The 68,639-nt window shown below is 45.0% G+C and overlaps 1 protein-coding gene and 2 pseudogenes across 2 annotated transcripts; all 3 read right to left on the bottom strand.

Annotated features, from left to right (window-relative positions):
- Nucleotides 1-11,911: 11,911 nt before the first annotated feature.
- On the bottom strand, nt 11,912-32,969 carry LOC144118903 (uncharacterized). The gene is made up of 4 exons (XM_077651682.1): nt 32,829-32,969; nt 30,092-30,150; nt 17,926-18,027; nt 11,912-13,419 (listed from the first exon to the last, which is right to left on the bottom strand). Exons 1-4 carry the CDS (start codon nt 32,863-32,865, stop codon nt 11,974-11,976), a joined length of 1,644 nt encoding a protein of 547 aa, XP_077507808.1. The 5' UTR covers nt 32,866-32,969; the 3' UTR covers nt 11,912-11,973.
- A 1,824-nt stretch (nt 32,970-34,793) lies between these two features.
- Nucleotides 34,794-35,722, bottom strand: LOC144118902 (uncharacterized; annotated as a pseudogene).
- A 14,669-nt stretch (nt 35,723-50,391) lies between these two features.
- Nucleotides 50,392-61,625, bottom strand: LOC144121703 (uncharacterized; annotated as a pseudogene). The gene is made up of 3 exons (XR_013312675.1): nt 61,470-61,625; nt 58,290-58,340; nt 50,392-52,268 (listed from the first exon to the last, which is right to left on the bottom strand). The product of XR_013312675.1 is annotated as an uncharacterized LOC144121703 (transcript).
- Nucleotides 61,626-68,639: the final 7,014 nt, after the last annotated feature.

The following is a 68,639-nucleotide window of genomic DNA, read 5'->3' as shown; positions in this document are numbered from 1 at the left end:
GAGAATCATCTATCAATAACACCTCCTCCACGTCTTGATGACTTGTTCAAATAAAACGTTTTTGTTTGGCAATTTGAATATCTCAGAGTTTTCACTGTACAATACTCACTGAACATAACGATGGCACAATACCTGTGTATATCGGCGAAATATTCCTCTAGATCTGGAAACTTCCTTTTTAGCTACTGCACATTCATATGGACACAGCTAACTCGTGTTTGATCAAAGCCAGGAGAAGTAAACCATTCTTTTTTTATTATATGCATCAAACTGTTCATAAAGAAAATAAAGTTCAGTGATGCCCTTAAAGAGAATGCGTGTTTAAAAAAGTAGAGCATCTAAATCACTTTCACACTTAATGAGTGTCGCAGTTGCACTTGGAGCTTTACGCACAAGAACCTTACCGCTTGAATGCCAAGCTGATAGCCAGATCTCTTTGCCCAATCTTTAGCGAAAGTAAGACGTCATATGGAGACGTCAGAATTTTCACAGATGTATCGCTTGCCATTGGAATCATTTAGTTTCTTTCTTTTTGATATAAAAGCACTCTTAATTTCTTGATAAGAACATCTCATGATTATCCCCGGAATCTTTCCAGGCGTGGATGGCAATCTGTGAAGTGCCAGCCCGTCCTCTCTAGTTACTTCTTTCAATCCAAGTCCTTTCGATCGGTCATTCACCTTTTCTAAAAGATCTTCCCCGTCGGTCTCAGGGACACCAAGGATCATGATATTAAGGTTGCTGCTACGCCACTCAAGTGCATCCATCTCCATCTGTAACGGTGCCATCTGCTTGCTAACTCTAGATTTTTCAATGTTCCTGACCTTGCGCCTGATATCTTTTGAGTTCGCTTTCTTGGGCCTCTTGGCACTGCTGTATGGTATCAAAGCGGTCCGGGAGCAGCTGTATAAAATATTCTATGCCATTCACCTTGGTCGGCAGGTCGAGCAGTATGTTGAGCTTTCGGTCCATATCTGCTAGCTTAGTGATCACTTCACTATCAGATTTCTTTGCAGCTGTGCTCTTGCTGTTTCCTGGTCCACACAATTCACATTTTCATTTTTAAAAAAATTTTTTTGCTTAAACTGTTGCTCAGTGACGCCGGATAATGTTCCAATGCGAAATGAAAATTCACACTCTGATCAGGTTAACACGAGACTTTCATCGCTCACCACACATCGAAAAATGCTACACCGATCCATAATGGAACAAAAAATTTACGTAGAAAAGATTGTCGCTTTAATTTCAGCCTGAAACTTTTTGAAAAGTGCATGTCGCTTCTTGCATAGTCAACAGCCCATCACACTGGCAGCAAATGGCAGAGCCCGCGTGAAACAGCCAGAAGGCCACTTAACAGCAGATTACTAATCTGTGACAGTGGAAAAGCAAAGATTCAGCATTTTGAGTGCGATGTGCTCCGCCGCCGCTGCCAAAGCGAAGGGAACCACCCCAGCCGTGGTGCAGCTCCCAGGCGATAACAGCAGCGCTTGCGCAGAATGGGCGGTAGCGATATGGATGGCACCGATGAGGCTAGCAGCGATATGGCGCGAATTTAGAATGACTCGTTGGCACTGCCCACTATTCTTCCCGTTACTATCTGCATTCGTTCGGATCCCGGACGCGGTCATTCATCTCCCCCGTCTGTAAACTGTTTGGCGCTGCAACTGATACTTTTAACGTCTTTCTTTTTATTCCGGCATTGTCCCCTTCCTATAAATAAGCTACCTTTAGCCGTGCCATTTTACCGGCAATTGTTCCTGATGCCTAGACAAGTTGTTTGCAAGTTGATTTCTTTGCGACTTTGTTCCGTGATGTAATGGGATATCAAATTTCCCCTCCCTTTCTGCGTTGTTCCCCCTCCCCCAAAGACATAGCCATCAATAAACGGTGGGTCTTCTAGATTCCTGAGATACAGGGAGTATGTATACCTAGTACTTTTTCTTTAATTGCTGTTCTGTTTGTGAGCATTTTACCCTCTTTCTTCCCTCTTGAATTTTTACGCTACAGACTCGGTTGTTAACTTTACTTTTTATATTTTTCTTCCTGCTACTGCTGGTACCATTTTATAGGCCTCAGGCTCCATTACTATTTTCCTCGCTGCCGCATATTTCTACATCCACAGTTCCCGAGGACCTCCTAAAAAAGCTACTGCAGGCCCGTTAGATGCCAGCCTTTGTGCGCTCTCCTAGAATGGATGCCATCTTGTCAAAAAATTCTGCCAACGCCTGCTTCTCGTGCTTTCATGTTTATTTCTGCAGTTTCGAAGCCCTTTAATCGGTCGAACTTCCTGGCCTCCTGATTCACTGTTAGCACTGCTCTTTCGACCTCTTTGGTACGCCCACGCACCTCCGGTACTGTTCACACAAAGGTCTGCGCCTGCAGTGATGATGATGATGACGTCCTCAGGCTTAATGGCACATAACCCATGGCGGGCGATTGGCCAGGGTGCATTGCTGATACAAACACATTCATGGGCAAGGAGTGGAGTAATTGAATTATGTGACCAAGACTGGAATTTGATTAATAATGGAGATAAAAAAGGAAATGAAACCGCAGTGAATTCACATTCTAGCAGACGAATCTACCCTATGCAATTCTATATTCGTGAATAAAATCGCACACTGGTTTCAAGGCATATATTTTGGCGCTTGCCCCGAAGCAGAGGAGAATCGGAATAGACAGAGGTAGCCCCAGTCGAGCGAGGGAGATCTCCAAGTGTGTTCTACAGAGAGAAGCGAACCACCGGCAAAAGAGGAAAAAGTGATCTCTTGACTCAATTTTGCCACATGACTCACAGATGTTGGTCATAGATAACCCTGATCGACATAAATGGAGATTTAGTCGTGGTATTTTGCAGTGCAGGAATGTCATACACACCTCACATTGCCTTGAACTACACATTCGTACACTTCAAGGAAATACCAGGTGTTGAAAATCTGCTGCAGCAAGGAGAGGCTCATGGCTCAAGTAGTGGAGACGCTGGAACCGTTGGAAGTGTGCTACAGTCAAGTAGACAGTATTTCGGGACGAACGGAACAATAGGTTCACCATTGCTAAAAAAATCAGCCCTCCCATTAGAAGCAATGCCGCAGTGCCCAGGGACACAGTGAAAGTGTACAGTCGAAGGGAACGGCTCATAGGAGTACCCCTCGATTTTTCGAGCGCTGTCAACACGGAAAGGCTGTCTTAAAGTATAATCGGAGATATACTGCAGGGATTCTTTATTAAGGCCAACCCAATGGCCAGAAACTCGGCGACAAAAATAGAGGTATGAATGAAAAATGATTAACACGTATCAAGAGCCATTGAGTAAATGCCAATGGCTGCCTTTTCATTTTGCTGGGAGGCGTCTGTAAAAACTATAATATGGTTAGGAAAATTTTCCAGATACACTTCAGTAAGCCCATTTAATAGATTGGATGGCAGATTATAAGCATTCCCTGGGAGGGTGTCGTCAAAGGAGACAACCGTATCAGCGCAGCTGTGGTTAACTAGTTCTACAAAATTTATTGATACAGAAATTTTTGACAACAGGACAAACAGGGGTTGAAGCTTGTACTTTGGGCACCCAGAAAAGAGAACAGAGCAGAATTCGAGTATTGGCCTTACATAGGCCATATAAAGAAAGAGCAGAGTGTCCCGACGCGTAGTGAATTTTGTGTTGCTGATCCTCACCAACGCATGATTTGGGCCAGCATGAACTTTGGGACACAAACGAAGAGAGACACATGGAACACGGAACACACTGAGAGACACATGGAACACGGAACACACTGAGTGTGTTCCGTGTTCCATGTGTCTCTCTTCGTTTGTGTCCCAAAGTTCATGCTGGCCCAAATTATGGATTCATACCAACTGGCCCAGAAAAATGCCACCTCACCAACGGGCCAAGGGCACGCTCACATTTAAGCACAATGCCTCTAATCTGGGGCCGCCAGTCTAACTGCGGGTCATATATTATGCCCAAGTATTTAATGGAATCAACTCACTGCATTTGGACAGAGTGATACGACAAAGAAATGTAAGGAGTGGATGACTGGGAAAACAAGGACGGCACACTTGTTAGCATTTAAACTTAACATCAGCCTGTGCAGCTATACTTCCAGAGCATTTAAATACTCTTGCGACCACTGATACCGAATATGAATATTTTTGGCACAAGCGAAAAAAGCAATGTTATCCGCATGCACAAACTTTGACGGCCGGGTGAAGAGGGATATCACACATTAGTCTATTGAACAACAACGGCGAAAGAATGGAGCCTTGTGGGACACCTCCAGACTGGGCGTATATGTTAGAATTTAACGTACCCTGAGTGCAAAAGAACGATCTATTCCTTAAGAACTCCCTTATCCACGCGAAGGTACCAAGGTTTTACACCAGCTAGCTTTGAAGCTGAATGCTGTGCTCAACGCTGTCATGCGCCTTTGCAATATCCAAAGTAACCAGAGCTGATACCTATTTTTGCTTCATAGCAACCCTATTAGGGCTCTCCATGTCTATGTGCGCGGTCCAAATAGAGCACCCATGGCGGAAACCATTCTGAGCCTCGCTGAAGCCTTGAGCAGACAGAACATGATTCGTGAGGCGGCTAAAGACTACCCGTTCTGCAAGGTTAATCAAATCTGAAGTGAGAGCAATTGGTTGAATATTACCGAGATCAAAACCATTTTTCTGTTCTTTTAGCAATAAAATTATTTGTTCTGTTTTCCAATTTTGTGGAACGCAAGCTTTTTCCAAAGACCAGTTTTCAATCTGCAAGAGGTCCGGGGCAAAGTCTTGCATTAGTAGTTTCAGCATGCCAACTGTTACGCCGTCAACCCCAGGGGCAGCAGACTGCAGACAATTTACTACAGATGCTAAATCAGATATAGAGACCTTAGCGAAGCCTGCACTCAAATGAAATGGGGTTGAAGGAAAGTCATTGCGAGCATGAAAACTCGCAGCAAGGCCTTGAGCTATAGACCCCAGTTTGTATTTTTCTTCCCGAGGGGGCAACACTATGGTCTGAGCGATATGAGAAGAGGGCAGCACGTTTGTACGTTCCGTGTATCTATAGAGAGACTACCGGTTTACTGGGTTAGACAAATAGGTGTTCAGATTTGCACTGTATTCATCCTTAGCCTCAGATATCGTTCGTTTAAAAGGTGCTGCAAATAATTTGTAATTATCCAGTTATTAAGGCACTTGTTATGCGCTAGGCTCTTCCAGGCGGATTTCCTCTGACGATAGGTTTATTTCACAGACTTCATTCCCCCCCACTCGAAGGACTCTTATTTTGAACGCCTGACTTAACTGATCGCCGAGTGGCATCTAACACGGAAGTTAATACTTGAGGACCCCGGTTAGATTTATCCGAGGGGACAAAAGACGAGAAGGCCTCGCCTAGAAGTTTCTTGAACACTGTATTATTGACAAATTTTTATATTTACCCAGACGCCTAACAAGACTGCGTGAAATGGTGAAAGTGATCGGGTGTAGTAACTTGACTTATCGTGGTCAATTGTATAGCACGAAGACAAACCAATACCATTGACAGCTATCGTTAAATCAATAGGTGAATGAGAATTTGCTCTCATGTAAGTTACGGCGCGACTGTTGTAACAGCACACATCATTTGGTGACATCCAAGACCAAAGTAAATGCCCGCTGTAGTGTGTCCTGAAACACCATATAACAATATGCGAATTGAAGTCCCCAGCCAGAACTACATTTTTGTGGTTGCGCCGTAAAGCATCTAGCCCATCCGTCCTACGGACACCTGCGGGGAAGTAGATATTTTCCACTGTAACAGGGGCACATTGCGGCAAAGGATGTCAACTGCAAGAATCTCACAATCAGGTTGCATTAATTTATGACACTTTAGCACGATGTGCCTACATATCCTCAACTTCCTCCTCCAATCGTTCAAGTACTTCTACTGCGTGATGGTTGAGAACATCATTAAATCTTGCCGCTAGCATTACCAGGTTACGCCCTGCAATGTTCTTCAAAAATTTGCTTTTTCTCTCATATAGCATTGCGTTGCGTTTATTGTCCTCCCTGAGAAAACCTCGACTGCTACTCGCGTAACTTCCTTTACCTACTCCATTAGAATTGCGGCTCTCCTCATGTTGCAGTCACCAGCGTAAGCACCTTTGTACCCTCTCCCGTTGCAAACCGTTATTACCGCAACACTGTGCGGTCGTTTCCCTCTCCTAGCTCTGGTATTGACTTCTTTTCTCGATTTTTCACTGTTATTATCCTTGCTATCACTTCCTTCCTTCTGAGTAACTTCTGCATACCTGTTTGTGATCCAGACTGCCTGGCCCATCGCTTCCCGTTGCACCGCAGCGTCTGGAGTGGTATGAACTTCCAGTGATCTATGAATGTAAAGTAGTGAATGACCAATTGCGCATACCGTATTTACTCGATTCTAGCGCGCACTTTTTCGTGGACGAAATCGTCTAAAAAAGACATGCACGTTAGAATCGCCTACGAAAAGAGTTAGGCAGGGTTTGACCACGGTTATGCCCAAAGGTTGAGCGATAGCATTTTGGCAATGGTCTGGGTCAAATTTGAATGTCACCACTGTGTCGGGGACGCCCAATTGTGGTTGAACATCGTTTTCGGTCCAAATCGAACAGGGTCAAATTTCGGGGGGTGGGCTGGGCAAAATTTCTGGAAATGACCCGGACCAAATTTCGAGGTTGCCATAGTATCGAGGTTGCGCTTCTCAAGGTTAAACTATTGTCGAATCAGGCATGGACTGGAGAGTGACTTTTGCGAGCTACCGCTCTAAAACTACAGAGAATGTTTACTACATTTGGGCTAAAGTACGGATTTGTGCTACGTAGAAGACGATCATGAGAGGGCAGTGCCGCGGGACGGAGCGCTCGTGTTGGGCCAGCTGCGAACAACAACGGGACAACGGACCATTTTGCTCGTGCTTGGTACCCATCGGATTAGTGCTACCCATCGGATTAGAGTTTCGAAGTGCGCCCTGATGAACAGCCATATAGCAGACATTGCATTAAAAATTAGCACACATCTCATTTCATTTCACAGATGTCAAAACAAGTATCGTTCGATAGTTCGACTCCCGATTGACGGCTGACTGAATTCGCGACCAGGACTTCTGTGCTTGATCTCGCGCAGACTCGAACACAGCCAGGCCTACTCTTTTGTGACAATCTGGCGGCCCACAATCTTTGCGCCAGAAACGCCTCACTGGGCAAGATGGTGCATGCGTTTTAGGCTATATATACAAGGGGAGGCAAGTATTCCATCATACTATTTGTCAAACCTTGTTTCCGGTTAATTCTATTCGAAGTCCAATTCTGTTTCATCTCACACCATGACAGGTGGAGCCACGGAAATCTCCTATGTTCGACGACGGTGGACGCTGTGTGTTTTCTCCGACGAGGCTTCTATCCTATAGCGTAAAAGCAAAAACGGCAAGGTCAAGCCGTACGACCTACGCATCGTTTTTATATCTCTTCCAAAATACGTAGACAGCAGATGGCGGTGCCTTGCGGCCACCTCGAAGGGCCATTGGTTTGTCAATGTGTGCTGTTTCCTGAAATGGACAATCGGACGAACGTTATCAAACTGTTAATTTTCCACCCAAATCTCCCATGTTTTTTTTTGAGATGCTGTGAAGTTGTAGCCTTCGTTGAATTCTGCGCTGTGATCAAGCGTGCAGACCTCGCGAGTCTCCCAACGACCAGCGAGTAGAACCGTAGCGATCAGGGTATAGCTACTTTTGGTTGACGACTTTACACTCTAGAAAAAACAGGCTGCTTACGGCAGCAAGAGAAAGAACAGGATTTTGGTGATGAAGAGTGTTTAATCCCAAACGTGCCACGGATAAAATTCTTGTTTGTTCATTTCTGCGCCGTGCACGGAGGAAATGCAGATGAAACGACTTGCTTGTCCGCTGAAAAACAAGATTAGGTGACCACATAGAGACCAAGCAGCTCACGTTATTATTAGAGAGACGATAAGAATACCAATAGTGTTCAAGTTTCATTGATTTGAAATAATCATGACTTCCGGCGCATTTAACACAGCTTAGAAGAAATGCAACGCTGCCTTATGACGGCAACCATGCATTGAATGTTAAGCAACAGCATATGACACTTTGTGAGCACCTGCTGTAAACGAGGCTTTTATATTCTTATTTAGCTCCACGCGTTCTAGTTCAAGCCGGTTCTTAGGAAGGTCAGCTTGTTGGCACCAAAGGGCTACCACCATGACACCGCTCTGCAGTCGCTCTTTATCCAGCATGCGTACGACGCATGGAAGGAGATCTGTACACAGTTGAAGGGCATTGGACTAGAGGCTTTGGTCAATTGATCAATAGCTTTGCTTTTTTTCTGTTCACTAGGCTGTCAACTGATTCGCTGAGGCTCCTGCAGCGAGTGTTAGCGGAGTTCATTGTAACCATTTCGTAAGTGTGGGCTTAGCAGGCAGCCTTCTATTATATCAAGTCAAATAGTGGTAATGGGAACTTCCTTTTCTTTGTGTGGTTGCGATGCAGCGCTTGACATTCTCGTTTTCAGGGCTTTCAAGCCAGTGTCCCACGTGCTCATGCTAAAACACTTCAGCGACGAATAGAGTGAGTAATAATGCTCCACGTGGTGGAAATACACATTAAGATGTGTAAGGTATACAGGCAGTTCAATAGTATGTGTACAACGTTTATCCGTAAAGTTCCGAGACTGAGTCTATTAAAAAAATTGCGTTTAACATTGAAATTATTTGTGCAGCATCCATTCGAAATAGTCTCCCTTGCAGTCTATACACAGCTTCTAATGCTTCGTGAGGTCTTGGAAACAGTTGGAAAACGCTTCTTTTGGCAGGGCTGTCAGCTCCTTTGTCGTGGCGTCTTGAAAAGGACTCCACGCTCCCCATCCAGCGACCTTTTAGGGCTCTCTTCACACGAGGAAACGGGAAAATATCACTTGGGAAGAGGTCAGGCGAGTATGGCGGATGGGGAAGTACAGTAATGCTGTGCTTGGCGAGAAATTTTGTCACGCTGAGAGCAATGTACGGATTGCGTTATCGTGGAGAAGGCTCCATCGTCCAGGTGCCCATAAGTCAGGGCGACGGCGTCAAAGTGCATCACGCATGTGTTGAAACACGCGAATACAAAACTCCTGATTCACCGTCTGCCCTTGTGGTACGAGCTCGTGGTGTATGACACCTGTGGCATCGAAAAAAAAACTATCATCATCGTATTTGTTATGGCCTTCTATCGCCGCACCTTTCTCGACGCCGGAGAGCTTGTGGACCGCCATTCGGCGCTCTGCCTCTTTGTTTGAGGATCGTATTAAAAACACCATGTTTCGTCTTCAGATATGATGCTGTCAGCGAATGCGTCATCGTTCTCTGCCTCGGAGAGCAAATCAGCGCTCACTGATGCCCGCGTGTCCTTCTGGTCCTGTGTGTGAGGGAGTTCGGCACTAGTCTGGCATTCAGCTTTCGTTTCCCCAAGTTCTCGCGCACAATTTGGTGGCATGTTGTCTAACTAATGTCGAGAGCGTCTGATAGCATGCGGACAGCAATGGTGCGGTCTTGCTGTATGATTTCCCTGATCCGAGCCACGTTGTTTTCATTCCGTGAGGTTGAAGGGCGCCACCGACGTTCTTCCTGAAATGAACCTCTTGTGGCACTCGAAAACTCGCGCCCGCGATGTCTCGTTGCCGTAAGCGTCACGAAGGAGCGTGTGGCTGTCGCTTGTGCGGCTGTCTTGCCAAGCTTCACACAGAATTTTATGCTTACACGCTGTTCGAGGTGGACGTCCATCTCTCCACATTCATTCACAGTAGAATGCGCGGACGACTAGTGATATACTCGAGGAACCAGAGAAACTGTTCGTATTCTTGGTCTTCTCCTCCATACATCTAGGACTGGCACCCCGTGGCTGACAGCCAACCGTAAATCGGCTCACGCTACTCTAGGTCTGATTCGTCGCATAGCTATGCGCTCTGGTGGCGCACGTGCTCATACAGCCCGCCAGCTTGTGCGCTCTATCCTTCAGCCACGGATAGTATATCAGGCACAATTTCAACGTCTCACCCACAGACAGTGGGACTCCCTTGAAGCTATCAATCGTGAGGCTATGCGCGCCATAACATATCTGCCTCGTTTAACACCCATACCTGTGCTACAGGAGTTCGCCCAACTTAATACACTCAGTGAACTCATCGACCAACGGGTGGCAAATAGAGCTCGAAAACAGTCTCTCAAACTTCATCGTTTAAAGACACTTACACCGTGGTCTTATTGCCAGCTCACTGACAATCGCCCCACTGCTTCCCCGTCGGTATCAGCAGCGTATCTGCCTGAAGGGTGCATATTATACACGGATGCATCACATTCTGAGAGGGAGTTACTGCTGTGTATAGTCTATCTCATCCGCATCTCAACTCTCGCGCGACGTATGCTGCGGATACGTGCACTCCCGTGGCATTGAAACTTCATGCCATTTATAATGCCATTGCTTCCCTTCCGCTCGTTCCAACATTCGATACAGCCCATATTTACACCGACTTTCTCGCCGCCCTTAAACAGCTTAAGGCTTTTCGACGGACATTCCAGATTTCACAATCAATTCATGTGCTTTGCGCAAGGTATGTATGTCCTGTGCGCATACACTGGATTCGCGGCCATGCCCAGGATCCACATAACATTCAAGCGGATGTTATGACTCATCTTCATACATCAGACGATCCGCCACCTTCCCCTCTTCCCCCAGATCCGTTCCTGTCCCATGTTTCCGATTCCGAAGTTCTGCGCCAGCGAACACGCGCTCTAATTCCTCCGTGTTCGCACCCTCTCCCCCGTAGTCTTACTCGGCAGTAGGAGGTATCCGTGCGCCGGATTCGGGCAGGGGCGGCTCTGACAGCATCTGTCCGTCATCGGTGGTGTGCAAAATATGTCAGCAACTGACAGGTGCCCTCACTGTAGCGCTGCACCGGACATTTGTGATGTGCGCACTTGTTGTGGACGTGCCCAGCTACGGCTGCTATAAGAAAACGGCTCCTCAGGGAGGTGGGCCTGCGGTGGAACCGCGAAAGTGCCTACGTGAAGTGGACTAGGAACAACCGTTTCATTAGCAACCTCTGCGACTACCTCAGCGCAAAGGGTCTTCACTTCTTCTTTTAACTTTCTATCCCGTGCATTCCTTCCCCCTTTTTTTCTTTTTCAACTTATGCCTCATGGCACACTTCTAAAGAAAAAAAAAAGACTAGTGATATAGTATTATTCTACATGTAGTGCTATCTAGCGGCTGTCACAGCAATTAACATAAATAGGTCATGTTAGCCCGAAAAAACCGTGCTACAAATACGCAACAACATTTGTTTTGGGGAATCATTTCTGGAGAATAAAATAAATCAGTCTGGAAACTTTGCGGTCAAAGGTTGTAGTATTTGATACGGGTGAGAAAAACCGTGGTTGAAAATGGCGGCTTTACCGTTATCCAAGGCAAGTATTCTGTTCAGTCTAAATCATTGTTTTTAGCGCTTCTTGGAGGGCTGTGGTTCTTGCAATATACCGTCGATCTTATAGGATTTTTACTCCAGCACATATCTCACTGTCTATGGCAGTTATGCCCTTTTTAATTAGTTTGCGCCATATTACGTGAAGTCAAGAAATAAATTTCCGTTTATTGCGAACATATTTTGGTAATAGAAGGTTACGATGAGACATGAAGAAGATGCTAGAACAGGTCACGAAGGAAAACTTCGCAACTATACTGTTTGAGTTTAATTACCGTCATTTCTACACTTGTATCCGTGACAGTGTTGCTGGCAACTGCAGTACCAGGAAATCGTAGAGCACTGCTTGTAATTTGCGTTGCGGCGCTCGTGTTTAGAAATCGTGTCATGAGGGGAGTGTGAACAGCGGTAAATTGTTCGGTTGGTAGCTTTGTTAAGAACAAACATAGGCTTTATTTTTGCGCTGTTTTTACTGCGAGTAGATAGCTCAAACCGTGTAGCTGCGCCGAAATCTCGAAAAAATATTTCTCGTCGCTGACGTTGCCCCAGTTCTGGCAGAAGACGTAAGGCTGCCAAAAAAGGATCTTCTCTTCGGAGGCTCGTATGAAGATGAGCCTGTCTCTCTCCCGTTTCGTCCTTCAGGTGGCTCACTGGTGTCGGAATTTCTTGGACGGTGGCGTGACTCGGAGTCCACGCTTGCGCCTGTTTCTTGTGACATTGTTCCGGAATCCACAGGTTTTGAATTTCCCCGGAACAACGACGCTCCTGCAGAAGGAGATGTTGGAGGTTCTGATGGTGTTTCATTTGTAGAAGTGGAGTTGTGAGTGGGTACAGGCGTATGTACAGAGCTAGAGCTCGATTCGGATCCGCCCGCATTTGATCTAGGGCTTTCTGTGTCACCGCTGCCTGTTCCGCCATTCAAGGACACTGAAGGAGAGCGCCGCCCAGAGGGACTACCTCTACTTGTTTCTGCTCCCTGAGACTGCCGGTTCTCGTTCGAACCGCTTCTGAATGAATCGGCGCCTGACGCTGTGCTACCGGCAACCCCGGCTTCATCTATCGCGTCACCGGCCGCAGTATTGGAGCGAAATGAAGAATTACCATCAGCTTTACTATTCTGGGAAGAACCAACAGTTGAGGCTCCTGCATTACCATTTCCTTGCGTTCCGCTTTCTCGTGCGGGTGACCTCGAATTTTGTGCAGCGCTGTCGGAACTTAACGTCTCGCCTCTGTTATCTTGAGAGCGGCGTCGCATTTTGTTTAGTGTGCTTCCGAACACGTCAAATAGCCTTCGCCTCGGCATCCCTCCGGAAGGGGATGATCTTCGGGGCGTCCCAAAAACTGCGCCTTCGCTGATTTCGCTGTCTTTCGTTGAAGGTGGCACTGTTGGTGGGTAGTCTAGGGCTACTGCCCTGTCGCTGTTGGTGGCTGAATTTTCGTTCGGTTGCTGCTCTGGGCTGTTCGACGTGGGAGGTGCCACTACTGGTGGGGAGTCAAAGGCTTCTGCTCTGCCACTGCTGGTGGACGGATTCTCATTCGGTATCTGGTCGGGGTTGTCCGAGGCGGAGCCAATGCCAGGAGATTCGCTCTTTCTGTCTCCCGGGAGCTTGCCCGAGAGCAGTTTCTTAAACGCAGAGCTCACTTTTCCAGCCAAAACACCCGCCGCTGCGCTCGCGATGGGGTTACTAGCTGTCTCGAATGTTCCTTCCGCGGTCGGCCCTGAGCCGCCGCCAATGATGGAGGTGGCCGTGGTCACGATGGGCCCGAACGGGGTACCCGGTTCAGGTGCCTTCTTCCTGAAGGAGCCCGAAGTGAACTTGTCGATGGCTAAGATGACTTTGCCGAAGGTTCCCTTGGGCTTAATCTCCTCTTCGGTTCCGAAGGGAATACAACCCCCGTTTTTGCACACTCCACGTCGGCGCAGCAGGAGTGTCTGCAACGGAAAAAAGGTACTAGTGTGTGAACGTTGAACATTTCGAATGTGAATCGAATAAAAAATTGTATCTAATATGAAATTACATGTAGAATATATTTTAAGTATAAAAACAGAAAGAGATAAATAGGCAATGTTGTCTAGCTTATTTTTTGAAACAGCATGTGGTCTTTGCTGTCGGAAATAAACAAAAGCAGAGTTGACAAAAATTTCATGCAAATAAATACGTACTGCTTGATTAGACTGCATAAGAGTATGGAAGCTATATTGTGGTCATGTCAAGTGATAAAATAAAATTCATGCATTGAGATATGGCGACACGACAACTAAAATAAAATAATATGGTGACCAAAAGTCGCCGCTTTGGCTCAGTGGTTATGGCGCCCGGCTGCTGACCCGAAAGACGCAGGTTCGATCTAGACCGTGGCGATCGAATTTCGATGGAGCCGAAATGCCACACTCCTTTCACTGTGCGATGTTAGTGCACGTTAAAGAACTACAAGTGCTCGAAGTTTCCGGACGCCTTTACACTGCTTCCCTGAAACGTCAGATAATTTGCCTAAATATCGTGGTTTTTGCCACTGCAGGATTTACGAAAATCGGCGGTGTCCGACCGGTGCCCATTATTCGTAAATTTTGAAATATTCATTTCCCGAATCGAATATGAACGAAATCCCTAACAGATTAGTTTCGAATTCAAAGTTTAGAATAATTGCACACCCCTAGGAAAAAGTTGTACAGGCGTGCAGACTCGAAGTAATTTTTATTAGTCAGAATTACAGAATGTTCTCTAAAAGTGCAATGTGCAGCAAAAGTGCTGAGCCGCTGCCCCTACATTTCACAAATGTAGAAAACAGGTCAAGTGAGCAAAATATTATTGCTGTGTAATTATGATCGGCAAATTAGACTGCTTTCTAGACGTCTAAAAACGATAAAACGTTGCATGCATGCACCGACATTATTAATAAATAACTGTAAAAGTCAAACTCAATCCATTACCAAACGCCCGCAATAATTTTAGATTGTTTAGCAGGAATATTCAGTGCTTTATTGGTCCTAGAATACGCCTTTTGAATCTCTGGTACCGGACGCGTCAGCATTTCTTTGAGAAATATTTTGCAAAATGCGGCTGCTGTAATACTGCGAGGATATCGTATTCTTCTGGGAAGACAGACAGAGAAACTATTACCTTTCATCTCTATTGCACTATGCACATAACGAATAGCAGGGTTAATGACTAAGTATCTACGCGTTCTGAAGCACACAGCACTGCTAGATGCAGTTAAAGTTTCAGCAATATACTGCATGCAGTGGGCACTGATCCTACTAACTTGATTCACAGTGTTGGATTTCAAAGACAGTGTCGGATGAAGATGTAAATTCCACAAAAATGTATAATATTGTCCTTCACGCGTCGCCGCAACCCACTTCATTTCCCATACGTCATAGCTAACGTCCCTGTACACCCGGTTCTATCATACAAGTACTTAGGCATTACCTTGTGTAGCGACTTGTCCTGGAGCACACACGCTACGAACATCATTTCATCCGCTAATAAAACACTTGGATTTTTAAGCCGTCATCTCCGCCAAGCCCTTAGGCATGTGAAGCTATTAGCGTACAAATAAATCCCTTGTCAGACCAAAATTAGAATATGCCTCACCCATTTGTAACCCGCACCAAGCTTACCTTATAAATGCACTCGAATCAGTCCAAAACAGAGCAGCCAGATTCATTCATTCATCATATTCTTACAACATTAGTGTGTCAGCGTTGAAAGCTGAATCTGACCTAATGCCGTTATTATCTCGTCACCGCATTGCCGGCCTTTGCTTGTTTCATAAATTTTTCCATAGTTCACTCGGCCGCGCACCCTATATCGTCCTTCCAGCCCGCATATCTCATCGCACTCGTCATCTTTTTCAAGTTTCCCGACCTCGTGCCCGAACTACTACATTTGCCGCATCATTTTTTTTCCCGTACTGTAGCAGACTGGAACGACCTACCCAATGACATCGCAGCCATCACATGCTCATCCAAGTTTGCCAATAATGTTACCAATTATGTTTCGTTGTGTTAGCACTTGCTTACCAAAATATATGTACCCACCCCTTTTGTAATACCCCCGTGGGTCTTTAAGGTAATAAAATGAAATTAAATGAACTGCTGATTGCAACGCAGAATTTACTTCGTCTGCTCGGGCGGTTGCTTCGTAGGAACTAGCAGACGTAGCTGACTTCTGTCGATGCGGCCTGAGGCCGATTTGTGATGTGTTAAATTAGCAAAAAATCAACCTTTATTAAGTTTAGCTATATCGTAGTAGCGCCCTGTACACGTGCTCCGTGAAGGGAGCTGCAAAAACAGTTTTGCAATAGCGACAGGGGCCCCGGAACAGGGGGGGGCAATGGGGGCGGTTGCCCCCCCCCAGCATTTTTCCAGAGGGGTCATTCAGTTCTTTGTGGGCGTGAATCAGCCCCTTAGACAGTTTATTTCGGAAGCCTTTTCGTTGTCTTCGTGACTGCTATAGTGTCTTCACCCCAACGCGACAGTTTACATCGACCTTTGAACATTTAAAAATTAAAATTAATAAAAAATAAAATTTATTATGTAAACGAGCATCAAAATAAATAAATAACAAAATAAGCTCAAAGTCATGCCCCCCCCCCCCTCCCCCCACTCTAAAAAAGTTCCGGAGTCCCTGATTATAGCGATGTACATTGCTCGCTATTGTCTTTGTAAGAGGAGGACCGTTCGATTCGTAGCAGATGTTACACTTCAGCCGCAGTTCGTCGCGGCCCTTGTATATCGTGGTTGCGCTCACCGTCGCTACCTAAGACTGTGCACTTGAGGGAAATAGAGCTTGCTTCTACCTCCCGCAATACACAGCGGGGGCTAGCCTGTAAGCCATGCATTTGCTTGCACGAAGGCCAATATACATGACAGTTAAAGCGCCGGCTGAATACAGTTTTCACGGAGGTGTAGGTTTGCTAGTCTGGCCGCTGACTACCTGACTTCAGGCGGTGCTTCCTTTATGATTCACCGGTTTAATAAGACATTTGCACTCTCTCTTGTTCACTGTGTAATAACGCCAATTTGCAGTTCTCCGCATACTCTTTGACCTCTTTCTTCTTTCACTCCCTCTTTTATCCCTTCCCTTACGGCGCGGTTCAGGTGTCCGCCGATATGTGAGACAGATAGTGTGCCTTTTCCTTTCCCCCAAAACCAAACCAACCGCATACTCATTCTCACATGTTGCTGGCTGCGTAGCGGATGTTACTGCTGGTGTCACCTAGTCAGGCACCAAATTCATAATGTACGTTGGACGTGTCAGTTGGTTGTGGCTGTCTTGCAGCAATCACAGGGGACAGTGATAACCTGGGGTGCGTAATCAAGTGACCGGTAAATCACGCGCCATTCTAATGCGGTAACATTTTCATGAGTTCAGCTCGTGATTTTCTGACGAAAGCTGGAGTTTATAGTTCAGTGTCAGCGTGTCAGCGAGCTGTAAGGGAGTATTAAGCAAAGCCGAAAGTTGGGCGAGTTGGATAAAGTTCATGATGAAAACATAGCGCAATAGGAACACCAGGGACGGCAAGGGAACGGCGCAGACAAGCACAAACTTGAACATGGGGTTTATTGCTGAAACATGCAATTTATGCAGGCCATTTTGAATAAAAACATAAAAAAGGAGCCCCCTCTCCCATAAGTCTAAGTCAAAAGAAAAAAAAAAGGAATTGTAAGCAGCACGCGCCACTCATCTCTAGGGAAGAACCAATTCAGCAAAAAGATCCGTTAGCCCTCAGGTAGCATGGCCGCCGGTGAGATTGATTTATTAGTCTGCGTATTGTATTGGCATTCTTTTCGATAACGGTTCTTTCTCTAAATTCTTGCTTCCTTAGCGATGAGTGGAACGTGGTGCTTACTATTGCTTTCTCCCTTTGACTTGGCCTTCCAAGGAGTGCGAAGGGGGGGGGGGGGCTGCTTGTGTTATGTTTTTTTCAATATGACCTGTATAAATTGCGCGTTTCAGCAATAAAACCCAGTTGCGAGTTAGCGCTTGTCTGCGTCGTTCCCTTTCCGTCCCTCGTGTTCCTGTTGCGCTATTTTTCCGTCATAACGGAGTATGGTTTGGTGCTCCGGGACTTTGCTGTTACTACACATTTTAAGATAGCCATTATAATATGACCGGTGAATAGAAAATATGGCTTTAAAATAGGAATTAAAATATGAATGAAATAAAAATATCAGGAATAGAAAATAGGACTTGGCGGCTTGTTTGTGCTCGTGGTCTCCTGCTTCTGCAGTTGTTTACATTTTTCTATTTATGGTTTTATGCTTGTTTAGGTGTTGAAATAGCCTTCTTTATGTCGGAAAGTAGACATGTTTAAAACAACCAACGAAGATTTTTTTCAGTCTTTGATTTGAACAAATACATTTAAAGCGCTAGTAGCGTTGTGGATGACCAGCATGAATAATCCAAGCAGTGGCCGTGCATCAGCACCTTACCGAACAGAGGACTCCATCCTTCTCGGTGCCCAGTATGATGGAGGGCAGCTCAAAGAAATTGATCTTGATGCAGAGGTACCGGCATGGGATCACCTTCCCGCTCTGGAAGAGAATGGAAACGACGTGATTATTTTGCTACTCTCTCGCCTGACTACAAATTATCTTATGTGCTATCTCAGGCTTCCGTCTGCCGGAAGAGCAACTGTTGTAGAATGAAAAAAAGCAAACGATAATAGCATAAGACATTAGCAGCCATAATGCACTATTATCCGCAGCTGAACAATTTTTTTAAAGTCTGGTATGAGTGTTGCACAACAGGTATTGTTATGAGAGAAAGCGGACTGCCTGGTGTTGCAGTTACGACCATGAGTTGAGATCTTGTTGGACGAAAGCTTTCGAAATTTCAGATTTTTGCAGGGAACGTGCCCTAAGAGCACACAAATGTTAAACTCTCCATGATTCAATGCGATATAAATGGTATTTTATGCTGCAAACTGAAATTACTCGGCGTAGCCTTTAATAGAATTTTTTTCGGTATTTACTCTAAAATAACATTTACATTCAATGAAAGCGCCAAGCACACAGCAGCATCATGGCATAGTCATATCACGAAGAAAGTATTCCTTCATTACTCTTAAAACTGGATTCCAAGGAGTCACCTGGTACTGATAACATACCTAACGAAGTTTTTAAGCGTTGCTGCAAATGGGTTCCTATATTTTAGAGATAATATTTATATCATCATTACGTGACAGCACTGTACCGAGTGACTGACTGTTAGCAAGAATGGTGCTTACTTTTAAATCTGGGGATAAATTGGACGTTTCATGTTACCGTCCTATATCTATCACATGTTCTGTATGCAAAATGTTAGAGCATATAATATCCAAATACCTTGTAGAATACATTGAAAATAATCACCTTTTTTATAGTAAACAAGCATGGCTTCCGCAGCCATCTCTCGACAATAACACAGCTCCTTGAAATTACTCATGCATTTGCTACAGCCATAAACTCAAAATGACCAATTCATGTCATTGCGATAGATCTCTCCAAAGCATTCGCCAGAGTGTGTCATGGCAAACGTTTACACAAATTGCATGAGACGGGCATCCATGTACAAATAATTAATTGGATTCAGGCTTACTTAAATAGCAGAGAACAATTTGTACAAATAGATGAAGAACGCTCATCGAATTCACCAATATCCTCTGGTGTTCCGCAAGGGCCCGTTCTTGGTCCTATATTGTTTTTATTATATATTAATAATGTTGCGAAAGAGACACCCTCTCGTCGAAGCGCGTTTGTTTGCTGATGACATTCTGCTTTTTTGTCGTATAAAATGCCTGCAAGATCAAGTTCTCTTGAATAACTCTTTGAAGTTTGTGCATGACTAGTGTGTAAAGTGTGACATGGAAATTAATTAAGAAAAGTCAAACTTCTATGATTGTGTCGAACAAGAAGAAGCCACCAGTGTTCCCGTGCTTAATTAATCACAGAGAACTAAAGCGTTCAAGTAAATTAAAATATTTAGGTATCACAATTAGCCTTGAATAAAATGGAGTGATAATGTACAAAACATTTGTGGAGAAGCTCAACGAGAGCTTGGATTCCTAAGACGGAAGCTATATGATGCACCATCGGATGTCAAACTACAAGCGTGTAAATCAATAGTAAGATGAATTCTGGATTACGCAAGCATAATTTGGGATCCGAATCAGCAATATCTTGTAAACAAAGTTGAACGTGTTCAGAGATTGGCAGTAAGGTTTATATTTTCGTCTTACCAAAGAACGCAGTCCGTATCAGAAATTATTTTGCGAGAACAGTCACCAACATTGGCTATTCGCAGAAAAATTGCTAGGCTAAAGTTTTTTATCAGCGTTATCACAGTATTTTCAGTCTGGATTCCAGCTTGTACTTGCGGCACATGGCAGGCTGTCCTCGCGTACTAACCATCCTTTTGCAGTTGTGCCATACACGCCGAGAATTAATGTCTACAAATTTTCATTTCTGCCTAAAACAGTTATAGAATGGAAGAACCTTGACCGAGGCGTATTGGATGAAATTTATTTTCCTGAAACCTTTGTAAAAAAGCGGGAACGGTCTTGTATTGATTGATTACACCATTCCTACCCTGTAATAGCGCGCAATGGCTAATAGTATTTGGAAATAAATAAATAAACAAATAAATAAATAAATAAAATGACTAATTCTGCTATTTTTACAGAGTCGTGACGCCTCTACATTATAACTGTACACTGTTTTCAGGACGTCGATTGCATTTCTTCTAATTTCTGTAAGATATGAACATTATGCTAACAATTCTATTTGTTTTAGGGCTTTTGTATACGCTGTTGCGCGCGAAACAAGCGAACGGGCACCCTTATACGTTCCGAAGACACACCGGCTATAATGGGAAACCCGGAAGGTGTCGATGTTACAAAAATTGACCGAAGATTACTCTATTTCCTAGCGCAAAATTTGAGAGGCACTTGATTATGAGATATATTGAGGCAGAAAACTTGGACGACGCTTAAGCAGCCCTTAAGAGTACCGTGCGAAACATTGCTGCTTTGTCCCACAAGGGCTCTAGCTATCGCATTGAACGAACGCTCCTGAGTGGTGCAGAGCGGCACGGTGCAATAACTGCCCGGTTGTGCCGTCCTCTACGAACAGCTCCTTTTCAAAATCTTTACAAATACAATGCTGTGCCCGGCAGTATTGAAGCACTTCAATTAAAAATTTGTTGGTGGCTGCACCCTGTGCGGAGCGAGGTTCTCGGACTTTTTCCATATGGTCTGGGCCTGCCCTGCCAATCCCCATCCTTCCCAATCCTTCATCTCCCACCCTTCTAGGGAGGCCTGAGAGGCGGTGCTGCTCAGCTTCCATGACCTACAGACCCAACGGACCTTGGTCGCCAGGGTGCGAGTAGCGCTAGATGCTATTGGAGCTCCGGAATATGAGCTCGACCTAGATTTTTGAGGACCTGGGTTAATAAGCCCTGGGTCCAAACACCTCCTTCAACATAGTCAATAAATGTTTACCACTACGACCACCCACTATTGCGGCTCCCTGCCAGAACGCGATGCAACATGCTTGTCTCAGTGCTTCACAGAGGAACGCTGACGCCACAAAAGACGCGTCTTAGTCTGAAGCGCACTACGAGACACGTGGCCCGAACATTCACAGTTGCGCGTGCCCATTCCCGTGGTAAACGGCATGGACTCCACAAATGGCCCCCGTATATGGGCGCCATAGACGCCTCATTGACGGCTCAACTGCCGATTCACGAAGGGATCATGTTGCGACTAGCATATTTGTGGTAGATACTACGCTGATTCGAATATAATCAGCCGTGCACCAGTGGGACAGTTAACAGTCCCACAATCTTTGCCAATCAATCACCTCTCTTCGGCATGCAGTGCGTTGTTTTTCATAGACCCTCCAATGTGTTCCGCCAGAAACACAGGGATTAAGGTGGTATCTACCAGCTACTTTACCCACCACAGTCGCTTTTGCGCAAGTGGTTGTCTGAGCAAGACCCCTCTAGCCTGCCCCCGCCATACCCTCTTCCTTCGCTTCACACCTTACGCTCCCACCTTCCTATCGTCCACAGCTAACCCCTCCTCCGCCTTTTCAATTTCGCCCTCCCTTCGCTATCGCTCTAGACCTACTTTCATCCTTCGCCATGCTCTTCGGTTTGCTATAGCTCTGTCTGTTGAAGAACTCTAAATGCCCAAATTTAACTGCGTGCTTTTTTTTAGATCATGCGTTAGAGAATAATACATGGATCACAGTGTGGTATTCTCCTACCACCGGTATATCTTTTATAATTAAATTTCTTCTTTCATGCTGTTTTGATGTCATCAACTGAACGATGACTGTTTAGTGTAGCTGGACTGTACATCACGTGAGGAAAAGAAAAAATGCATTATAAAGGCTGATACGTGGTTTTAATTCACTGAATCTCTTAAACAGGTACCCGCCGCGGTGGCTCAGTGGTTAGGACGCTCGGCTACTGATCTGGAGTTCCCGGGTTCGAACCTGACCGCGGCGGCTGCGTTTTTATGGAGGCAAAACGCTAAGGCGCGCGTGTGCTGTGCAATATCAGTGCACGTTAAAGATCCCCAGGTGGTCGAAATTATTCCGCAGCCCTCCACTACGGCACCTCCTTCTTCCTTTTTTCTTTCACTCCCTCCTTTATCCCTTCCCTTACGGCGCGGTTCAGGTGTCCAACGATATATGAGACAGATACTGCGCCACTTCGTTTACCCCAAAAAACCAATTATTATTGTCACTTCAACCGGCAGGCTTCAAGAGGTAGAATTACAATAAAGTGCGTATAAAAAGTCGTACCGGCTAAGGCACATATTCCCCCTCAGTGGGCCACGCCTTCATGTCTCAGCGGCCCAGAACACTATATCAACCTTTCCCACTGTCTCTTTGAATGCCCATGAGCCACATATTCATCACATTGTCCCTACCCACCCCTTCTTCGTGGAGTTCTTGGTCCCCCTAAGACCAGCTGCGAGACCAGCTTTTCCCTCCGTTCGACAACCCCCCTACCAACTTAGCGGCTGACATGCAAGTTGTTAAAAATGGGTTTTATTGGAAGACTTGACTTATGTGGATTATGCCAGTTGGAAAGCAGGCCTTCTCGTTGAAAGAGAGGATGATTGTATATCATTCACTGTCAGGTCTTCAGCCTGGGGGAATGCACGCAGTTCAAGAGTGTCAGCTTTTATGTTTTTTTTTTCACTGGTATGGATGAATGGATCGAAGGTAGGAGCGTCCCCTTTGAAACGGGGTGATGGCAGTTGCCACCATGCTGAGATTTTTTTACTTTATTTTGTTTAACTGTGTTTTAAGTTATTAAATTTCGCCATTTCTTTAAATACGTCTTCCTAAATTTTTTAACCTAATGTCACCCCTCTGCATTTGAGCCGCCAATCTTCCAATCGCTTTTTGCTAATTTCCACCGCAGGTTTATTTACATGGCTATTGTTATCTCTAAATCCTAGGGCCTCAGGAAGAGTAACTGTGCCTGCATTCGCATCGAGATGGATAGCATCACATTTTAGTATGAGGTGTTCTATTGTTTCTACAGGGTTACCACACAATAAAACGCTTCCTTCTTGATCTGCCTTTTCCAGTATCGATATTGTTCGACACTATGCTTCTTTTCCATTGAATATATCCAATTTTTACCTTCCACGTTTTTAACCTGTCGTTTAATGCTCTTTCTTTCTCCTTCCTCGTCTCTGGCAAACTTACTGGCCAGCTTTCTAGTTCGTTTCCGCCACTGTGTGTCAACACTCTTTCTGTACAGGTATTTAAATACCTTAGGTGTCCACCTGTTATTGTCCAATTTCCTCAGGCGTTCTTTGTATAGTAATTTACTCTGAGTTTCCCGTGCTTTGAACGTTGCCCAGCCCATATCCCCCCTGTACTGCCTCGTTTGTGGTTTTCCCGTGGGCACCTAGTGCTAATCTTCCAACAGCTTTCTGATTTACTTCTAATCCCGACTGAACTTCTGCCCTTAAGCGTAGAACCACATTCCCGAAAGTAAGCCCCGGTACCATTATTCCTTTCCAAATATCTCTCAGTACTTCATACCTGTTGTACGCCCACAATGCATATGTTTCATTATTCCGGCACCTCTTCGCCCTTTTGCTAAGAGAGACTGTTCGTGCTTTTCCGTGTACATCTGCCCTTCGTTTACCCATACCCCGAGATATTTGTATTCGGCCACACGGGTTATTTTATTGCCTTGTATTGTAGGCTCCTGGTCAGTTATATCGTTGAAAACCATCACACTCGACTTAGTTGCGGTAAGACTGAAACATAAACTGTCTCCTTCGTCTCCACAGCAGTTTGCAAAGCAGTTCCCAAAGTTTCCAAATCTTCATGGCAATCGGCTAACAGTGCAATATCGTCCGCATACATTAAACCCGGTAGTCGTTGCTCAACAACCTTTTCGCCTATTGTGTATGACAGATCATAACCTAGATTGCTTCCTTGTAGCCTTCTTTCCTTACTTATATAAACCATGAACAGCAGCGGTGATAGAGGACAACCTTGCCTTAATCCTTTGTGTACCTCGACAGTTGTACTCTTAATTCCTTCCCACGATATTTCAACTTTTATTTTCTCGATATATTTCCTGTAGAAAATTAATTACCTCAAGACTGACACCTTCACCTTTTAATATGTTCCACAGGAGTTCCCTGTTCACGTTGTCGTATGCACCGCTTATGTCCAGGAAGGCTAAATACAGAGGTCTGTTTTCCGCCCTAGCTATTTCTATGCACTGGGTAAGCACGAACAGGCTATCATCTAAGCGCCTACCACTTCTAAACCAGTTCTTAAGTTCTGCGAGTATTCTATTACCTTCTACCGATGACTGCATTTTTATTTTCACCGCCTCCATCGCCAGCGTGTGTATAACTGATGTTATCGTAATCGGTCGGAAGGATTTGATGTACGTCTTATCGCCTTCCTCTTTATAAATCAAATCCATTTTGCCCTGTTTCCGGCTATGCGGAATTTGTTTATTTGTTGTGACTGCCTCCAATGCTTTTATCACGCTTCCTTGCCTCTTCGGCCAAGTTCATTAATTAATTTTTATTGGAATTTAGTCTATCCCTGCGGACGCGCATTTCGGAATATTTGCTTCCACCCTTTTCCAGTTAATATTGGTCAGTTCTAAGCTGTTTTCTATTGTGCTATCCTGTGTCGCTCCTTCATCTGGGGCGATTACCCAATCGTCTTTCCTAAATTGCTCAGCTGTAACTCACGCAATGTAGTTTAGAGCGTCGTCTCCTTGTAAACAGTTTCCCTCGGGACCGTGAATCTGTTCCTGCTTTCTGTGATTCGCTTTACCCAGCCAGCTTATATGGTTCCAGAATTTTCTCGCCCCCCCCCCCCCTTTAGTTGCATTGCGAACTTCAGCCAGCCAGCGATCAGAGGACTGCTTCATTTTAGCCTGGACGAGGACTTGCACTTGTTGTTTCTTTTGTCGATAAGATTACAATTTTTGGCCTATTTCCTCTTCCGATAACTGCGCCCTCTTTAATTCTCTGTGTTTACGTGATGTCAACAGTCGTTGTTCGATGGCTCCCTATTTTCCTTATTCCACCAACTTCTTGGCTTCCACTTTCACCTCCAGCGGTTTACTCCTTTTACTTCTTTTATGTTTGTACAAATGAGTACTTCTAACTGATCATAATCCCATTTTTACATGGGATGTTTCTCTACTGCTTCCTCTATGCCTGCCGCTATTTGCGCTATCTGTTCGTCATTTATTTTGCGCACTCTTTCTGATTTCCCTGCATTTCTACCGCCTTACATGTTTATGCACCTGATCCTGGTGTTAAACTTCTTTTTTGTAGTTTTCTTCCTGGGCCTCCTATTGGCCATTTTGTTGGGGTCAGTCACCATTGCTACACTTTCTACTTTGCTTCTACTTACCCCTACGACGTGAGCAACAGTGGAACCCATAAAAAAGCTACTGGCCGGCCTGCCAGGCGCCAGCTGAACGCGGCTTCTAGCCATCCAATAAAATGGAGGCCATCTCGTGTAAAGCCTCTTCCAAAGAATGCTCTATTCACTTCCCTGTTTACGTCTGCCACTGCAAAGCCTTTCTCCTGGCTTAACTTCATTAGCTCTCGATTAACAGCCACAACGTTCTTGGCAACTTCTCCGTTCCGTCCTTGCACCTCTGGCACTGTGCACACCACGATCTGCACTTGCTGTGCTATCGCCCTAAAATCGTCAGCTCCCTCCGCTAATCTTTCCACTACTTTTGCGGCTTCACCATTCAAAACATCATTTAGCCCCGTCACTTCCACTACCAAATTGCGCTCTGCAACAATCTTAGAAAGTTCGTTTTTTTGTCTCTCTCAGTACTGCGTCCATTGTCCTGCCTAGCGATGTTCTGACTGCTACCCGCTTATCACCCTCTACACGCTCCATTATAGTTCGTTTGCACCTACTCATATTTGAGACACCACCGATAAGCACTAGGGTGTTCCCTTCTTCCCTGCTTATTTTCGGATTATGCTACCGTTTATCTGTTACTGTGACATAATTCCTGGGAGTTAGCTTGTTTCCCTTCTCTCCATCGCCTCCAGACTTCCTAGCTGCCACGTGTGCGTAGCTGTTCCTGTCTGAACCTTTCTGACCTACTTCCTTAACGCTGTCCATGCCAGTGCAGGCCCCATACACGTGGCCGGCGCTGGAATACCCGCCAATGTGGCTTTGCTTGGCGGTGTCAGCAATTTTTGCGTCCAAAAATTGACTAAGCTGTTCTTGAAGTTTCCGCTTCTCTGCCCTCTCTACCTGTAGCTCTTTTTCTAGACCATCCATGCGTAACGCTAGGCTGGTGTTCGCTTCGTCAGCACTGTCGAGGCGTGCACTTAATACGCAGCATTTGCACATAAAATTCACGCCTTCGGCCTCCTCTACAGATTCGAACCGCGTTTCCTTCAAATTCACCGACGCCTCACACTCCTTGCATTTAACCTTCAGCCTCTTGACCATCTTAGCCGCACTGTATTATTACTACCACAAAATGCTAGAAAAGAACAAAAAACCACTTGCAACCACGTGATCAAACAAAATTCTGCCAACCGCAAAAGCTGATAACCTTGAAAAGAAATACTAACTACCTGTCTAAACTAGTTACTCATATATGAGCCCTGCACATCTATAGCTGCCGTCCGGAAAAGACCCGGCCGTTAGGTCGCTGACCTGCTCTTTCGCGAGCACTTCACCTATGTAGCCTAGATCTAAAACTAGTCTATATCTAAACTCTCAAAATATTAAAAGAAAGAATTCATATATTAGTCGTAGTCACGGCACTCTCGCAGTCGTCCGTCCGTCCGGCCCTGGTCACCACGTGTAATTCGAAGAGCACCGAAACAAGCGTCCGCACCGCTCGGCTGTGAACTGTCAGCACTCAATTGTGTCGCCACGCTGTGTTTACTGCGAGCAACATCAGAGCGTGGTTCGAGGACGCTAAGTACGTGGGGCTGGACTAACGCCTCTGTTTGTGGGTCTTGCCAAAGGACGAATAACGGCAATGCGATCAGTATTGAGCATGCTCCTGGCTCGTTTCCCTTGCTTCTTATCTAGTGGCAGAGGTTGATAGGGATTATAGTAAGCGTGGAGGGTATTACTTTTTTTGTAGGTTTTTAGTGGGGGAACGGTTGATGACAACAAGCTTTTAATCACGTATGTGTTGCACCATTATGCTCCTGGAATAAAAACTTGTATGCATCGCGGTGGTGGCCTCGCATGCGGTAGGTGCGGTAGGTGCGAGCTTCGCATGCGGTAGGTGCGAGGCTCGGTTCACAGTGTCCACGGGTATCCACCGGTTACACAAAGTGTACAAGCTTTTTTTTGGCCAGGTTTTCACCTTTTCTGGGGTGAAATATTTGGGAAATGGGCCTTTGACCCCACCTTCTGTAGACGAATATACCGTGTACCATGGCATTCTTTCGCCAATGCTGCCCATGCGCCATATAGATTCGTCAGCATCGTCATAAAATATAGTCTTGAACAAATCAATCAGTAGTATTGGCGAAGACTAATAAGGTGTAGTGCAAGGAGTGTGGTGGGGATTTTTAATTTGAGGAAATCAAAATAGAAAACATTGGTTGTAGAAAACAGGTCTGTCTGTATGCACACTGCGAGATGGCGGAAAGCTGAAAAACGAGGATCGGTCAAGGGTAACAAGTTGTGGACCATATTTAACATTTGCAGAAAAAAGTTTCCAAATGAGAAAAAATGTGAGAGCTGCTGTACAAGACAGTCTAAGTGCAGCGTAGAGAAATCTGGCAATGGTCAACATTAATGCCAAAAATACTGACACACCAGAGGAGAAAGGCGAAACCTCCGGTGGTGTGACGAAGAAAGAGGAAGGGCGCAGATCAGCGGGTAGTGTCGAGTTAGAATCACAGAAAAGACAGATTGTCCTGGCGTCACACTACCAGATATTGTGTTCCATTAATGACATTTCATTTATGCAGCCTGCTTCTGACTCGTTACTTCATCCTTGGCTTTTCTGTGATTCTAACTCGACACTACCCGCTTCTTCTTCTTCGTCCTCCTAAGACGTAGAAGAAGAAGAAGCGGGTAGTGTCAAGTTAGAATCACAGAAAACACAACGATGAAGTAGCGAGGCAGAAGCAGGCTGGCGAAATGAATTGTCATTAATGAAACACCTTATGTGGCGGTGTGACGCCAGGACAATATTGTCATCTTTAACGACGAGAGCTTTCCTGGTATGACCACAGAAGTTGGCGGGGGGGGGGGGGGTTGCGAACTGCCTGGCCCATTAAATAGGGCGGTTTAGAGCTGGGATTTGATACAGGGTTTGCGATGGGAGAACTGGTTGGAAAGTAGGGGCCGTCCTGGATTGTAGGGTGTTGCCTAAAGTATTTGCAGGTGGGGTGGACGGTGTCGTTCTGCATGAAGTGCATGTAGTGGTTTGGTGAGGAGATAGCGTGCCTAGGAATCTCTCCAGTGTGAGCTATTTTGGTGTGAGAAGGAAGAATCGGATGTAGGTAAGGAACAGCAGGTAAGGAGACGTCGCTCTCTGAAGGTGGGTTGCTCTGGTTCCCAAGGGGGTTTTGGTTTGATTGAAGGTCGTATTTGTTGGGTCACGAGGTCAGGAGGGGGATGTATGTGGTAAAGGGTCACAGGGAAAGGCGTGGTGCTCAGCAGGGCGTTTCTACAATGTCATTACCTCGTTTGTGGCGCCAACGACAGAGAACACATGAAGAGCCATTGAATGTCATTGGAGCTTGGAGCACTTGTTCAGTGTAGACAGACAATACCTCTAAAGGCGCTTCGTGGGTGTCTCATTTCCTGGCTATAACTCTGGGCAGCAGGTGGGTGCTTGGCCGCCGATTTCAAACTTGACGACATTATTAGTGCACTACTCTTCGACAGTGGCTACAGCGATTAACTAGTCCTTGTACGCCTGAATGCGAATGTATTTCAGTTACTAGGATTACCCGTGGCTGCTAGATGGCCTGGAATATCGGTCGTAACGTTGCCGACTCCAAATTACAAGGGAAGCGGTTTAAACAAAATCTTGCGGTGTGAATTGTGAAAACGCCAATGCAGCTTTAATGTCAAGCGGCTGCACGACTGACGTCGTCTGCGCAATTACGAGGAGATTGATACATACACCGGAGAATAGAGTGTTTTTTGTTGGAAATAGAGCGCGTAATGACCTGGGTCTATAACGTTGATTTTAAGATCAAAATCATGAAAATTGAAGGTTGTGCCTGTTCATGCTTCCTTGAGGCATTTAATATCCTGCTAAATATGACAGAGAATAAATGTTACGCTGTGATATGCTGTAAACTACAGTTTCGAAGCTCCTCCAAGATAGGAACTATCTGTAATACATGACTGCGAAAAGCTCTTTTGCTTCTTACGTTGACCATCTTTTTGCCAATAAGCAGCCATGCAGCCCAAAATTAATCAATAAGCAATCCTAATTGCGCATTGCGTGGTTTTCATTTTTTGATGCAAAATATTGCAGCAGTAGGTCTCGCACAAAAACAGTGACACCACGCACATGCTAACGGCACGGTTAATATATAATACAGCGGTGCATGTAGATGAATAATGCTTACACATGTAGCTAAGCACAACTCGAAAGAGTATTGTGTCAACTATGGCTGCTGGAAGTGTAAGTGTATAATTTGCCCTTTATGTGAAAGTACGCAGTTATCTTTTTTGCTTGTGCTCCATGATAACTGTATTAGGCCCGCTTGATTATCAGAAGATTCATGCTGTCTGAAAGACAGGAACATTCACGTTCGTACCCAGTAATTTTTCCCCTTTCTTCCAAGTATTGAAGCAGCTAGGGGAGGAACACCCAACGTAGCTGATTTGGGAAGGTGTGCGTTGAAAACAGGCATGAACAGACGTGTATGCATATACGGGCAAATAATCATGTTTTGACAAATAAACGCACCAACCTTTATATTCTAATGTGCGGCATTACGTCTGAAGACTACAAATTGATCAAAATAACTGTTATTACTTATATACAAAGCCTGGTTACATTTCTCAAAGAAACATTTCTGCAGGAAATGAATTTCGCAGGGGTGTGAGGTGGCAAATAAATTTTCTTAGTGCTTACGATGACGTCAGGGGCTAGACGCGGGCAGAGAGCTTGAAGAAGGGGTAGCAAAACCAAAGCTGAAAGGTAAAGGAAAAAGTAAGGTGTTATGAAACATCATAAAAATGCATATCAAGAAAAATTGAAAAACAAGGAACTTTTCCTTTTTCAGGACTGGTGCCCAGAAAGGTCAGAAATAAGAATACGCAAATGACAGAAAGCTTTATTACAACTTTTCCAACTTATGAACACTACTATTCGTCGTTTCTAGGAGCTTCGCATAATTGTCAGCGTTACATGCGCAACAACAGGCCGTATATTTGTTGTTGTTGTTGTCTACGTGACATGGCACATACCTACGACGGGGGATTGGCCAGGGTCAGTGGGGAGACCCCGTAAAATAGGGTAAACTGGTGCCAAGCTAATGATTGTGGCTTGGGTGAAATATCTCTTCAATTTTCTCTTGTCACTCTTTTCTAATCTGGTCCCTCGTGTATCTGCCGCCGGCGCCGGTTATGGTATTAAAGGCGCAGATGACCGAATCAGAGAACGATGAAAGAGAACAGTTTAAAGTGGAATAGCTACAATATATGTGCCGCATTAGTGTTTTATAGGAAAATAATGGACGCAGGAACTGTCTCACATCTCTGTGGGCACCAGAACCGCGCCGTAAGGGAAGGAGAAGGTGGGAGTGAAAAAAGGAAGAGAGAAAGAGGTGCCGTAGTGGAGGACATAAGACCACCAGGTATTATTTACGGATGAAAAAAAACAAAGGTACGTAACGATACTAGAGGGAAATGACTGGAAGCGTCACAACGGGCTCAAGATCCCAAAGAGCAAGGTGATGCTGCGCCACAATTTGTAGGGAGTAGTGCAGCTGGGCATTCAAACTAAAATGCTGAATCCTGGGCTGCGCTGTAAGGAAGAATTCGCTATGACTGTTCGACTTCGTCGGGTAAAGGATGGCAGTAACAGCTGCGCCCAGAACTCATGATGACAATGACTTCATGGCTCTATGTGTCAAGCCTGCTTATAGGGACAATGAGGACGGGTTAAAATTGGCGTGTATCAGTAGACTACCGCTATCCAACTATATAGAGAATACCTTCACTGAAAACGGAGCTTCTCTAAGACTGAAAATGTAAAAAAAATGAAATAGATATTTCCCCACCGCATGCTGCTCTGGCGAGCGAACTGCGGTTCGCAAAAACAGTTTCTTGAGAGTGGATCCCTGAGTCGGAGACTGCACCGCCATTTACTTCTAAACGAGGATCAAGAAGTCCTTTTTCGTTTTTGATGTCACGAGTTTGAATTGAGTGGCAGGAAGGCTGTTGAATGTGTCAGCATAACCAGAAAGGATCAAGGAGCTGATTTTTAATAAGAGTCGATGGAGTTATCATATTGCCCTGTAATCCACTTGGCTATCTATATAGTGTACATTCACGTGATTACATCTTCTACAGTGCCTAAAACTACAAGCGCGATGGAACCGGTGCCACCAAAAGTCAAGGACAGAATAGGGCCTTTCATGCCAACAACTAGGAGCACAATTACAAACAGTGCTTTGAGCCACTGCAGTGGCGGGTGAATTAGCACTGGTCATTGAACGCAGCAGACGGCAGTTCGAATCCACTTTCTCTAATTCACCTTCACCTCAACTGGTTTACTTTGAGGATTAATTGCGCGCAAAGTTTCACAATCTTTCCTGGGTTTGAAACATTGCAGAGGAGGCTCTTAATACTTATAAGCATCAAACGCTGTTAAGAAATACGTGAAGCTAGGTGTTTCGGCTGTTTAAACAAGCTGTGGTGTATCCTGGGTACATATAGGGCCAGGGAGAGAAGAGGAGCACATCTGCAGTACATTAGTGAAAGGCAGATTAATCAACTTCATTCCGTGAATGTGGCAGAAAAAGTGGCGTGTTGATGCCCTAATGTTTCACGAGAAAACGAAAGAGAAAAACAAGGATATGACATACTTTCATCTTTTTTTGATGAGAGTGTCTCGAGAGTTAAAAAAAACAAACAATGGAAAATATCGCATGGCACTACAGCTTGAGTGGCGAGAGGAACGAACATGGCTGGAAGAAAAGGGTGCCGAAAATAATCATTCATAGCATATCATTGTGAATTCAAATAAAAGATACTGCATTGCAAGGTTTATGTAATCTAGTTGGTTGCACTATTTAGTTATGAGTTCTAATGGTGGAACATCTGTGGGATTATGAGGCGACCACTATGAAAGCCGAATAACCAGGAGGAGTGAGCTTTTTTAAAGTAGAAAATTGTTTAATCAGGCTCAAAATTTTATTATTCTTGTTCAATCGTGTGCAGTCTTGAACAACACACATTGTGACCTTCTCTGCTGTGAGCAGTGGTAAAGTTACCGCTGGAAACTAGCGGTTTTGCCAGATACTTGATGAAAACATCCCACCCAATTTATTAAGTGCAGCAGAGAATTGAACTCCAGCAAAGAGAACAAATCACAAATTACGCAGTGCTCTTTCTTGACGTTGGCTATGAAGCGACTTGCTTTCCATAGGCTACCAATGCTTATCACCTGATAGCCACACGCAATTTTTAAAGAAAGTATCATGCCGTGGGCGAGGAATTAAAATAACACAGAAATAATCAGTGGGTGTTGTGACGGCGGACAGGAATAAACATAAAAAGCCCCCCGAGGCTAGAAGACCATTGTTGGCAAGCACCAGAAGACGCTGTCTGAAAACTCGCTCATAAGAAGTGCTGACCACTGTTACCTGCTAATGTCGATGCATTTCTTGCCCAAGGCTTCATGGTGTTTCAGTTTTTGTCCGCTTTGCCGATGCCGCCGAGGCTACGGTCCAAGCTCATGGCAGCTGTTTGCGTCTCAACAGCCAGCCATGATGTCAGCCATTCGGGCTGCGATATAGATAGCTTTCTACACGCGGACGGCAAAACCGAGCGCGTCATTTCTGGATTGATGAACCATTGTCATAGGCCGAGACAGGGCCGAGGTAACATACTGTTCTTTCGTCATGAGCACAGTTGCATCTTTTTCTTGTGTGTGGGTCGGGTAGAAAGGCAACTGGACGAACTAGGGCCTGCACAGGTAGCAATGCAGATTCTTCGCGCATTCGCCGGTGTTTGCGCAGATGATACTCTGCTGGGCAGCTTGCATATCGTCTCAGCCCTTCAAGCGGTGGTGGCAAAACGTATTTGATGCAATGGAATGGGTTTTATGGAACAGTGGAGGGTTTTACCACTTCCTTGCTTGAGTGAAGCAAGGCTGAATGGTGGGCCAGTTGGTCCACAGAACGTCGAAGCGCTGCTGGCTAAGGGTCCCAAGTACAGTTTGGTCCAGCCTTGTCCTGTGTAGGTTCTCCTCTTGTCCATCGTCTTTTTTCGGCTGGTAAAGTTTATTCTTGCTTGAGTGGTACTCCTTATTCCGGGACACCATTGGTCGAATCCGTCGCCTGCGCTCTTTGGACCAGAGCCCTTTGGGACTCCAGGACCGAGCAGTCGGACAGGGTTGCCTCCCAGCCCTCTCTCGTTGGTTGATTTATTCCCAGTATAGCTGGATTTTTCTGGCAGGCCAATACCACATGATATACGTCTGCCCACGTGTCACAAAATTTGTAGTGCCCCGAAAAAGTAGCGTCAATGTGTTTTTGAATTCACGGGGCTTAGGCGTACGTGTCCCTGTTTGCAGCCTTTTGAGGTGTCGTTGTTCAGTTCTATCCGGGCCCCTGGCGGGCTGTGGGAACGTCTGCCTACTAAGGCGCAGATATCTTATGATGTCCACGAAAATAGTAAGCGGATGCGATACAGGAGGCCCGACGTCCTTCTAGCGGCGAAAAAAAAGGATGAACTTACCGCTAAACCTAAGGCCTGGTATACTTCTAAGGTGATATTACAATTATGGTTTGTGCATCAGCTGTTCAATTAGCTTTGTTTTCGTGGCTGTAGCATCCATGATATTTTGTGGGATTAGTTTTCACTTTCTTTCTTCATGTGGCGGCTATGCAAGCGGTGAGGGCGGACAACAAGAATTCTCGGCTAAAGCGGCATGCAGTGAACATATTTCTCACATTGATAGCTGTTAAACCTGTTTATTTCTGCTATGAAATGAAAGCTGTTTGTGGGAAAGCCCGCGTTGACGTTAGTACGGTTAAGAGTTAGGCGAGTACGGTACAAGCTGGCAGCCCGGTCACGTTTGGTTTTAAAGGCAAGCACTACTGTGGACGCCTTTTTTCTGCCTGTATCCAGATATGGGGGCCCAAGGTGATCACTGATTCGAGGCAATTGGCGCATTAAATGGAGGGTTATCGCGGACGTCGTAGGTATGTAGCTGGCAAGAGCGATTCACATGAGCAGCGATGAATTTTTGAGCAAGAAAATATGCTGCAGGCAGCTTCCTGTCAGCTGACAAACGATACGAAGAAAGCCTATAGATTCTCCTTTGCCAACGAGATTTGTCTTGCAACGGTACAACGCGGAAGGAGATGCATTTATCCATCCTATCCTTATAATAAAGGAGTCACAGGTTTTTTTTTATTCAGATACCCTAAAGGCCCTTATGGGCATTACATAGGGGGGGGGGGGGGGGGTTAACAACAGGATATGTCAAACACAATTAGGGGGGGGGGGGGCAAGGCAATACAGAACATCGCGGTAAGGATCACCGAATACAAGAAGAAAATATAAAAAGAAAAAAGGAGAGAGAATTGCATACATGATGAAAAAAAAGAACAACACTCCGTACAAAGCATGTAGAAACACTTACAATGCGTCAAAGGCATAAAATTCTGCTTTTACCCAACATGCGTAAAACTGCGTTTCAAATTACTTACAAATGAGTCATGATCACGTATAGAAGCAATTTCTTTTGGCAGCTTATTCCAGTGATGAATAGCTAGAAAGAGCGGTGATTGTCGCAGGAGATTCGTACGCGCAAACATGGGACGCACTTTGAAGGGATGGTCGAGGCGGGGGGAAATTTTTTATAGGGGTTTGATATGGGATGCTGTAAAGGATGACGGGGCATGATACAATCTGTGGAAGTGGGAAAGTAGTGCTAACAGTCGTCGTGTTTCTAGAGACGGTAGTTGGAGGGACTTTTTGATAGCCGTGATGCTGGATATTCTAGAGTATGTTTTAGTGATGAAGCGTGCTGCTTTATTTTGTAAAGATTCCAGCTTGTTTATTAGGTAAGTCTGATTTGGATTCCATATTATGGAAGCGTATTCAATCTTTGAGCGAACTAGAGCTGTGTAAGCTAATAATTTAGTTGACTGATTTGCTAAATATAAATTTCGCCTAATGAAACCAAGTGTTTTATTTGCTTTCAAAATTATTTCATCAATGTGATCATTCCATGTAAGGTTAGAAGTTAAATGGACTCCCAAATATTTTAATGTATACACATTCTCTATGCATATGCTTTTCATAAAATATGAACTTAAGTGAACGTTACTGGCTCTGGTAAATGTCATAGTTTTTGTTTTAGAAACATTAATTTCCATTTGCCATTGCTCGCACCAAAGTGAAATTTTGTTTAGGTCGGCCTGTAAAATATTAGCGTCTTCAGAGGTGATAATGTGTCTGTAAAGCACGCAGTCATCTGCAAACAATCGAACCGTTGAGGTCAGATTGTTACTGATGTCATTAATGTAAATTAAGAATAAGATTGGGCCAAGTACGGATCCCTGGGGAACGCCAGATTTAACTTGTGCTAAAGCGGAAAAGTGATCACTTACGGAAACAAATTGGTAGCGATCGGTTAAAAAACTTGAGATCCAATTAACAATTTTTTCATGTATGTTAAGCCGGCTAAGTTTCGTCATTAAGCGAGAATGGGGAACTTTATCGAATGCTTTCTTGAAGTCAATAAATATGGCATCGATTATTATGGAATCGTGAACAGCTTGATGAAGATTAGTTATAAGTTCAAAAAGCTGTGTTTCACAAGAGCGTCCTTTCTGAAATCCATGTTGATTGTTAGAAAAGAAGTTATGTTCAGATAAATATTTCATAACTGCGGAAGATGTGATATGCTCAAGTAATTTACATGGAATACTAGTTAAGGATATAGGTCTATAGTTTGAGGGCACTGATCGGTCACCTGATTTGTAAATGGGAGGGATACGACCGACCTTCCAGTCATCTGGTACGATTCCTGTATCTATTGATTGCAGGAAGAGGGTGGCTAATACGGGAGATAATATAGGTTTAGTCATTTTAAGCATCTTTGTGCAGATGCCGTCTGGACCTGGCGCTGAGTTATTAGAAAGTCGATCGATGGCCGATTTTATTCCCTCTGGTGTAATTATGAGATCATTCATAGATGAGTTAATTGAAGGAAACGTAAGGTCAGGTGGAATTGGATTTTCGTTTGTGAATACAGAGCTGAAAAACGAGTTTAATTCAGTCGCAGCTTCAGATGGTGAGAGTAGCACACCGTTATTAACGATTGGTATAGTGGATTGAGAAGAGTGTTTAGGGTTAATTACCTTCCAAAACTTTTTCGGATTGTTCATTATCATGCTGACGATGTCACCGTTAAAAAACTTGTCTTTAGATGCTTCAATTTCAGCTTTACATTTATTTGATTGTTCTTGGTATCGCTGCCAATCACCATCCGAGTGGGACAACTTAGCTTTAGAGTAAAGGCGTTTCTTTTTGTTTATTGCTCTCTTCACTTGGGACGTGAACCATGTGCTCTGTGTTGATGACGTTATTCTAATTTTGGGAACGTGCTTTTGTTTCAGTTCAATAAGCTTCCTTCGGATAGCGAGCCAGTTATCATTTGTATTGCGATAAGCCATGGTTTCCAAGAACCACATAGAAAAATATGACAGCTCTGTAAGAATCGCGTCGATATTTGCACGGGAGTAATCGTAATTGATTTCGTTGCCTTTTCTGGTTTACTACTTTGTAATTGGTATTCACAGTGTACTACGTTGTGGTCGCTAATACATTCAAGGACGTGAACAAGCATATTTTCCGGTTTGGTTGTGAGGACTAGATCTAGAATAGCTTTTCCACGTGTTGGTTTGCAAACTATTTGATGCAGATCAAATGAACAAAGAACATCGAGAAATTCCTGGCATTCGCTCTTCCTTGCGCAACCTAGGGGCGTACACCTCTGCCAATTTATTGTGGGGTAGTTAAAATCGCCAGCAAGTATTATAGGTGAAGTTGGATACTTGTCTTGGATTAAAGTTAGGGAATGATTAAGACTCTCGATGAATTCAGAAGTAGCATCAGGCGGACGGTAACAGACTCCGACTGCGCAAGTCACAGAGGGACAGACCTGAAGTGAAATCCACAAAATTTCAATATTTGACTGTGTGTCAACAACGCGAGCACATAGATTAGATTGCACGGCAACTACAACACCGCCTCCCCGTGCGCCCACCCTATCATTTCTAAATATAGTAAAATTTCTAGAGAGCGACAGCTCGTTGTCCCCAATATCGGGTGTAAGCCAAGTTTCTGTCCCAAGAACAATATCTACAGAACAAGCCTCAATAAATGCACATAGCTGGTCTTGTTTGTGAAACATGCTTCGAAAGTTGCACAACAGGAGTGACAAGGAATCACCTTGATTAGCATGACTGTGTCAATCATTCTGGTTTGTTTCGTCCCCTCGTTCGCCAACAGTAGGTTGCGCACTCAGGCGACATACTTCGGCTTTATTGCGCGTTGAAAGACAGGTTACTTTGTTTTGTGATGAATCAAGGGTGTAACATTTGCTTCCAAGAAGGAGTTTATCGTAGACCACAGTATATTTTTCGTTTGGCTTACGTGCTTCGCGAGCGAAATCTCTGTTCTTTCCTGATGAGCTGCATACGGGCCGAGAAATCTTCTTCAATCCACACGCGTGGCTTCTGCAGGTCCTTCAATTTGGAAGCATTTCTTAAAATTATGCTCTTGTCTTTAAAATTCAGAAATTTCACGACAATTGGTTGGATGTGACCTGCTTTAGGTCGACCTATTCTGTGGGCTCGCTCTATTTCACCTGCATTGAAGCCTAGCTTAGTTAACACGAACTGGTTGATGATGCGTTCAGTGTCAACCCATGTTTCTTTTGGTTCTTCCGGGATTCCCTTAAATATTAGGTTATTTCTGCGCATACGGTTATTTAGGTCATCAACAACCAGATTGGCCTGCTCCAACTGTTTAGTTTCTATGGTCTTCAGCTGCTCTTGCCATTCCTGAACGACTGAGTTAACGGTGGTGACGTCATGACACAGGTTATCAACTGCTTTTAGTCGCTCTTCGACACCACTCAGTCGCCTTTTGATGTCAGTGACGCTCGTTTGAATATCCTTTAGTTTGTTTGAAGCGTCTTTGTGAAATTTTTCATTTGACAACGTTAACTCTTTAAGAAGCGCGAGAACTTGGTCCACCTTATCCGGGCCTGGGTTGGTCTCTACGTCGCCAGCGCAGAGTATCAAATGAGCAATACAAAACAAAACCAAGGAACAGCGTCCACCCATGCGCCAGCAACTAGTAGCCAAGGCAGGCCTAAGCCATATTGGCGAACAACCACTGGCAAAATGGCCATGCGCTACAAAGCAGCCTATCCGCGCACGGTAAGTACAGATCAATGCCCATGGTGAATCAAACGACACTCGGGATTTGCAGCCTAAACAGTACCGAAGTTGAAGAAGTTGTTGTCACAACCCACTCACCTATGAACATGAAACAACAATGCGTGAGCTGCGAACAGTCGGCTGCAAATCCCGTTCGGTGCTTGTGGACGATCCCTTTTGTAGGCGACTGAGTGGAGGGCGCTGCGTGCGATGTCAGCCGCTTCTGCCTGGGTAGGGGCACAGATCGCCTGCGCGATGGAAGGCGATCAGGCTGTAGCCACGAGGCAGCTCGGCAGGTGGTCCGATGACCAGCTATCAGCTTGGAGCGCCACAATCTTCGTGTCGTCGCTTGGTCGCTTGCTTCTCGAAATTATCAGAGCCTATGAACATGAAACAGCAATGCATGAGCTGCGAACAGTCGGCTGCAGGTTCATTGTTATAGCCGACCGGCTAAACGAGATACAAAGTAGCTTCTTTCGTCCCAAGATCTTTAAGACAGAGGTATCGCTGAAAAAACTGCTGTGATCGTCTTTTGGGACTGTGAATGCGTTTTGACGGCTGAGGTCATGGAACATAACAGTCGGTTCAATACGTTACGTTCAAACACGACAAAAATCACGTTCATGTATTCACAAAGCTCATACACAAAAAGGTGTCATCATTGAACTCGACAACGCTCGGCCTTGCTGAAGTCTACAGGTCAATAAGGGAAGCGATTCTGCGGAGAAGACGCTTAAAACTTTTATTTGATTCTGACGTATGGCTATATGATGTGTTCATAAAAAGCTACTGCCGCGCAGGCGAAACTTATCGAACACCACTCTTATATTGATTATTGAATGCGAGCATTAACATTTAGTGCATCGTGTCTTAGCTGATTTTGAGAGCAACAACGTATTTAGTGCTTGAATGCTTGGGACAGAGGAATTGCCTGGCGATAAAAAAGTGCCTGTGGATACTAATCGTTACTTTCATAGGAAAAGACTAATAATACAGGCGCTGTTGGGTAGTTTGTGTGGTGCGGCTGTAGCAGTTCACATCATCTTTTGCTTTTGGAATGGAGTTAAACTGTTTATCTTTTTCTCTGTCTCACTTTTGCGTGGTCTGATATGCAGGACTTCGCGATGTGTAGGATTTGTGGCTAAGTGATCGAGATTTGCCTGAAACATTGTCAGATGGTTGTGGATGTAAGAGACGCATTGTGGCACATCTTTATCTGGAAGTTGTTTTCCTGTTGGGAGACAGAAAATTTTAGGTGCAACATCAATATTCCTCCACCTGAAGAGCGTAACGCTTAAGAGTGTTTTACTCGACAGTATTATAATATTAATAATCAACCTTTTAGAAACAGTCAACCGCCGCGGTGGCTCAGTAACTTTGGCTTCGGCTGCTGATCACGAGGTCACTAAGGAGATCTCGGCCGTGCTGGCCATATTTCATTGGAAGCGCAGCAGAAATACGCCCCTGTGAAAGAATTCCAGATGATATAAATAATCCGGAACCCTCCACTACAGCGTCCCGAAGCCACACGTGGGCCACGAGAGATGTTAAACTCTATATGCCACACTTTCTAAAGATGCAAAATTTGCAGTTTATATGTTTACCATGCATTCCATAGATGAGTGTTTGACTGGGAAAGTGTGCACCTTAGTGGCTTATCAGATGATACTTAATTTCTTTCTTGAGCGTTGTCTTCAGGAACTCCACGGGCTCGGAGCGGGTGGAGAGTGTGAACACGTGGAGCAGGCTACATAAATGCAAGCGATGCCATATTTGATAGCAGTTCTAACGGCGTTACTCTTGCCTATAACGCTATGGAATTTTCTGTCATATTCGAAGGCGGAAACCGCAATGTGTCCGTTTTTATGTTACGTTGAAAGCACGCACTGAAAGGCCGCCAGTTTAACTCTAAGCAGACGCATGTCAGGATGTTAAGTTGCTGCACCTCTCTTTCTCACAGACTCCCTATCCTTTGTGTTACTCAGGATGTCCTTTAGATAAAGTAGTGACTGTCAGCGATATTAAACGCTTGGCCTAAGCGTCCGTCTTTTCTAAACGTGCATTGGTGCTCTCTTCGCTTCAAACTGGTGCGCAACCCTCTGACTTTAACATAGATCTTGCTACACGTTGCGGTGATTATACAGAACTATGGGTGCAGTTTTCGCCCTTTTTCTTGTCTGCCATTGTAGCGCATTGACTGTGATGGCCGTCATGGCGACAGAGCAGGTGACATTATAAATTACAAAATACCGTTCTGTAGAGCAAGCCTAGGCAGCTTTTCTGATATCGTGAACGAGCGCTCAGAAGAAATTGGAAGCAATTATTAACTCCTCTAGGCAGCAACTTGCGCGTGTGTACAGCCCCTAGAAGAGAGCCCAGGGGCGTTGGACGGCCGCCGCTTCGTGCAATTACTTGGAAAATTTTGTGTTCGTTGTTCTGGCAAAATCGCTCTTGCTTCTCCTTACTGCTCAATCCCATCGTCAATGTGAAATAAATTTTTTTGACCATATTGGACCTTGGTGGTCATATTCCTTCCAAGCCCGGCGGCGTGGAGAAAAGGAATGCGGTACCCAGTGACTCCCAGGAATTACCAACTAGCGGCATCTGTCGGCCGCCACTAAGGAATATTCCAGCACTATGTTTTGATGATCAGCGCCATGCAGCATATGGTGACAGCCGCGGGAACTAGAAGCGTTTCTGCAGATTTTCTGTGCTTGTGTTTATACCAGTGTACCTAAACCGAGAACAAAATATGGTGCAGCCGCCGCTCAGGAAACTACGCGCAATTGGAGGACATGCAGCATTATTTTACACAACCATTGCCAAAATTTCGGGACAAGCACTCCTAGTTCTCTTGGCTGCCAGCACGGGGCGCATGACTTTAAAGATTAATATATAGCACGCTGACATTATCGGTGGCGTGAGAAAGAAAGAGAAAGGCCGAGTGGCTACAGCACAGAACGTGATAGGCCGCTAGGCCCAACGGCATTGTCTGCGTACTTTTCCGTACTCCAGGAAATGTATAGCAGATGCCCAAAAACATAATAAAATACCTGGAGGCGGGAAGAAACGGAGGATGAAAACCGAGCTAATGTCAAGTAACGCACAAAAATATTCGCCTGTGTGTGAAAAAAATTTTTTTTTGCAATTTTGAAAACTAACAAAAAACAAAAACATTAATCTTTTTTTGCGGCTGCATGTACGAGTACCAAGAGTAAACGCGTATTGAAGTGAAGGGTTTCGCTACTATTATTTTCAGCACACGTTTTTCAGTTAAACGGGTTAGAAAATATCATTCCTTGAGTTTAGGTTCAGTAACGCTTCTAATGAAAGCTGACACTTCCGTTCAATTATTAATAATTTGAATGCTTTATTATGTAGGTCATTCACAATGACATCCGGAAAGAAGACCGCCTGTTCGCCATTATTTATGCAACGTATTTTGTTTAGGAGGGTTGCATCATAGTAGTGAAAATAAATTAAAAAATGCAGTTGCTTCTTTAAAATTTTCTGTTTTTTCTTATCTCTAAGACGTGCACCGCTGTGTTTCATTATATTCTACGTTATTTTCTATTGTATTTTTGTATTACCTTATCGCTTGTATTTTTGATGAATTGTGTTGTTTCTCTGTTATTTGTGTCACTCACACGTATACTTGTGCGCGAGCAAGAAATCATTGTTCATGCCCTTCTGCAAGGCTCTCGGCTGAGAGCGGCAGTATTGTAAAATGAACAAATAAATAAATAATGTACCAACGTCTCACAAGCAAGTCGGTACATGAACATTGAAATGGGTGGCGCATGATTGGCGATGAACTCTCTCGGCGCGAAACTCGCTCCCGCATTGTTCGGTACGGCTCCCGAACACTAGGTAGATCGACTGAAAGAAAAAACGACGATGATTACAAAAGTGATTTGTGCACACTATTTATACAGATATGTTACCAGACTTCGTTATTGCGACCTACAGCAGCACTGCTCCTTGGGCACGAGACAAGGGTCTCTCGATGTTGATCGCACTCTCCGAGCCTGAATTTTTGGTCGCTGGCTCCTCTCACTGCTTTTGTACTCGTGGGCCTCCGTTGTGGCGGGTCCCGGCATGCTATGTGTCACGACGGCTCGTGTGACCAGCATGCGTCGACTTGCCCGCTGCACCTGGGGATGGGGGAGGCCGCAAAGACCATAACACCAGTGAATTATCTGCAGCTGCGGAGGTTGTCCCACTCCACGAGGACATGTTCTGGCGTTTTGCGGTCGGGCATTTTCCGGCGGTATCTGCTCAATATGTGCTGAATGTTTATTTATTTATTTATTTTACCCTCAGTATACATAGTACAATATAGTGGGGAGGGGAAAAACGAAATAGATTACAAAAGCGGAAATCATACAAATAGTTGAACTAATATTATAAAATGCAGAACGCAAATAACGAAAACATTTAGGCAAGGATGAAAAGGCAAATGCGAAAAATAATGCATACAAATACGAGTGGCCCCTGAAAGGATGAAAGTAAAAAAATACAATGTAGAACACACACATGAATCACACAGAAGATGTCAATCGTTAGAATAATTTATGAAATGAAACCTTCAACAGCCGTTCTAAAATTATCAGTGCTTGTTATGCCAGCAAGTGATGCAGGTAAGTTATTTCATCCTTAACTGGTCTGGGGAAGGAATGAATATGAATAGTTGAACGTGTTGCAGTGTTGAATGTTTAATTTTGGGCGGTGGATAAGATGAGATGAAATGTACTGTGGCGGTAGGACCGAAAGTGGACGTAAGTATGAGTTGTGATGAAATCTTTTATGAAAAAGGCACAGGCGAGATATTCTTCTGCGGGTGGGCAACAGTGGGAGCTGTAGGAACGCTTCCATCTTGTTAACAGTGGCAGCCCTTTGGCTGTTGTTTAGGATGAATCGGGCTGAGCGATTATGTATTCCTTCGTGGGTCTGAGGGTCTGCGTGAGGGTGACATGCCCGAGATCTCAAACTGATGATGGGTATTGAAACTGTGGATTAATGTAAGTTGTGTACAATAAATGTTTTAACGATGATGGTGCTAGTGAAAAGTTGCGCGGATGTATCCCAGTGTGCGACTTGCCTAAGAGGTTACATTATCAATATGTGTTTTTCGAGATAAATTACAGGCACCGTGAACCCCCAGGTATCAATATGATTATGATATCGCACGTTATAATGAAATGATATTAATGATATGGATGGGACTCACCACGATAGTACAGAACATTAACGCGATAGTGTTAAAGGCCCCGTTACGCATAAAATCTGGCGCAGAAAGCTGGCGTCCGCGTTGTGAGCGAAACACGACGAGCATGGCGCTGGAAGGGGGCCCCCAGAGAGCAACCTGCCGATCGGGTAGCCAGCATAGTACCTACCATGGCGGGTGGCAGTTAAATCAATGATTGGTCGCTCGGAAAGAGCACCATGGGTCGCACAAGGCCCATTGAGGGGAGCACTTACTGTTGTTGACAGAAGTCCCCAGGAAGCATCTTCGGGAGAAAAGCTGATAGCGCTTTGATTAGCCGCGCGCTGGAGACCGCACTTGTCGAGATGAAATCCGGACTTACGCGCTGTGATATGTGCTAATGATAGCAGGCAATAGTTAACAAACACGGCAGCTATTAACCAAAGTCGCTTGGCGCACGTCCTGGAGAATTTTGTATCTGCCATCGCAGGGCAATGGCACATCGCTTGGCAATGGCACACTGCGCCAGGCGTGGTATGAGGACTCTCAGGGATCTATGAATGTGAAGTGTAGAATGTCCGTCTACATAATTGGGAAGTAAGGCATTACGCTTCCACGTCATACAATTAAGGCGAAGCTTAAGTGTCTCGAATTTTTTTCTTAGACTTACATTTGTTAATGTTTAATTTCATGCGCCTTGCAAGGCAGCACTCATTAATGTTATTAAACTCCGCCCGAGTGACCAAAATGTGTAAGTGGTTAAATATTTTACGATATACTCACAAAGTGGAGCCACTATAGAAACTGCCTTACCATTTCCGTGCAAAACGCACTGAATGACTTTACTGTATCTACGATTACTTTATTATTGGTATGGAATATGAAAAGTATCAAGAGACGGGGGGGGGGGGGGGTGATGTAAAACTGAGAAAGGTCAGGGCAAATACTCTGACCGTCGCAATTATTTGTGGTCTATAACATAATGCAATGTTTACTGATGACGAAAGCCTTAGAAAAATTGTCCTAAATATTGTTTTCGCTTTTGTTTAGTTTTCGAGTACAATTTTGTTTTGATAGAGTATAGCACAACAACGAAACTTTAATTCGGAATTTAAAATTGGAAATTCCTCATATACATGTAGTGCTTAAGCTAGCGATAAGGTCCTTCTTGCTAAAACCTCTGTAGTTGTTTGAAAATGGCCTTAAAAAGCTTTATAGATAAGGAGAGGAAAAAAATCGGGCGATATTCTTAAAATAATATTTAAACGCGATTGCGTTAGGGAGCTCGTGTCGCAGAAAAGCCGGTGTCGGATTTGTCGGCGTGGTAACAAGCGGATCTCCAAATAAACAATTCTGAGAAGATACGAGTATTAAGTCTTTCAGATTGCGAGGCGAGCACACGCAGAACACGCTGCGAAGGCTCTTTTTTCTTTATTGCATTGAAATTACCAGCGAAGTTACCAAATGCTTTACGTACACTCATACTATTCCGCGATGCAGACACACATTGCCATGTCTTCGTACACTGCACTCCACCAATACATTACAATTGCGGGAGGCATACACATGCGTCAAAAATCGGCAACCATTCAGGCGGCTGGTCCTGCGCAGCAAACCTTCCCCCCCCCCCCCCCCACACACACACACACACACACTCACCAAGGCGGACTGTTTACTGAACAGAGACTTACATGGATGAGGTGGTTCTGCGTGTGTCGATCCATCATGCGGCTCTTTCACAGGCTTTTTTAAAAAGTCCAGTCAGCCATGAAGGCTCGTTGGTTCGAAGTGAATCTGGTGTATGCGCTGTGGTCTTTGACTTCGTGAAACGTCTTTGCGTACTGATGCGTACATGAGTAGTTATGAGTATGCGATTTGTCCAACGGGTAAGGCGTCGCGCCGAACGGGCGATGGCGTTACGTGGACTCTCTGGCAGCGCTGCAACACGCTGTCGTGTTCAACTCTTGAATGCAAAGCTTAATTGTCCTCCAATTTTTTTTTGCCGTCCTTATGTCTTACAGAAACTAAGCACTCTTGATTCGTTCCAGCAGTACACCAAGTGTGGGCAAAATTTAAGAAATAAGGATCGAGCATGGAGCTACATCTTCCACCAACTTGATAGGATATTGTAGGCCTATGTAATCCTGAGGAACACACCCTAGCGTACTACCTTATTGGAAATAGCACAAAACTATAAAAATAGCATGCCTAAACCTGTGGTTAAGGGCCCCGGCAAAACAGAAGAAGTACACTTCGCACACCTGTAAATTGAGACATTCCCATATCCATCCAAGTTACATGCGATAGACTCGGAATCCTTTGGTTCAAAATGCCGCATCCGTGGCGAGATCTCCGATCTATATCATGTGGTCGGGGTCTGTTAAGCCAATCCCAAATTTGTCATTTGTCAGCCAACCAGTGAGGGGGTGCAGGTGGCTCTGACCAGTTCGCAAATCGAGGACCAAGTCCAGCTCTTCATGGTAATTAAAACACTGAATACCTTCTAAAATCGCTGGGATCAAAGAGGAAATCTAGTTGTTGCGTTCGGGATGGCTCTATGCATTGCACTTGTATTGTAGACCACATGAGGCCAATGAGGAAGCAAGTAATTCTAGAAGGCTGGAACTGGATGGAACGTCTTCGTCCCCTACAGGTTGTCCGAATGTTTTACGCTTATTTTGTTAAAACATATTCCACCGCGTGAAAAGTTGTGTTGGTTGGTTCAAATCACAAAACTTCGCACCGATTTTTGCGAACCTGGTAGTCTGATGCATGCTTCTGCTAGAAATTATTTCTTTTACTTCACGTATTTTGGGCTTGTGAAGGCACCTTTTTAATGTGTGTTGAAGATGGCCCAAAGGTGCACTTAGGAGCAGTTTTTTCTTGTTCTTGATGAGGAGTGTGCCATAAGCCATAGGTTCACAATGGGCGATTCGATGTAGGGCATAAAGCTATGATACATAGAATGGTTCATTCCCACGTAGGAACCTGCAAAGAGAGTCCTTATATTTTTTGTATAATGTCGAATTATTGCAATGAAATTCGTGGCTGCACTGCAAGCTCTCCTTCTGAGGAAGCATATTCGCTGAGATAACGTCGCTGGTCACGTCCATGACAGAGGTTCTATGAACCTCTGCAATTGAGCGCGGATGTTGAACTTTTTTTTCGCTTGAAGACCATGAAATAACATAATAACAAAATAAATAAGAAAGCAGAGTTCATTACAAAGACAGAGACGCCAGAATGCACACACCGCTGAAGCTTGTAAGGGTAGATGTACAGGCTAGTTTACAGAGGGGTGCATGGGTCCACTCAGCGTTTCTATCTTTATCATTTGCACTGTTTTGTTACCACGATTAGCCACCTAGCCCGCACCTCTATCCTCGTACAAGGATATGTTCTCAGAGACGAGTTGGTAATTGCGGAGGGTAGAATAAATACTTTGATAGAGGCTTCGAAACATTAAAAAGGCGAACCTATTTCGTCAATTCCTTTGAATCACAAGATTAATTGCGCTGTCTATGAGTGGCGCCAAAGTTACATTTACATTGTTTTATTGGAGATCATTAAGATGTTTGTCTTATATTTTCACGTCTGATGTGTGAGCTCAACTGGAAGCATTTCCCCTAACACAGAAGTTTCGGTCATACTCTAGGATTCAGGTTATCTTAATTTCAAGCGGCATGACAAAGGCAATGATGTTACTTGTCCTTTCTTTTTCGAGCGGTGTTTATTGCCTCAAGGCAGATAAGGGGACGAATATGCGAATGGGCAAAAGTTTGCTTATCAAACACAGTCCGCAAGAAACCCATTACGGGTTCTCTCTTTCAAACCAGAATAAGACATGGCATTGTCCATCGAGAGACCCTTGCTTTATTGTGTCGGATTCTTGTTGGTTTCAACGCAGTGTGCCAGCGTTCCAACCGGTAACTTGAGCGCATGCGCGCGCTGCTTGAATTGGTCCAGTTACGGCCAGCACGCGGTTTCGCACCGACTGCCCGTGCGCTCGGCGCTCGGGCGCCGTTACGAGGGAATATGGATACATACATCGCGAAATCTGGATGAGATAGCTGAAGAATGCTTCGCATTAAAAAAATAATTTGCTCGTTTTCCAGCGGAAAATATCAGTGATTTAATCTTTACAGTGATGCGCAAAATTTCGTACAAAGTGTTATAATAGATGGCAATAGCAACACTGAAACGCCAGTACTTATCACGTGCACAGTGCAAATATCGTGGAATGAGTATACGAGGACAAAAAGGTGCATTACGCTTGAAGTTGCGAAAAAAATTGATGTTACTACCGGTGGCAAAAACTGCCTCCATAAAAATGGCGGACGACGTGCTACCAATGATGACTTGCTGCGTGCTCCGTGACATCAGGCCATCCTAAATTCACTAAAACTATGGAGTCGTAGCTAGGTACAGCACACTCTCAGAAAATTGGATGAGTTTGCTTTGTACACAATTGTTAAAGAGTGCCTTAAATGCTTAAGCTGCTAGTTACATTGGAACACTCGCTATATCTACAAGAAATAGCTCAGACATTGCAGCCTTATTTCTGTCAACTGGTTAGTTATAGTTTACGTGTTGCTTCTCACTACCAAAATGAAAAAAACGAAATGATATGCGTTTTAGACATTTATGGTGATCAGTTGCAGTGTCCTTCAAAGCCTTTCACTGGTAATGAAGCTTCGTGCAACAGTGAATACAGCTCCTTACACTGTAAGAGGTTACTGCACCATGGCGCAAGCCTGCAAGGCTTCGGTTAGCCGGCAGTAAAGGCGGCAGCCACTAGATGTAAGTGATGCGATGATATCGTCACAGATCGACACGTTATTTCTGCCGTTTATTTGGCGTGGTGCGTGTGGAATGTTTCGTGTTACCGCTGAGACAGCTGCCGAGAATTTGCTATGTGCCACGCTACAAAATCAGCTGCAGCTGAACGGAAAAAATGCGTTGTCGTGCGCCGTGCAGGGTGTCTACGAACGGCGCGGACTACTCAAACGAGACATGCTGCTGCAATAAACCTTGAGCTCTTCTTTCCACTCGCTGAGAGAGTCTGCATCTGCTGAATGCATTTTGAAGGGAATGATGTCATTCGTGACAGCCAATATGTCACGTCGCAAGGCGAGAACAGGCGAAGCTCCCGTGTTTCGCTCGGAAATCGAGACGGACATGCTCTTCTCCATTCACACATTCGAAATATTCTAGGCATGATTGTCGAGGTAGAAATTGACACCGCGGCTGTAAACGCCGACGAGGTTTGCGAGTAATGTGCTCATCCTAAAAAGAAATGTGCTCATCCTACGTGCTTCAGTCTCTCCAGCACATCTGATATAAACGATACAAATAACAGGACACCATCTCGCTCATTTCCTTATTTTCAGATGTTCAGAAGTAAGTATCCAACACAAAAGCCCGATAGGCTGAATATTTTGTTTTTATTTTTCATATGGTTCCAGGTGTATATTTTCACGTAGTAGTGACGGCAGTCAGGTGTGCAGGAAAACAGCGAAAAGGGCTTCCAAACGAAACTGTTTATTAAGCTGACTTGCGCCTAAAAAGAACTTGACGGCGTCGTAGCAACAAGCGTGCTCGGCGCGGTCGGAAACCAAGACGGACATGCTTTGCTCCATTCACACATTCAAAATCTTCTAGGCATGATTGTCGAGGCTGAAATTGAGACTGCTCTCAGCTGCACTCAATTTAAAGCTGATAGCGAACTTTCGAGACACGGCCCAAATAGCAACATCGCCGATATAAAATGAAGCTTTAAAGAATAACAGTGCACGAAAGCAAACTAACAATAACAGTGAGCCGATGGATGTCACTTACTGGGGCAAGAATGACTAGTCTTGGCTTGTTTTGTTGCTTTGTTATAACCTGTACACATGTTATCATACCCAGTGGATTGAAACTAAACCTCCGTTATAGCCACTGAGCCCATGCGAGCGTTTCTTTCAATATTCGGTAACTTTTTATTTTCGAATATTGAAGTACAGTGCGAATAAATTGTATTTCCCCAATACATATAATAAACTCGGACGTCGGATAATTGTTGCAAACAGCCATTCACATTCAAACGCCCGTGCAGTGCCACGATAATTTTTTTTCAAAAGCGCTAGGAAGAACTTGGTAAAGTTCCTCCAGATGGCTCTGCCAGATTCCGCCTTGCTTAAACCTTCTAGCTAGCAATGTTTGAAGATTAAAGTAGAGCCACTTAGTGACCCCTGAGTTTAAGAGCGACATTAAATTTTGCCGGAAAGTTAGGCATTTGTCTTATGCGTAGTAGTTTCTTGCATGTTCAGGCTAGCTACACAGCACTAGAGCAGTGATCTCTATACACACCCACTAGGGCGGTGTATACACCCCATTTTTTTTTCTCAGGACACCCCCTAATTCGCGAATATTTTTAAAATTTTATAATTTTCGCAAAAATTAGTTAAAAGGTAGTGAAGAGTTTTGTCCATACGTCATAATTACCGAAGGGTCAAAAAGCCGGAGAAGTCAGTTTTCCAAAGTGAGCTACAACAATTATTTAGTGGTTGGCTTTATTACATCCAGAGCACATTATTACATATCATCAACAATTTTTTTGCCACTTTTGAGGAAATGTTCGCAGGTTCCCATGCATGTTTTAGAATTCTCACAGCAGCCAGTAATTCTGTTCAGAAAGCGCAGAGCTCACATCCTCATTTGAGACAAACCTCCTAAGCTTGACTGCAGCGCTCCAAATATATTGGAGAGACCTGAGCCCGAGGAACCTGCCAGGTTTGAGAACCGAAAGCTTCGCTCTGGCGAACTAGACCAACGTATCCATCGGGTGGGCCCTCCCAATCCAGACCCCGCCGGAAGAGAGTATCTGATTACTCGCCAACGTATCGGGCTACCGCCTCCTGTCTGGCTGCTCCAAAAAGTTCTGTAACCGGAACCACCTCCGGTTCCACCGAAACGCGCTCCCGTTCCCCCAAGCTGGCCACCAGCACCTCCGCTGCCCACCTGCCCTTCACTCTCTCCTTCATCACCGATGTTACCGTACGATCCTCCTTGGCCCCAAGACCAGCCCCCGCCCTGACCCCACTGTCCACCACCAGACAACTGACCTCCGCTTCGTCCACTGTCCTCACTCCCCTGTCCACCGCCGCCCCCACTGCCAAACTGCCCTCCAGTGCCGCCGTCACCCCCGAAGCTACCGCTCTGCCACTGACCTCCGGACGATCCTCCTTGGTCCCAGGACAAACCTCCACCCTGATCCCACTTTCCACCGCCGGAGCCAATCCATCCGCCGCGTCCGCTACCCTGACCGAAAATGCGACCGCTTATCTGGCCGCCTTGACCCGCGCCCGTGGAGCCTCCACCCATAGAGCCAGATCCTCCTTGGCGGCTCCACCAACCTGTAGTACCTCCTTGCTGTTGACCATATACGCCTCTTTGACTACCTAATTCTCTGCCTTGATCAGCAGTGCCCTGCCCTTGGATGCCGAAACCTCTCTGCCCTCCAGAGACTGAACCGCCTACCTGCCCACCAACACCCCCTTGACCCATGAAACCGCCTTGCCCGGTATTTGCGATTTGGGTGAAGCCGCCGCTTTGGCCTCGGTGTCCAGAGGTGCCCCAGGAGGCATCGCCACCTTGCTGCCCTTGACCTCCAAAGCCGCTTTGTTCTGAGCCTCGGGACTGGTCGTTAACGCCCCCAGCTTGGCCTCCCGAGACGTCCCACGAGACTCCACCTTGTTGTCCCCAGGCACCGCCTTGGCCCGAGCCGCCTCCGAATCCACGTCCCCATCCAGCGCCACCTTGCTGCTGCTGCTGTTCTTGCTGCGGTTGCTGCTGCTGGCGGCCCCAAGATATCCACCCGCCACTTCCACCGGAACCTCCTGCACCACCACCTCTCTGTCCCTGGCCCCATCGACCCCCTTGGCTCCATCCTCCTCCAGTTCCCCAGCGACCACCTTGGCCGGAGCCGCCGGTTTGGCTCCACAATCGTCCACTACCGGAGCCACCTCTGCGTCCAACCAGCATGCCGGTTCTTAGACCAGCGGTAACTCGCTCGTCGATGCGTACGGAAGATGAGAGGTCCGGTGTATTCCCGAACCCGAACAGCGGTAGGGAGATCCACAGAGGCCGTCCACCATGCCACACCCAAGCTCCAGTTCTGAGGGAGGACCAAGGGCGGACTCGCCATCCCTGGACCGGGCTCAGCCACAGCTGTCAGCCGAGCGTGCCACCCCAGAGCCCACGGCCTCCGCGCCGACCCAGCCACGTCCATATCTGAGACGACTCGACACCATTGCGCAGAAGCTTGCGGCCTCCAGTCAGAGCGCCCAGGTGAATAGGATGGACACCACCGAGGCCTAGCTGGTAGAGTTCAAGGCACCCCCTGCTTCCACGGCGGCTTCGCTGCTGCTGTCCTGCAGGCGGAAAATATAGGTAATTTCCTGAAGACGACACGTACTATGCAAAATGGTAGGCATGGTAGCTAGCTGCACATGTACCAAAGAATATTGGTCTGCGGTTCAACAAAAAAGCTACACAAACTTCCATCTAAGCGAAGATGGATATGAAATTTTAATTGGATTCGTTTGAAGTGACTTGGCTCTTTGATGAGGTTTGATAACATCTTAAAGTACGACCAAAATTTCGTGTCCGGGTGAGCCAGGGTAGCTTGAAATACACCCCTTATTTTTGGTACTTTTAACGACACAATTGGTGGCCGTGCCATTTTTAAAGTTGCGTGATAAGGGAAGAAACTGTGGCAAAAAATAACTTGATCGAGCATTCGCCAAGGATGCCCTAGCCGGCGCCTATCCGTTGCAATCGCTTTCCTCGACTCCTGTTCTCGCGAATGTTGAGAGAAACAAAATCAGTGAAGCTGTGAAGTTGGGTCCTTCGTGCATGAGGTACGGTTGACTATAGGACGTTTTTGGCATGTTCTCGGGAGCAGCTTAGTCTACGCTGTGACATATTTTACTGTTGTTTGACATGTTTAGAGCACGGCTTCAGCGCATCAATCTTTATGCCAAGCAAAGCGATTTGGGCCTAGGGTTCTCCTGAATAAGGTAAGTTAGTTGTTGAGCAAGCGTAAAAACGTCATGGATTGCTGATGCAGTGTTTTCTTGAAATTATTCGCATGGTTGTGGCAGTACACTTAGAGTAAAATCGTATTTCAACACTACCTTCTATGTTTCGTCAACGAAAGTTCGTATGAAAGGAAGAACATTAGATTTACTCTTGATATTGTTTTAGACGAGATGAATGCCGAAGGTATTGTTCTTAGCGTCATCAAGCTTGACATGCCCAGCCACTGGATGTCGTCAATTGCCATAGTTTACGTGCCGTATGTAGTACTCTAGCTAGGAAGGACGGAATAACGTTAATTGGATAGGCATAGGAGAGGCCTTTGGCCTGAAGGAGGCGTAGCTAGGTTGATGATGATGACTTAACAGTCAGTTATCAATGAGACACGCTTAGAGTTCTTTTCGCTGGGCCTCTTCAAGCATGAAACTGTCTCTAGAGGTGTACGGTGTTTTTTACACATGTATATTCGGCTAAGCCTTCCATCATATTCACAGGAAACGTGCTTTTAAAGCCCATATCCTCTCAAATAAAACCGGTTCTAGCCAGTAACCTCAATAGATGATTTGGTAGTGTCTAACATTGCTGTCTCGTTCCGAAAATAAAGGCCGCTAGTTGTGGAAAAGACCTTTACAATTTTATAATCCCTTTCTGAGGCAGGAAACGCCGAAAAGTCGTCCAGTTCCACACATCTCCCAAATGATTAAGTGGACAGGCAGGTGAACAGATAATAGTTCTGAAGTCTCACTGACGCTATTTATTTTATTAGCGCCCAAATTTTTCAAGCAAATGCTAAATAAACACCATAAATTATCTGTGTATAGACAAGATCTAATTTATAAGATCTATAGAAGCCCGAAGGTGAGAAGAAATAAGGCCACACTGAAACTTCTCGATGTCCGAGAAGGAACTGGTGAATTGAGACTTGCAACTCTTGCCTGCATATCGCAATTGCTAATAATTAAAAGTCGTTATGTGAAACAAACTAGTAAAGAAACGCGTTTGCTAAATCAGGCATCTATGCCTGGAGGAAGAAGCAAAATCTCAATCCTTAGTCTGTAAATGAGGGCTAAATAAAATAGTGCGGTAGACCCCCTTCTCAGACAAGGCAAATAAGGACATGTATTGATAAGTGGTATCGCAACAGTCAAAAGGCGGAAGAAGGCTAGTGCCATTGAATTTATGCATGTAATGCATAGGCCATGCCTGATACGTAGGTCTCGCACATCTAATAAACTAAGATGTGGGGCTAGTTTAATATCTTCCGTTATCAAGAGCAAAAAGGTAGTTTTCCTACGCGCATAACGATACAGTGATAAGGTTAATGAACAATGTTTGTGTTTATCATCATCATCACCATCATCATCATCATCAGCCTGCCTATGCCCACTGTAGGGCAAAGGCCTCTCCTATGTCTCTCCAGTTAATCCTGTCCTTTGCCAGCTGCGGCCACCGTATACCCGCAAAATTCTATATCTCATCTTCCCACCTAACTTTCTGCCGTCCCCCGCTACGCTTGCCTTGTCTTGGGATCCACTCCGTTATCATTAAGGACCAGTGGTTATCCTGCCGTCACGTTAAATGCCCTGCCCAAGCCCGTTTCTTTCTCTTGATTTAGAGTAGTTTGTGATTAATCCGCGTTAACACCTGTTATTTTTTTTCCATATTTCGCTGCGTTGTCCTTAACTTAAGCTGAACCTTTTAGGTAGCCTCCACGTTTCTGCCCATAGGCGAGTACCGGTAAGATACAGGTTTTTTACACTTTTATCTCGAGGGATATTGGTAAGATTTCGATTCCATTCATGACCTGAGAGAATCTGTCATATTCGGTTCACCCCATTCTTATCTTTCTAGTTATTTTCCTCTCACGATCCGGACCAGCGGTCACTGCCTGCTTTAAATAGACGTATTCTCTTACCACTCGGAGCGTTTCGCTACCAATTGTGAACTACTGTTTCCTTGCGAGATTGTTGAACATTACCTTGGTTTTCTCCATACTAATTTTTAGACCAAGCATTCTACTCTGCCTGTATAACTCATTGATCATGCTTTGCAGGTCAGCTCCTGAGGGACTCAGCAAGGCGATGTGATCAGCGAACTGCAGATTATTTGGGTATTCTCTATTAACTGTTATCCCTGACTTTTTTCAATTCAGGCCACGGAATACCTCCTGATAAAAGGCCGTGCATAGCAATGGCGAGATCGTGTATCCTTGCCTGACACCCTTCCTTATTCGAATTTTATTGCTGACTTTTGGAGGAATGCGGTAGCTGTGCAAAAGTTATAGATATCTCCCAGTATTTTCGAATAAGGCTCTTCTACACCCTGATTCCGCAATGCCTGCATGACTGCTGAAGTCTCCACTGAGTCACATGCTTGCTCATAACCAATGAAGGCTATATATAGGGGTTGGTTACAGTTAAAGTCTGCGCATTTCTGTATTACCCGATTGATAGTGTGAATATGATCTATTTTGGAGTATCCTTTACGAAAGCCTGCCTGATCATTTGGTTGATTGAAGACTAAGATTGTCCTGACTCTATTTGGGTTACCTTAGGAAATACCTTGTTAGCAACACACAGTAAACTGATCGGTCTGTAATTTTTTAATTCCTTGTCGTCTCTATTTTTACGATTTAAGACGATGTCAGCGTTCTTCCATGCTTCTGGTAAGCTCGAAGTCATAAGGCATTGTGTATGCAGGTCGGCTAGTTTTTCTAGCAAATTGACATCTGTGCTGCGTCTTTTAATAGAAAAAGCTACAACTGCTAAAGCAGCGCTTCGCTCTTTCTTATGATTGCTCATTGAATATTCGCACAAGTAGCAAATATTCATAAAAATGTCCGATTCATAATAAATTTGGTTCTTAGCTGTATTTTCGTATTCGATTTGTTTCGAAAAAAAGTACTATTTGCATATCCCTAAAAAAAGCCATACGTCGGATTTTTGCTAAAAGCAAAGGTATCTAGGGAAGACTTTTGGGCACGTTAGCATTTAGTGATGAAGAGAGACTGTAGCGCAACATAGTTCGGACGACGCACGAAGCGAGCACAGATGGAGAAAATTGGCCGGAGGTGTCCTCAGTCCTTTTTTAAGGTGCCGTAACATTATCTACAACCTGAAACTTAATAAGGCCTATATTGCTAGAGTCGAAGCCCTGATATATTACGGACAAAAATTCACCTGGGCCACACCGATAACCTATTCGGGCGAACGAATTAGTTCTGGACTGTAGACGATCTAACTTCTGGCCGCAAACGCAGCCGCCTCGTAAAACTGCAAGAAAAGTACTTTCTAGGCTGCAGAGTTCTAGAAATCTTAACATCACGCCACAAGACCTGACTGCTGATAACTGCATGGAATATAAGTAAATAAAAAAATAGACCCACATTCTGATGCACTCAAGAAGTCAGCGGAGAAATGACACTCATTGTGGGCCCTCCAGCCAATGCCGGAGACCGGTGCTGATAACGTTGCGGTTTGTTCCCTAGCGTGAAATAGCAGATAACTCGCACGTGTATCCGTGAAACGGTATTAACCGCGACGTCATGACAATCTGTTGGCGCCATTGGCTAGAGGGCCTCCTTTGAGGGAAATTTGCCGCTGTCTTCTTGATTTATATTCGACTATAGTGAAAGCCAAGAAAGACGAAGTTTTAAAACACCTTGCCACTAAACGTTTACCACGACGGCTCCAGAAATCGCCATCCACCGAAAATTTCCAAGCTTTAACGAGGTGTTCACTCTTCTGGGGAATTACAAAGACAGCAGTAAAAATCGTCGCTGTCAACTGACACGGCTCAGTTGATTGTATTGTATGCCGGTTGAATTATGACAAATATGGGCAGTTACTATTACGGTTGCCAAATTAAACGCGAGGGCGCTTGCTTGCGAAATATCCAGCACAGGATGAGCTAAGAATTTTTCTTCAAATTACCGCATTGTGTGGAGTATTCTAGCTAATTTTCTCACGGCTTTGTTGAGGTGATGTGCTCCCTAGGCGAGATTGAGCTCATTTTTTTTGAGTACGGTCTTTTCACGTTGTAATAACGCGGCGTGCAGCTGGTGGGCATTCAAGAGACTGCATTGTGGCGTCCGTGTCTTTGGGGTTCAGGTGTTTCCTCAAGAGTATAAATTAAAGGGATGTCTAAACTTTTAGGCAAGAGGGGCGGCAATGAGGGTACAGAAGAAGCGGTAGTCATTTGGGTATTCATCAGTGTGAAAAAAAAATCTTTGCGAATTAAGGGGTGCCTTGAGAAGCACAAGGGGGTGTACACACCACCCTAGTGGGTGTGTAGGGAAATCACTGCTGTAGTGCTGTTTACGTTGAAAGAACGAAGTACCGCAGTGGCAGTGGGCAAGTTTCAAACAAAACAGAACTAACGACAAATCCACTCTGCCTGTTTCCGCTACATTAGCAATTTCTGTTCATCTCCGTGGCTTTTTTCTTTCGCTGTGGGATTAGGGTGGAAGATGGAGGGGGGACGTTCTGCTGCTCTTGGCTACACTGCGAGAAATATTTATGGCATCAAATCACGTCACAATAGAAGCTAAGCTGTGAAGAATGTGTGTAGAGAAAGTTAATGAGGCGGACTCTGCAAGAGTGGGCAAATTTGAAGGCAGAGAGGTGCACATGAGAACAGCGTAAAAAGCTTTTATTTATTTAAGGGGGCGCTGTAGTACCCTAGAGAGGCCACGAAAGCTCTAAAGTAAACTTTGGCGAACTGTAGAGACACGTAAAAACACTATAGATCGCATAAACAATCAAGTGCAGACGTGCAGTAGTGGTGAAAACTAGGGTTCCTCTCACCTTCAAGTGATTTACAACGTCAGCGACGCACAGCGAGCCACAGAGCCTGCCCTAGAAGCAAGCCCTTGAGCTCCAACATTTGGCAACGGCTCTACTGTGCATCATTGCGGGCAACGAATATTAACTCACGATGACGCAATCGAAAGCGTGAATGCGGCTGCTTTGTTACGTGTGAACTGATTTACTGCGGTTGGCATTGCTGCCAGATATAAAAATCATTGGATTGCGTTTAGTGGTGACTAAAGCGGAAGTACAACTGCGTTAAGTTTTGCTCTTTGCATGCTCAAACCAGCTGAAACAGAAATGAAACCCCGTCGTTGTATGAAGTTCAGAATAGATGGCAAAGGTGGGTATACTTGTAAGGGCTTTGACATTTAACGACATGGCCTACATGACTTCGAACCACCCATGCTTATTCTTTCAATTAAAGAGCTGCTTCATTAAACAAAAACTAGTCAGGGCTGCGGAGAAACAAAACTGCAAGTCATGTTAAAGTTGGGCTATGCTATTAACACTGATATATGAAGCCGCACTTGAAAGAATACGTACCATATCCTCCGAAGCCCCAGCCCTGTGCATGACAGCAGGCAACAAATAATCCTGAAGGAAAAAAGCGCAATAATGGTTAAAACAAGAAACAAAAACATACAAGTTAGGGGAGATGCCATAAACGACGTAGGCCCGATCGTCTTTAGGTTATAGCTATGTTCTGAAGATTACAATGGAAGCCACTCCTTGATCGAGCAAACACAGTGGAACCGACACTAGCGAGTTTTGTAGGCGGAATTTCGGATATTTTCCTGTTAATATTTCTGCGCGTAAAAGCGGTTTGTTCTTGGACTTCGTAAGCAAAAGACACGCGATTTGTGTTCCCCGAAGGTGCGGCCTCACTTAAATAGTTTTTGCTTTAGCGGACATTTATTTTGGGAATCATAACACAGTAAACGCAAGCTCATATGAAGAGCATTATGACTGCGGACATGGTACTGCACATATAAGCCCGTGGTGGGGAGCGCATTTTCTTTTGCTAATGAGACACATAATGAGGCACTCACACGCACACACCATGATGACCGTTGCAAAAAGAAATAAAGTGCAGGGTTACAATACAAAAATTAACAGGAGTGCTAGGCAAGTGGTTAAGGAGGTGCCTTGCAACCCTCTTGTGGCGGATTCCATAAATACAGAAAGCTTTATTGGCGTTTGAGCAAATGAGAATTCCGCTTTCAACCTGTGCTTTCAGTGCCTCAGATTTCTTTCCTAAGCAAAGCTGAGGCGTTGGCGATGCTGTGTTCAGTTTTTACGCGTATTCTATTTAAAACCGAGAATTATTGGGCTACCGCTGAGCGCGATATTCTGCTAACTCCTTAAGCTTCATTCTGCTTTACTTTCTTGATGTGAATTTACAAGAAGGCATGCAACGCAGTGCTCTCGAATTAACTTCGTGCTTTACCCTCCGCAGAGTCGTAATAGCACAAAATATGAGTTCAGAGCTTGGTTGCCCCATTTTGGAAAACTAATAGTTAGAAGATAGAACTAGTGTTACTATTAACTTCGAAGAGAGACAATGCCTACATATGAGTCGCTCGATCCCATTAATGTGCAGCTATGATCTTCATTTTAACAGGGCCCCAGACACCTCTAGCGACTAATGATTAACTGACCTTCCACCTGCCATGGTGGGCAATCTGCTCACAATCAGGTGGGTACCTCGGGATGACGTCTCAGGGTCACGTGACATAGTTGTCCACATGCCACCCAGCTCTTCAAGGCCGCAGAAAAACCGGAAAAACATCGACGAATTCGGCGAATGGGGGCTCTAGTGCAATGGCACTAAAACATTGTACTAACACCGTTTCCACTTCGAGTTATTTATAAATTCGCTCTCGCCCTACCATCTGCTAGCCGCTCTGGTTTGCTTACAGTTGGTAAAGCGACTACCCCGACAAGATGGCGGCCTTGGTTCTGAAACTCGGACCAGGACAATTTTTTTTCTTTTTCACGGCGAGGTTTCTGTCAAAGCTGAAGAGCTTTCCTTTGTAGCCGTATGGAGGCGCTTAGGCGGACGCTAGTCCGTAATTACTCTCTTATTACAATGTGTTGGCACTGTTCTAAGCAGGAATGAAGCCATATGGGCGTAAAAAGAGAGTAAACTGACCTATAATGTGCGCTCGCTTTTAGGGTCAGGGTATGCTGCTTAAGTTCCGGAGCAGATTTTGATCACCAGCTATAATAATCATCATCATCATAATCATCAACATCATCAGCCTGACTACACCAACTGCAGGGCAAAGGCCTCTCCCATGTCTCTCCAATTAACCCTGACCTTTGTCAGCTGCGTGCACCCCATGCCTGCAAGCTTCCTGATTTCTTCCGCCCACCTAACCCTCTGCCGTCCCCTGCTACGTTTGCCTTCTCCTGGAGTGCACTCCGTTACCCTTAAGGACCAACTATACGGAATGCTTACTCTTGGCAACGGAGGCATATTTCCACTGCAAAGCATAGTAACCTGATGCAGTTAGCAATTGGAGCCTCGATGTCAGAAAATAGAAGAGATCGAAACCATAGCCGAAATGTTCGTAACTGTTAGAAGTTCGCATGTTTTGAACGGGGAATTCGTTTCCGTTGCCAACGGTAAGTATACAGTATGCTTAGTGTTCGAAATCTGCCCCAGAGCTTGGGCAGCATATCCTACAGCTTAAAAAAGAGTGTCGGAGGACAGATTACTCGCATTTTACTCCTATATAGCCAATACATACTCTCAGTGCATTTGGAGCCAGATCATATCTATTAGCATAAAACCAACATAAACCACTCCATGAGGAGAATTGCATCGCATAGCTGTAGCTGAAGAAGGAATATTTATTTGTTTGACGAATCCATGTATTTGGGCACCAGAAATTTGTATGTGTTTTTTTTGTGAACACAAAATGCCGAGAAATGGGGATACTGACGTTTTTCCTGCGTTTGTTGTTTGGAGTTCCGCGACTTCGCAGATAATTCGCACACATGAAATACGCACACCAAGACCAGTAGTAATAACACCTATGCTCTCACATTGCGCAGTTGAATGACGTATAAGCATGGAACTTAAGTACAAGACTTTTTCGTTGCGCAAACGATGCAAAAGCTGGAGTTTCTGACTCGAAGGAAGCCCGAGAAAAATTACGCAGCTCCTGTGAAAAGCACTTTCAGATATATGTCCCCAGCACTCGTTTTCATTGAGAAATACTTATGGTTACCCTTCCGATGTTTTTAACAGCGGTGAGCAAGCACTTTTCACGTGTAGGATGAGGACCTCCAAATTCCGCGTATTCTCAATGTTTTTGCTCCTGCAAGGAAATAATGTTTAAAACCGCTTGGATATTAGGAACAGTTGGAAAGTGCACTATATTATAAATTATCAGCAATTATATTTCAGCCGTCTCGCGCAGAAAAATGTTTTATCCGGAAAAAAGCACGCATTATGGTATTCATGGAGTACTTGAAAACACTGGACAAGGAGACATTGTAAGAATCTTTTTCGTTAAATATGCGTTGAAAATGCCTGAAAAAAAAAGCCTGCCTTTGGTAGCATACAAGTTTAGCACTTGTTACATAAGACTGCAGGTGATTGTAAGAATAGTAACAGTCATGCTGGCGAACAGTAGTTTGTTACAAATATGAAAACACGTAAGTAAGCATTTAGTATGAGACGACTATTAAGGTTTAGGTTACCAGTATTCTTACCTAGGATCAAAAGGCCAGGCCGTGCTGGCCCCAGGAGAGCCATGACTGCACAGCGGTTCTACCGCTTCTTTCCTTGTACAAATGACTTTCTCGTCTCTTCAGCCGAAGGAAGTTTCCGTGTAGCTCAGTTGGACGAAGAAAAAAGAAAGGGAAAGACTTCAGCTAGCAAACCTTGTTTTCGACAGATGAGTGCGGTGCGCTGAGTTTGTAGGACGTTCTTCACGTGTGCGTCCCTGAACGAGAAAATAGACCTGGCCATTGTCTATAGCATATGTGTGCCCTTTTGCTGGACGCATTGGAGGAAACAAAAAGGATAATGTATATTGTTTCTGTGTTCCAGAAAGGCTTCGTGTGATCTGGGCTCCTGCGGCGAAAGACAGTGGCAGCATTGTCGAGCACAATGCAACAGAAATCTGTCCACGCATCTAGACAATGATTCAGTGGAAAGCTTGTCTGACAGAATGTCGCTTCGGCTGTGCCTGTGACTGGGAAATAAGTGAGCGTTGGGATGATGTAGCACAATTGCGGGATTAAATATTTGCCGACACCAAGACTGCCTTTAAGCTGATTCTTGCAGCTTGCACATTTCCCCTAACATTAAGTACAGTGCCTTCCTATTTTATTCATGCATGGCAAAGAAGAAAACCCAATTGCTTGCCTCCGAACATGGTCATTATTTCGCTTTCGGGCCTTATTATTTTTTGCCTGACTGCATTAAATTAGATGCGAAGAACAGCAGAGTATTCATATTGCACAAATAACATCGAAAAAGGTCAGCTTAATAAATTTCTAATGTAGTTGACCGCATCGCTAATGTGAAGTGCCTGTTCTATGATGCAGTGACATGCCCGTATACTTATTCAGAATAACAAGACAGTGGACACGCACAATTTACTGTGTGATCAATGACGATCTGCCTACTTGATTTCGTGTATGGTTTTCCGCTGGCAAGATGATGTGTTCGATGACCATTCGTGTCAAGACTTGCCAAGATATTCCTGTGACGAAAGATGACATGCGCGAAGCACGTCTGCTGACTTAGGATGAAAAATAGTTTGATGCAACCATGATTACAGCTATAATCTGCTTTTAAGTTTATCACAGTTTCCATACCTGAAATTCGTCAGACCGGAAAACCGGTTTTTGTAGCGATAGCTACGTTACGGTAGCATCTCGAGCCTTCAGCGTTGCTGGTCACGTGGTGCGGAGCAGCTGCCGGCGGCGCGGTGCCGTGGCTGATCACGTGGTTTGTCACGTGACCAAGTTCCATTCAGCCAACTGTGGCTATCGCGTCACTCCAGGTCTAACCAGAGCTAAACCACCGCCAATTTTTTTTATCACCATAGATATTTTGTTGTTTCCTGGCAAATGTTCACAGAGATGGATGTCTATAAGCTTTGATTAGTTACATTCTTGGGGTGCTTTAAAGTTTGGAGGAGTTAAGGAAAGCGGCGGTAGTGGATGTCTATGTGCATTGAAGGCAAAACTTCAATGTCACTGTGCTCTTGCCACATCGCAGAAAATGCCACATTGCTAGGGTTGCTTGACCCGCCATGATGGCTCAGTGGTTAGAGCGCTCGGCTACTGATCTGTAGTTCCCGGGTTCGAACCGGACCGCTGCGTCCGCGTTTCGATGGAAGCGAAACGCTAAGGCGCCCGTGTGCTGTGCGATGTTCATCATCATCATCATCATCATGATGAACATCATCATCATCATCATCATCATCAGCAGCAGCCTTACTACACCCACTGCAGGGCAAAGGCCTCTCCCATGTCTCTCCAATTAACCCTATCCTTTGCCTGCTGCATCCACCCTTTGCCTGCAAACTTCTTAATCTCCTCCGCCGATCTAACCTTCTGCCGCCCCCTGCTACGCTTACTTTCTCTTGGAACTCACTCCGTTACCCTTAAAGACCAGCGGTTATCTTGCCTTCGCATTACATGCCCTGCCCAAGCCCATTTCTTTCTCGACTAGCATGTCATTAACCCGTGTTTGTTCCCTCACCCACTCTGCCCGCTTCCGATCTCTTAACGTTACACCTATCATATTTCTTTCCATGGCTCGCTGCGTTGTCCTTAACTTAAGCTGAACTCTTTTCGTTAGCCTCCACGTTTCTGCCCCGTAGGTGAGTACCGGTAAGATTATGCTGTTGTACATTTTCCTCTTGAGGGAAATTGGTAAACTGCCACTCATGATCTGCGAGAATTTGCCATATGCGCTCCACGCCATTCTTATCCTTCTAGTTATCTCCCTCTCATGATCCGGATCAGCTGTCACTACCTGCCCTAAGGCACAATTCCGGCACAATTTCTAGGCTCTCGCTGCCAATTGTGAACTGTTGTTCCCTTGCTAGGCTGTTGAACATTACCTTGGTTTTCTGCATGTTAATTTTTAGACCGATCGATCTGCTCTGCCTGTCTAACTCGTTGATCATGATTTGCAGTGCACCTCCTGAGTGACTCAGCAAGGCAATGTCATCAGCAAATCTCAGATTATTTAAGTATTCTCCATTTATTCTTATTCCCAACTGTTCCCAATTCAGGCCTCGAAATACCTCCTGCAAACATGCGGTGAACAGCATTGGCGAGATCGTGTCTCCTTGCCTGACGCCCTTCCTTATTGGAATTTTATTGCTGACTTTATGGAGGACTATAGTAGCTGTGCAGTTGCTATATATATCTTCCAGTATTTTGACATAAGGCTCTTCTACCCCCTGATTCCGCAATGCCTGTATGACTGCTGAGGTTTCCACTGAGTCGAATGCTTTCTCGTAATCAATGAAAGCTATATATAGAGGTTGGTTATATTCTGCGCATTTCTCTATCACCTGATTGATAGTGTGAATATGATCTATTGTGGAATATCCTTTACGAAAGCCTGCCTGATCATTTGGTTGATTAAAGTCTAACGTTGCCCTGACTCTATTAGCGATTACCTTAGTAAATACTTTATTGGCAACGGATAGTAAGCTGATCGGCCTGTAATTTTTCAAATCCTTGGCGTCTCCCTTCTTATGAATTAAGATAATCTTTGCATTCTTCCAAGCTTCTGGTACAGTCGAGGTCATAAGGCATTGCGTATACAGGGTGGCTAGTTTTTCTAGCACGATGTCCCCTCCATCCTTCAACAGATCTGCTGTTACCTGATCCTCCCCAGCTGCTTTTCCCCTTTTCATTGCTTCTAAGGCTTTCTTTACTTCATCTTTCGTTACTGGCGGGAGGACGCATTGCTGTGCACTGCTGTCTTTCTCATTAGCGCTCTGATTACATTGGCTACTGTACAGGTCTGTGTAGAACTCTTCGGCTACGTTACCTATCTTATCCATATTGCTAATGACATTGCCCTGCTTGTCTCTTAATGCATACATCTGGTTTTTACCTATGCCTAGTTTCCTCTTCACTGTTTTTAGGCTACCTCCGTTCTTTATAGCATGTTCGATTCTCTCCATATTAAACCCCTTTCTTTACAGCGCGGTTCAGGTGTCCGCCGATATGTGAGGCAGATATTGCACCATTTCCTTTTTCCATAAAACCATTCTTTTTTAATTATAGGGTTGCTTGAACACTGGAGCGTTTCCACCCCAGCGCCTGCTGAATATTATTACTGTCTTCTTTGCTCTGCCGAGCACAATGCAAAGTCTGCAAGCGTGAGGAAGCGCGCATAACATGCGATGTCATATGTGCTGTGGCTTGTATTGAACCAAGTCGGATGTTGCACATCACGGAGGGCTCTGAAATTTAAGCGACTGTCATATTTCGATGTTCCACCTCTGGACACATAAAAGGTTCGAGGTCCCCTTAGCTTCTTACTGGAAACTGGAGACGCAGCAGATGATTCTTTGGCTGCAAACGCGGTCGCAGCCAAACCCATGGACGTATTTCAATATCTTTCCCGATTTGGTAAATCCGTATTGTCAGCTGTGCGGCGATACTGCCACCTCAGACTACATAATCTGAGACTGCAAGAAGAATCTGCCTCCGGCAGATCTAGTAACATCTCCCACGCTTAAAAAATGGGAAGCTGTTCTCGCCAGTCTGGACCCGGATGCTCAGTCCCGGGCCACGGCAAGAGCGCAGGAGGTCGCCGACATACTTAAACTGCCCGCCACCTGGAGCAGCTGAAGTGGCCCAAGAAGATCACCATCTTCCTAATAATAAAATTTTCTATCTCTCTTTCTGTTTTGCTGCGCCCCATGCAATGTTTGTGCGGATATTTAATACCACAATGCGAGCGGTGAAGCAGTACTGGTAGGGCCCTCCTCTCAAGCCGCACGAACGCTTCGTACCATTCATATCAAAATCATCGCGCACTGCTCCTGACGCTAGCGACACCTCGAGCCAAAAGCAAGGAGACAAAAAACTAAGGTGAATGGTAAAATTTGCTCTCTCGGGTATTTTCACTTGCTCATTACAGTGTCAAGAGCATAAACCGAAAGACATCGTTAGAAGTTAAAGGGGCTGTGAAGGGGGCTCTAATAAAGTTGCGGCATGCCAGGGATATTGAAGCACGCCGCTTCACGAATAGTGTCCAGCAAGGATTTTTTAAATGCGCTTTGTAGAAGCTGAGTTATCGGTAGTTAAAATTTGTATTTAAGCGTCTTCGCGCCTTTGCCTCTCCTCTCGTTACTTTTCGCACGTAGGAAGGTAGGCGCTCCTTCGCCGACCCCCCTCTGGGAGCGGAGCCTCCCGATCCGCCAGAGATAAGCGGCTTATTGGCCGCGGCCACGGTAGCTGCCTGACGTCTGAAAGAATCTAACCAATGCCACCTCTCACCTTGTCTACGGAGATGCGGGGGACGGAGGAGGGTGCCAGCATGAAAAAGTCGCCGGGAAGGGCTCGCCGACTTTGACGCGCGATTGTGGGTCGTCTGTTGCGTGTAGGAGACTATGGCTCCGGTTTTCATGGCAACGCAGTGTAGTGATTAAGTGAGTTGATGTGCTCTCCTCGAAAGGCGTTTCAGAGCCCCTTTAAAAACATAATTGTTACTATTATTTTTGTGTGCTGAAAACATGCGCATATGCAGGTCAGTTGTTTTTAACTCAGGTGTCCACTGCAACCGCCCAGCCTTCTCCTTTGTAGAGGATATTACGATCAAAAACATAATTCGGTCATGAAAATGCTGTGGTTACTTGACAAAGCTTTCTTTTCGAGACAAAACCAAACAGAGCGAGAGCTTGGTTGAAAATGATTTTGCTGAAAACAGGCTTTTGAGCCGTGCCCGATGGGAAATGAAGCGAGCAGCTGCAGCTTGAATCGATGCCGTCGTGTTCTCGACATTTTTGGTGTTGGGGCCGCAGCAGCCTACCAGAGCTTTAAGCTACATCGGAAGGTTTCTACAACTAAGATAGTGCACAATCACCGTATATATCCTTGAGAATCTCACTGTACGATTAGAATATTTGGTAGGCGGAGCTGGTGAGATGTCATTTCGCGATATATTCAGGTAAATAATTTTAGAGACAAGTTTATATGTACGTTATAGACTAAACTTTCCATTTTCCAGACAAACTGGCTCTTCAACTAGCACTTCTCTCCCAGTCCCCGATAGTCGTGATGAAATGGCTTAAATTTGATCTGATAGTTGTGTGAAGATGTGTTGGAAGTGTTGAACGAAGGCCCGATTCTGTAAGGCGAGGTGCATGCATGTATTTCGGAAGGTCGTCACAGCAGTGACAGTAGTTACGAGGAAGAAGAACGGTACCAGTGGATCCTGGCGTCGCAGCGCTGAGCCTCTGTTCAGGTGGCGTGTTTAGCAGTCGCGGCAGACAAAACCCTTGTACCGGCTGCATCGCTCATTGTGGCGAAGAAACTGCGTGAGAGTATATTTGTTAACACTGCTGCAGTTGCAGCCGCCACGAAAAGCAAGAAAGTACAGAGCGGGAGCACTGCTTTCTCGTAGTCGTTGGTTGAGTGGCAGTCCATGCACGCCATGAATGCCGACATGAGGGCCCCATAACTTCTTCCACAGTAACCACCGTAACCATCCAAAGAGTGGGAGCTACGCTCCCGTTAAAACAGCGGTGAACGCGAACGCTGAACAGATGGACCGAGTGGCTAACAGCTGCGCTGTAAAAACTAAATGCATTAAAAGTTATGGCTCATCTTTCTGTTGACATCGGGTTAATACAGCTTGGAAAATTTATTCAAGCTTTATCGTGTATTCTAGTACGCGGGTTACCGTGACAGAGTCTCCGACTGGAGGCTTGCTCACACCTTTTACAGAGAGCATTTCGTGCTATACGCAAAAGGTGGCGCCACCAACACACTTGCCATCTGGGCCTCCGTTCGCAGCGCATTGTGTGAGGCACAAACCGCTCCTTCGCTGTTTATATATTTAACATGTTTTACATGTAAGTGGGCGGAAACATTACGGAGTGCTTGCATTTTTTGCACGATAATCGTGCGAGTCAGCTAGAGAATCTAATTTGGGGCAACCAAAATGCTTCACCGTCTGCATTGCCATGAAAACGAGCTAGCAATCTTGCAAGCGGCAGCATGTAGTGATAATAAGAGACTAATTACTTATTAGTGTGCATTGGAGAACTAGGAAACTGTGCGCTTTCACACAGTATTCGCAGCTGAAGAAAAAATCGTCCCTTGTCCCGGCCTGTTTCTTACCTTATGTCCATGTTGTCCGCCGCGCTATTGTCTACCATTATTCAGTTACAACTTACCGAGCTTTCTTCACTAATCAAGGTAAGAAGGTGGCAAGTCAGTCAGGGGCTAGAAAAAACATTGTTCGGCACAAATGCCCCCTCTTAAGGTATGCACAAAGCTGTTATGCGACGTGCTACCCAGCTATCTTCCGAGGATGAGCAGCGCTTTTGAGGGGCTTTGCAGATCGCTGGTAGCCGTAGAGATCACCAGGCGAGGTGAGAAATTGTTCCATGATCACGTGACCGAAATGCCAGTGCCCATGCCTTCGTGCTATAAAACGCCTTCACTCTACTGCCCAAAGAAGCAGCTTACGGTAAAGCCCTTCAATTAGGGGCTTCAGCTGATGGATACCAAGTATGCCATCTACCATTTACAATGCTGTGAGAATGAAGTGTCACACGAGGATGACAAGGGCTGAGGAAGGAAGGTGCACGAAGTATGAACTGATGAAGGGTTTTCTGTCGCAAGAAGACTAGAGCTCGGTGGTAGCGCTAGTGAACATATGGTAGCCTT

The sequence above is a fragment of the Amblyomma americanum genome, chromosome 2 (genome assembly GCF_052857255.1).
Source record: "Amblyomma americanum isolate KBUSLIRL-KWMA chromosome 2, ASM5285725v1, whole genome shotgun sequence".
Classification (NCBI taxonomy): Eukaryota; Metazoa; Arthropoda; class Arachnida; order Ixodida; family Ixodidae; genus Amblyomma; species Amblyomma americanum.
This window is presented reverse-complemented; position numbering and strand designations above follow the sequence as displayed.

What these genes read in the sequence shown, in the direction of transcription:
- LOC144118903 (XM_077651682.1), bottom strand. Translation starts at nt 32,865, where the DNA reads ATGAAGCCTTGGGCAAGAAATGCATCGACATTAGCAG. An exon ending in AAATGCATCGACATTAGCAG is followed by an intron (nt 30,151 to 32,828) that starts GTAACAGTGGTC and finishes TTTACCTTTCAG; the next exon opens with CTTTGGTTTTGCTACCCCTT. An exon ending in AGGATGGAGTCCTCTGTTCG is followed by an intron (nt 13,420 to 17,925) that starts GTAAGGTGCTGA and finishes TTTCCGTTGCAG; the next exon opens with ACACTCCTGCTGCGCCGACG.